Source organism: Rana temporaria, chromosome 10 (assembly GCF_905171775.1).
Source record: "Rana temporaria chromosome 10, aRanTem1.1, whole genome shotgun sequence".
Taxonomy (NCBI): domain Eukaryota; kingdom Metazoa; phylum Chordata; class Amphibia; order Anura; family Ranidae; genus Rana; species Rana temporaria.
Window position 1 is genome coordinate 22,897,710 of NC_053498.1, and position 72,089 is coordinate 22,969,798.

General features: G+C 45.6%; 1 protein-coding gene across 1 annotated transcript; it reads right to left on the reverse strand.

Moving 5' to 3' along the window:
• Positions 1-11,947: 11,947 nt before the first annotated feature.
• LOC120916014 (interferon-inducible GTPase 5-like) lies at positions 11,948-17,537 on the reverse strand. Its single transcript, XM_040326863.1, has 2 exons — positions 17,464-17,537; positions 11,948-13,258 (listed from the first exon to the last, which is right to left on the reverse strand). The coding sequence occupies exon 2, from the start codon at positions 13,234-13,236 to the stop codon at positions 12,031-12,033; it is 1,206 nt and encodes a 401-aa protein (XP_040182797.1). The 5' UTR covers positions 13,237-13,258; positions 17,464-17,537; the 3' UTR covers positions 11,948-12,030.
• Positions 17,538-72,089: the final 54,552 nt, after the last annotated feature.

Here is a 72,089-nt window from a genome sequence, read left to right on the forward strand (position 1 = left end):
GGGTCAGATATCTTACCTTCTATTTTAACTTTCGCCCGTGGTTCTGAGTAAAGGTTCGTAAACCAGCTCAACATTCCTTCCCTCAGTCCTATATGCTGCAATGTTGCTTTCAGAAACGACCATTCCACTAGATCAAACGCTTTTTCTGCATCGCTAGCTACTAATATCATTGGCTTCTTTCGTTTTTGAGCTAAATGTATCGCGTTTACCACTCCCTGTGTATTCTCTCTTCCCTCCCTTCCTGATATGAATCCCACTTGATCTGGATGTATCAGATCTGGGATAATTTCTATTAACCTTGTAGCAAGGATCTTAGTGAATACTTTTAGGTCCACATTCAGTAATGATATAGGACGGTAGCTGGCACACTGTGACGGGTCTTTACCTTCTTTTGGAATAACTACTATGTGCGCCATCAGTGTTTCGTTTGGTATTTTATTTCCTTCCCTTAATGAGTTGAAAGCTGATATAAATCTTTGTGCCAGTTTCTCCGAGAACAATCTGTAATATGTTAAGGTAAACCCATCTGGGCCTGGTGCCTTACCCAATTCTAATATTTTTAAGGCATCCATAAATTCCCCTGTTGTAATTGGCTCATCTAATTTCCTTGCTATCTCCTCTGATAATTTTGGCATCAAAGTGTCTGTTATATAATCCCTGGCTTTTTCTATTTTCTCTTTTTCCTTCTCTACAGACCGTTTATCCTCCAGCTGATATCATTTCTCGTAGTATTTTTTAAAGCTATTTGCGATTTCTTGTGGGGTACAGACCATTTCATCATTTGATGTCTTAATTTGTGCGATCTGATTACCTTTGTATGCTTCTTTCAAAGCATTTGCTAATATTCTACCTGGTTTATTGCCAAACTCGTGAAATGATCTTCTCCCCCTTGTTAGTTTAGCTTTAGCTTTATCCATCAACAGAAGGTTTAGTTTTTCTCGCGTCGTATCTAATTCTAGTTCTACAGCCTGAGCCTGGGATTTTTTTATGTACTGTTTCTAATTCTCCAATTCGTTTAAACAGTATATCTGTTCGTTTAGTTTCTTTTTTCTGTGTGCTCCCATTGCGATTTCCCATAAACAAAAAGGGGTTGTCCCATTTGTATCGTTTGTCTCAAAGAAAAACTCTAATTCTGCTCTTATTTTTTCGTCATAATTACTGTCTTTCAGTAAGGTCTCGTTTATTTTCCAATGCCATTCTTTCTTATCTACCTCTCCCCATTTTATTGTACAGTCTGTTGGAGCATGGACCGAGAGCGTAAAGGTTCCAATATTGGCCCCCGATAACGATGCTAGATTTTGCGGGATAAAAACGTAATCGATTCTTGTGTACGACCTATGTCTTGCTGCAAAGAACGTGTAATCCCTCTCTTGTGTATGAGCTGTTCTCCAACTATCAATCAATTGTAATTCTTGTAGGAGTTTTTTAGCTTTCCTTAATTTAATATAAGACAGGTGAGAGATACCTTTCGATGTATCTTTTATAGGATCCAGGGCTACATTCAGATCACCCCCTATCACCAAAATTCCCTCCCTGTGTTGATGGACCTTTTGTAAACATAGTTCTAAATAATTTATTTGATCAACATTTGGTAGATATATATTCACCAACGTGGTTTTCTGTTGGTTCAGAGTTCCTTTAACTATTAACATACGACCCACTTCATCTTTAATCACCGCAGATTCCTTCCACTTCACCTGCTTAGATATCAAAATAGATACCCCACATGAATTTGAATTCTGTGATGTGCTATGATATACTATCGGGAACTAGCGATTTTTCAAGTTCGGGGTTTTTTTTTTCTCCCTTAAAATGAGTTTCTTGTATAAAGGTAACCTGAGATTTAAGTCTATATATTTCTGATAGCAATCGTACTCTTTTTTCCGGGATATTAAGCCCTTTGACATTAAACGAGGTAAATGTTATATTCAACATTTTTTTTTCCTTTTTCCTTTCTTCCCCTTCACCTTATTCCCCTACGCTCGGATTACTCCTCACGTCTGCATTCGTCCGGTGTCCTTCAGAGACCGGACTGCCACAAACCAAAAAAAAAAAATAATAATTTTCCAAACGCCTCCGGCTTATCCTCCACCCGGAGGAAAGATGTTTGTTGTGGGGGTTCAGTAGAGCACGGCAGTGCTAGTGCTCGGCGTCCCTATCCATGGCCCTTTCTCTTCTTTTCCATATATTTAACCATATATTTAACCCTATTTCTCTCTACAACATGTAATTTTATTTTTATACATTTTTACATTCTGTCACCCTCCTTCTCTCCACCTTCCCCTCCCCCCCCCCCCCCTATGTACTTCGGGATGTCTTCCTCCCTCTCCCCCCCCCCCCTCTCTTTCCCTGGCATCATCATCTTAACCATCCTATGTATCTTTAGTAACATACCGATATTATATGAATATACCGCCAACATCCCTTTTTACATACTGTTTTAGTCATTTTTAAAGAATTCTACTTCCGGGATTAGGCTGCACCTGCACCATCTTGTCTATATATTGTTCTCTGAGTCCCCTGTGGAAATCACTTCCGCCCTTCCTTGCTTTCCCTTGCTGAAATCTCGCGCATGCGCGATTGTATTTTTACCCAGCCTCTTTCTTGACCAGCGTTACTATGGCAACCAAGCGAGAAAGCTGAGAATGACTGCCAAGTCTCGTGTGTCTGCTAAGCTGTGGCGCTGAGAGCGGAACTCTCAGACACAGCATAATGTTGAAATAGGAACGGCACACACAGAGCATGCCATGACTCAGTGGGCAGGAAGTGCATGCGCTGGAGAAATAATCAAACATTGCAGGACGAAATACAAGAAGAAGAAAAAAGTAAGGAGACCTTAACAGGCAGGGGCCCCCTATTAGGTGGGGGCCCATGGGCTTGAGCCCAGTCAAGCCCAATGGTAAGTCCAGCCCTGGATGGGATACACTGTTTCTATCACATCACTAGAGATGGGCTAAACACCTCACAGTACTGTTCATGCCAGAACTCTTAAATATCGCAAAAGTTCTGACCCGAACCACAAACCCTATTAAAGTCTATGGGACCCGAACTTAAGAATCCAAAGTCCCTATTTTGAATGCTTATATGCAAGTTATTGGCCATAAAAAAAGGTTGTGGGGGTCTGGGTACAATAGAATACAGTCACACCCCAAATGATCACAGCAAAGAGTCCACAACAGCATGAGACACAATACTACACACAATACATACATATATACAACATTGAGTCTGACTAGCACAGATCATAGTGGGGGTTCTTATTCCCCCCTGTGCCCCTATTAGAGAGACAGGGTGATTTACACATAAGAGGGTCGGGGAAGCTGGACACAGAGGCCCAGATTCTCAAAAAAAAGCCTATCTTTAGGCGGGCGTAGCGTATCTCAGATTCACTACGCCGCCGTAACTTAGAGCAGCAGGTCCCGTATTCAGAAACATCTTCCGCTCTAAGTTACGGCGGCGTAGTGTATCTGAAACGGCGTAAGCCCGCCTAATTCAAACTAGGCTGGTAGGGGGCGTGTTGTATGTAAAGGTTTTGTGACCCCACATAAATGACGCTTTTATCGAACGGCGCATGCGCGCGCATGCTCAGTATCACATCGATTTTTCAAATTAAATTGCGCCTGTTCAATGCCTAGTCGACGCGAACGTAACTTACGTCCAGCCCCATTCACGGACGACTTACGCAAACGACGTAAAACGTGAAAAATGTGACGCTGTTCCGACGTCCATACCTAACATTGGTACACCTCATAGAGCAGGGGCAACTTTACGCCCAAAAAAGCCTTACGTAAAAAAATGCGCCGGGCGCACGTACGTTTGAGAATCGGCGTATCTAGCTCATTACCATATTCGACACGTAAATCGACGGAAGCGCCACCTAGCGGCCAGCGTAAATATGCAACTTATATACGACGGCGTAAGAGATTCTAAGAATCAGGCGCATAGATACGATGGCGTATCTGGATATACGCCGGCGTAACTCCTACGAGAATCTGGGCCAGAGTTTCCAGGGAGAAGTCTCGTACACACGCACGTTTTTTCTCAGCCAGAAATCTGCTGGCAGAGTATTTTGCAGAGAAAACCATTCGTGTGCATGGGTGTCCGTTCCATAGGGCAAGGGGGTTGTTTGCCCCCCTGGAATCGACAGGGAGAGCCAGGAGCAGGGCCGAACTGGCCCTGGGCCGCTTTAAGCGGCGACTGCAGCGCTCCCCTCTTTCTGTTCTCCGGCGCTCGTATTGTATGTCATGGAGCTGGGTCTGTGTGCAAGGTCCCACCCCCCTAGTTCGGCTCGTCTGATAGTCTTCTTGTGTCGTGCCTATCACACGAGCCAAACTAGGGGGGCGGCACACAGACCCAGCTCCGTGACATATGATATGAGCGCCAGAGGACAGAGGGATGGGAGCGCCGTTTTAAATTGTTTACCAGGCCTGTGCTTTGTTTGTTCCAACATTTGTAACACTAGACTATTTTCTGATGTGTTTTTAGCAAGTCTGGAAACGCAGAGCAAACACAACACAGAGTTGTAGCCTACGGCATAGTTTCTAGTTGTCCCTTATTTAGAGTGCCCATCCCTCTTCTGGAATCAAATCCATTTGTCCCTCATTCCGAAAGGTTCCTCTTTTAGACCTGAAATAAATATACTATCAATATAGTGTAGTGTTTCAGTCAAGGGAAAGGGGTGCTGTGTAATGTAAAGGGGTCCAGTGATGCAGGGTGCTGTGTAATGTAAAGGGGTCCAGTGATGCAGGGTGCCGTGTAATGTAAAGGGGTCCAGTGATGCAGGGTGCTGTGTAATGTAAAGGGGTCCAGTGATGCAGGGTGCTGTGTAATGTAAAGGGGTCCAGTGATGCAGGGTGCTGTGTAATGTAAAGGGGGCCAGTGGTGCAGGGTGCTGTGTAATGTAAAGGGGGCCAGTGGTGCAGGGTGCTGTGTAATGTAAAGGGGGCCAGTGGTGCAGGGTGCTGTGTAATGTAAAGGGGTCCAGAGGTGCTGTGTAATGTAAAGGGGTCCAGTGATGCAGGGTGCTGTGTAATGTAAAGGGGTCCAGTGATGCAGGGTGCTGTGTAATGTAAAGGGGGCCAGTGGTGCAGGGTGCTGTGTAATGTAAAGGGGTCCAGTGATGCAGGGTGCTGTGTAATGTAAAGGGGGCCAGAGGTGCAGGGTGCTGTGTAATGTAAAGGGGGGGCAGTGGTGCAGAGTGCTGTGTAATGTAAAGGGGGCCAGTGGTGCAGAGTGCTGTGTAATGTAAAGGAGTCCAGTGGTGCAGAGTGCTGTGTAATGTAAAGGGGTCCAGAGGTGCAGTTGTGGAGAGGGGTACACAGTAACCTGGCTCCCAGTTGATGGTGGCTTCACATGTGGACTCTCTGATCAGAAGTGCATTCTTTGATCAAAAGTGCGAGTTAAAAACCAGGATTTGGCTATCATTTGCTTCTGCTTGCAGACTTTTTTTCCCCCTTTTTCTCTGACACTTTTTAAACAGCTTTTTTTTTCTTTTTCCTTTCTGCTAATTAAGGGGAGGGTTTAATTGTTCACAGGTGTGTGTTTGTTCACAGGTCTTCACAGGTGAGTATAAAGTGGCTGTACAAGCTCCCAGAGGAGCTGGCTCCCAGTTGATGGTGGCTTCACATGTGGACTCTCTGATCAGAAGTGCATTCTTTGATCAAAAGTGCGAGTTAAAAACCAGGAGTTTGAAACAGGAGGTAAGACAGGAGTCTTCATTCTTTTTTTCAATCACTGATCCAGAACAAGCTTGCAGCTAATAAAGTTGGAACTCTTGCTATATAGATTCAGCGGTGCAGCAGACGCTGTCATCTTAGTCTGCTCACCCCAGGGATAGTGAGAGCAGGACGCTCTCAAACGAGTCGGCTCTCCCCAGGGATAGTGCAGCCAGGCAGTGTCCACCACACCCCCCTAGCCAATTGATCCAGGGTTGCACCGATCGCCGTTAAGGGGTCAGGAAGGAATTTTTTCCCCCGATCGCTGCAGATTGGCACAGCACGCCTGGGGTTTTTTCGCCTTCCTCTGGACCAATCGGGGAGAGAAGACTCAACGAGTGACGGCTCACTTGGACAGTCTTCCACCCATCACGTCTCGCGGCTCTTCCCGCATCCGCGCCAGACCAGGCCTCATTCGCGGCCGCCGCAATTAGGAAAGACTGATGACAATGTGACTGGCGACAATGGCTAATCTGCGATACTCTGCGGACTCTATTCGGGGTCTGAGACAATTCGCAACAGCATTACCAGCCGTCACCAAAAAGGCCTTAAAAATAGAGCAACTTTTGAGATTCGATCGACGATCGACCATCAAAAATGTTAACTATTTAACCCAGCTCGAGCACATATCATGTGCTTTGATCAACACAAGATCGGCAGTAAAACACCGATTAGAAATCCACGATTTCTTACTACAAAACGATCTAGACTGCCTCTTTATTACAGAAAGCTGGCTCTCAGACGATTGCAACACCATTCTCGGAGAATTGGTGCCAGAAAACTATTGCATTATAACGGAAAACAGAATAGGGCAAAGAGGAGGAGGCCTGGCGGTGATCCACAAGAATCGCATTACAATCACTAAGCCAGCCCTTCAAAATCCTCTTCCATTCATGGAAACCCTTACTCTTCAACTTCAAACTTCCCCCCAGGAGACTGTTCACATTCTCCTCTGCTATAGGCCACCTGGGCCAAAATCGCAGTTTTTGCCATCATTAACGGAGTTTATATCCACTTATACCCTTAACAGCAAACACCTTTTGCTGCTCGGGGACTTTAATCTGTGGGCCAACTCCGCACAGGATCCCATTGCGGACGCCTGCATTGATCACCTGGAGGGATTAGGGCTACAGCAACTTCTATGCGGGCCAACACATGCTTCAGGTCACACACTCGACCTAATTTTCAGACAAAATCTGAAAATAAGCATTTTAGAAAATGAACCATTGCCATGGACAGACCACCATGCAATTAATTTCATAATCTCCAAAAATCCCCCAGTGATAAAAGCACCCAAGCCGGTGACAATACACTGGGCTAGATCTCAGAAGAAGCTCCATTCGGAACTCTTCAAATCTACCTTGGGAAACAGAATCAAAACAATCCATCCACATCAAACAGCCGCAGATACACTGGATGCCATAAACGCAGCCCTGCTACAGTCAGCCGATTTAGTAGCACCGAAACGCAAAGCCTGCATCCGAAAAAGAAAGTCCGGCTGGTTCAACAACCAGCTGTCGCTTCTGAAGCAAGAGCGCAGAAGGGCGGAAGCCGCCTGGAAAAGAAGTCCTGCAGAGGATAACCTCATCATCTACAAGGCAATAACAACACGATATCATAAAGAAATCTTCAAAGCCAAGAAACATCATTTTTCTATGGCGATTAACAGCGCCCTAAACCGCCCCCGCGAACTCTTCAAGATGGTCACCCAGACCATGAATCCAGGATGTCTTGAAGTCCCCAACTCAGACACCCAAGAGTTCTGCAATGAACTATCGGATTTCTTCATCAACAAAATTGAAAGAATCCGGGAAAGCATCATGCAAAACAATACCCCCCTCAACCCTACCGTCAATCAACCACAAAACATCCACAGAAACGCTCTACAATCAACAAAGTTCTCTCTGGAACCGATCTCCATTGATACCACCAAAAATATCATTGGTGCTTTGCGGAACAGCACATCGCCCAATGATATCATCCCCACCAAACTGCTGAAGGAATGTGCCGACATCCTGGCACCACCCATCACACAGCTTATAAACCAGTCATTTAAGGAAGGCACAGTGCCATCCCTGTTGAAAGAGGGCACAATCCAGCCCATCTTGAAAAAACCTAACCTGGATCCCAAGGACCCAACTCACCGCCGTCCCATAACAGGCCTAAATGTTCTCTCCAAGATAATGGAGAAAGTAGTGGTACAACAGCTGCAACAGCATCTAGATACCCACAATCTACTGGATCCATTACAATCAGGCTTCCGTCCCGGACACGGGACAGAAACGGCCTTACTCAAAATATGGGACGATGCCCTCGAGGCCGCAGACGAAGGAGAATCTTGTCTCCTGGTTCTGCTGGACCTAAGCGCAGCCTTTGACACGGTAGACCACAAACTGTTACTGATGCGACTAGCCAAGGTAGCAGAAGTCGCAGAAGGTGATTTACCATGGTTTTCTTCCTTTCTTGAAAACCGATCACAAACAGTTAAATTGGGTTGTTTCACGTCGGAAAAGCGCACGGTGTCATGTGGAGTCCCCCAAGGATCCCCCCTGTCACCGGTGCTTTTCAACATCTATCTTCGCCCTCTCTTTGATATTATCAGTAGCCAAGAACTACTCTATCACTCTTATGCAGACGATACGCAACTGTATTTTCGCATCTGCAACAAAAAGGATCATCGTCTCAGTTTAGAGAAATGTCTCTCTTTGATAGAAAACTGGATGACTAAGAGTTATCTTAAACTCAACAGTTCAAAAACAGAACTCCTTATGTTTCACGCCAGCCGAAAGAGTCAACTGGCAACAACCTGGACACCCCCACCCATTCTGGGCCAAATCATCACCCCTAGCTCCAAAGTCAAAAGTCTCGGGGTCATCTTTGACACCTTCATGACAATGGACGCACAAATAGGGTCAGTAGTCAGCGGAGCGCACCATCTGCTGCGCCTACTACGCAGACTTATTCCATTTATCCCCAAAGAAGACGTAGCAGTCGTGGTGGGAACAATCGTGAATTCCAGACTGGACTATGCTAACGCCCTGTACCTCGGACTCCCAAAGTACCAAATCTCCCGTCTGCAAGTCGTTCAGAATACGGCCGCCAGACTGGTGACTGGGAAAAAAAAATGGGAATCAATCTCACCTTCGTTGAGAACCCTTCACTGGCTGCCAGTAAAAGACAGAATTGCATTTAAAGCACTCTGCCTGACACATAAGTGCATCCATGGGAAGGCTCCGCAATATCTTTGCGACAAGATAGAACCTCACAATTCGAATCGCGTTCTGCGATCCACCGACCAAAATCTGGTCAGGGTACCAAAAACCAAATACAAGTCCAAAGGAGAAAGAAGGTTTGCTTTTCAGGGTCCTAGACTATGGAACGCTTTACCAACCAGCATTCGGTTGGAGGAAAACCACCTGACTTTCAGAAGACGGATCAAAACTCTGCTCTTTTGATGTCATGAGACACGAACAACTAGCGCCCAGAAGCGATTCAGTTCGCATGCGCCGCGCTTTATAAGTTTTTTTTCATTCATTCAGTAATGACAAAGAGATATTGAAAGATGCAGGGGGCACAGTGGGGTGTTTTTTTCATTTTAATGTGGGGGGGGTGCTTTTAACCCCCACTAGTGGTCGAAAAAAAAGTAAAATGCGACTGTGTATCACCGCTTCCGAAGCGCCCCCTCCTGAAAAATTTTAGTGGACGCCCATGTTCGTGTTTATGGTTTTTTGTCGAGAAGACGAGAAAAAAAAAAAAAAAAAGAAGAGAACCTGCTCTCCATTTTCTCATCAGGATTCTCGGCAATGTTTTCTTGCCGAGAAACCCGAGCGTGTGCATACTTACCTGCCTCCATGGAAACCCGTGCAAGCTCGATGAGACTTCGGCGCATGCGCTGTAGCTTCCAAGGCATAGTGTAGGGTGTAGCAAGATGGCGGCGACGGCATCAAATGTGACGAGCACATGCTCGTCGTAGTTGATGACGTCACCGCATTCTTCCCATTCAAAAGAACGGCGGTTCTTTTGAATGGTGTGCGTGTACACTCGGCGAGCAAGAAAGCTTGCAAGGAATCTCGTCAGGCAAAACAATGTTATATTCCTGATGAGATTCCCGGCCGTGTGTACAGGGCTTAAGCTGAGTTCCACAAACCCCCCACCCAAAGTGACTCCTGTCACAGGTTGATTTTCTACTTGGAAGTTCAGTCGCTTTATATCTGAGGGGAAAATCTGAAATGAGGGGAAGCTCTGTTGATTTTATCATCCAATGCTGTTTTTTTATTTTCCTTGCATGTCCCAGATCTACAGCGACTGCACTTCCAAGTGCACTTGTAGTGCAAAGTGGATTTGCCTTTAGTAAATAACCCCCTTTGTATACTTACATTAGTCCAAGCTGGTCCAATGTAACTACACAATACAAACCATACCTGGAGTTCATCTCAATGAGACGATCTACTGTATTTCACTGATCTGAACAACCACAAGTCACTTCAAGAACAGTTTTAGCATCTTCTGCAAGCCGATTCATTGCAAGATAGAGAAACTCAGCACAAGTCATAGCAGACATGAAACCAGCAACAACAAAACTTAGCACTTGAACCCAACTGATAACAGATTTAGCATTCATTAAATGAGGTCTATTTCTTCTTCTTCTTCTGAGCTAGTTCCAAACAAGATCATGAGTGATCTCATATTTGGCAAATGGAGATTTCTCAAAACTTTTCAGATAATCTGCACTTTTACCAGACCTTTGCATCAAATAATCTAAAGATTTATCATCAAGACCAAAACCTTCTACAAATTCTCTAATATAGCGGGTTAAAGGGGTTGTAAAGGAAAATGTTTTTTCACCTTATTACATCCTATGCATTAAGGTGAAAAAACATCCGTCATTACCACCAGCCCCCCCCTCCCCGTTTTACTTACCTAACCCCTCGAAAGTCCCGCGCTCGCTCCCGTCAGTCTCCTCTATTCGAAGCCTGGCTCTGTTGATTGGCTGCAGTGGATGGATTGAAAGCAGCGCAGCCATTGGCTGCTGTCAATCACATCCAATGACGCATTGTGCCGGGGGCGGAGCCGAGTGATACAGCGGCGGCTATGGCCGCCGTTGTATCACGGGAGCGCACCCGCAACAGCTCCACACTATGCAAGCTCGCTCGCATATCTGTGTGGAGTTGTTGCGGCAAAGAGCCGAGACAGCCGCCGAGGGACCCCAGAAGACTAGGATCGGGGCCACTGTGTGCAAAACAAACTGTGAACACAACGTCTCTCCGCAGGGATGTAGTCCCAAGGGAGGGAGCGAGCACCACGCGGTCCGAAGCTCCGTGACCCGATCGCCACCGGTGTCCCGTGATCGGTCAAAGGAGCTGAAGAACGGGGAGAGGAGTGTAAACACACCTTCCCCGTTCTTCTCTGTCACAGTGTCAATGATCGTCTGTTCCCCGTTATAGGGAACATCAGTGACATCACACCTACAGCCATGCCCCCTACAGTAAGAATCACTCCCTTAGGTCACACTTAACCCCTTAGCGCCCCCTAGTGTTTAACCCATTCACTGCCATTTTCACAGTAATAAATGCATTTTTATAGCACTTTTCGCTGTGAAAATGACAATGGTCCCAAAAATGTGTCAAAAGTGTTCGATGTGTCCTCCTCAATGTCACAGTCACGAAAAAAATAAATAAAAAAAAATAAAAGAATTCCATAAAACTATCCCCTATTTTGTAAACGCTATAACTTTTGCTCAAACCAATGAAGAAGAAGAAGAAGAAGAATACGTATCGGTCTAAACTGAGATAGATATATATATATATATATATATATAAAATTGGGGGATATTATAGCAAAAAGTAAAAAATATTTTATTTTTTTCAAAATTGTTGCTCTATTTTTGTTTATAGCGCAAAAAATAAAAACCGCAGAGGTGATCAAAGGAAAGCTCTATTTGTGAAAAAAAAAAAAAAAAAAAAAAACCACAACAACAACAACACACACACCAATTTTGTTTGGGAGCCACGTCGCACGACCGCACAATTGTCAGTTAAAGTGACGCAGTGCCAAATCGCAAAAAGGGGCAAGGCCCTTAACCTGCATAATGGTCCGGGTCTTAAGTGGTTAACATGTACAACAGATATGAGATTTTAGAGATAAGGGTTTACATTTCCCCATCATACGCTTTATTATAATATGTATGTTAAGAAGGGGGGGGGGGGACACCCACACAATACAAAATAAGCAAAGACAGTTTACAGAATTATCACAATAATTTTATTTAACTAAATACCCCCAAATGACAACACTGGTTAAACCTTTTATCATGTGCCTACGCAATCATTACATTATTATTTTTTTCTGAACAGCCAAAGGCAGCTTCAAAAGCTACTTTTGCATCATCTGCAATCTCATTCAGGACCGAGTACAGAAGGTCAATGCATGCAGAAGCAGACATGGGACCAGACACAGTAGCACTTAGGACTGGAACCCAGCTGAAAAACGTTTTAACGCCCATGTAAACGCTACCCCTCCTTTTCTCCAACTCTCTTGAGACAAGATCATAAGTGATCTCATCTTTGACAAATGGGGATTTCATTAAACTTTTTACATCATTTCTACCAGACCTTTCCTCCAAATCATTCAAAGATTTCTGATCAAGACCAAAACTTTCTACATATTGACCAATACGGTGAGTCAAGGATAACATCTCATTGACATCCGATAAACCTGGGATAATGGACGCTGCAATGGCTTGCAAAGCAACCAAAGGAACTATACTCATGAGAGCCTGCAGCTTCATTTGTATTGCCTCAGAGGAAATGTTAGGCAGGGCTCGTAAATAAACATAACGCTTGTGGCTCGGAAGCTCCTCCTCAAACGTTTTCAGCAAACGAGAGAAATCAAATAGCACAGGCTTGAAAGAGGATATGAGGAAGACAGAATCATCTGTAATATCCTTTATATCCTTTTTGAGAGAATTCACACAATCCTGCCTGATCTTCTCTAATAACTCTTTTTCGTTGTAAGTTTTAGCTCTACGTTCTTGGCTTTCACGCAAGTCCCGGTCAATTTTTGATCTCACAAAGTAGAACTTCTTCTTCATGTTTTGGATCTCCTCAGCCAGCATACTGTGATTCTCCTTGAATCTTTCAGAGGCAATTATAATAAAAAAGTCATACCGTTGAAACTGAACTTTATCCAGATATTCACTGGCTTTAAAATTAGGAGTTCCTATTCCTGGTAGATCCCAATAGGTTACGCTCTTATTCCTAGGATGGGGGTAAGGAGTTGGCTCCATAGTGGTCTCCACCACATCGGTCTGAGCAGATTCCGGTTCTTCATCGCCAAGACCACGGATGGCGTTGATAAATGTGGACTTTCCTGACCCCGATTCCCCAGTAATTGCGACGTTCAGGGGGGTATTTTCCACATCACTCAAATATTTCTTGACTTTTTCGAAGGCTTCGGCTGGATTTCCTTTTCTTAAGGCTTCTATTACCTCCTTTCCAAGTTGTTTAGTGGCGGAAGAATCCATATTTTCACTTGGTCAATATAATCTAATAAAACAAAAAAGGAGAAAAGAGGTAAAATAAATTAGGACTGTGTGGAGCTCCCCTAAAAATATAGGTCTCCCTCCCAAAGCACCCATACACAATGCGGATAGGCAGACTCTTTGGTACTTGCTTACCTAGGAGGCAGAGTCAGCAAATCTACATATGGGCAATAATGAAATTTCTCACCTGACCTCTCCCCATTTCCTTTCCCTTTCCCCTCTTCCTTCTCCTTTCCTTCCAACCCCCTTGTAATGACACCCCGAGTATGAAAGGGGTGAAAGTCGTTTAGGACATTCCATACCCGAACACTCCAACCAGCCGAACAAGAAACCCATACGAATAATTCCCCCCCCCCCCCCCCAAGCATTAGACGAGGCTCTGGTGTTGAGGGTCAAACAGAATTGAGATTTTATTGAAAGGAATACAAGTCTTATGTAGCAAGGTACCACTTTTGATATGGATAAAAGACTACCGTTTGCAGATAAAGAAGGAACTCCGCTCCCTCCGGTGGCCAATTGTTGTCATAGCCACCTCCTGTTTGTTTTACCATGGTACAGCAATGAATGTTGGGAATTGAAGTGCAGGGAGAAAAAGACATCATTGCCCAGGTCAGGTGACAGACTACAATGCCCAGGGTGCAACCCCAAAATACTTTGCGCCCTGCTGGGTGAAGGAATTTGAGGAGGACATCCTTGGCTCGCTCTCTCTCTCTGGACCGCCTCTCCAAGCAAGAAAGAGGCCTGTGCCAGGGCTTGTCTCCTGGAGCCTAGGCCTGAGAAATCTGGGCCTATACACGCCTGTGCGGATCGCCCATTCTGTGAGGGGGATTCCTGACCGGACCGTGTCCAAAAGCAGCTGGTGACGGCCACGGGAAGACCGGGAACTGTCGGTGACGGAAAGAACTGAGTATGAGAGAGAGAGAGAGATTTATGACAGCCATCTGCTGCCATAACTGTATTTAACTTCAATGTACCGACGTATATCCATGGTGGGCGGTCCACTTTGTTCCTGGTTTGTTCCAGGACTCCTGGTTTCCAATCACATGATCACTTTGTAAGCATCTTATTGGCTATCACAGTGATCAGTCACTGTGCAGCCTGCCCATGTTTTTAGTTTATGCTCGGATTATAAAAAAAAAAAAAAAATATGAATTGTATAGCTCGTTCTCTCCTTACAAAAAGGACAGATGGGAAGGAAAAAAAAAAAAAAAAATATATATATATAGATAGATCAAGGTCATGATCAAGGCAAGGGTCATCATATTTTAGGCCAGGGATGTGCAATTAGCGGACCTCCAGCTGTTGCAAAACTACAAGTCCCATCATGCCTCTGCCTCTTGGTGTCATGCTTGTGGCTGTCAGAGTTTTGCTATGCCTCATGGGAATTGTAGTTCTGCAACAGCTGGAGGTCCACTAATTGCATATCCCTGTTTTAGGCTTTTTTTTTCCCATGCATTTTTATAATAATTAGCATCAGTGGAGTTGATTTACTAAAACTGGAGATTGCAAAATCTGATGCAGCTGTGCATGGTAGCCAATTGGCTTCTAGCTTGTTCAATTAAGCTTTGACAATAAAACCTGGAAGCTGATTGGTTTCTATGCAGAGCTTCACCAGATTTTGAACTCTCTCCAGCATAATAAAATGAACCCCATTGTGTTTTAGATTATATATTAAAAAAAAAACCCGACCTCGCTGCCAAACCCCATTCATTTCAATGGCCCTTGTTCACACTGATGGAATTTTAAAAGGAACGGCACCGCATTCCTGTTCAAATCACATGCGACTCCGCAACAGTGCGGTTAGAGCCACTCATTCTGTATGGCTCAAATCGCACCAAAATTGTGTCGTTAACACAAACACACCTGCAGCAGTTCACATGAACAGGGTGTGATTTGGATGCGGACCACACTGAATTCTCTGCAAATTCCACATCAGTGTTCTGTTGCACAAAAAAATTACACAGTACACAGCCTTTTTTTCCAGATTGGGCCCCATAGACTTCAGTGGGAACACCTGAAGATACACAACATGAGCATTTTACAAGCGTTTTGTTGTGCGTTTTCTACGTAAACCGCACCTCTCCTCCCAGTGCTTTCTGTTGGTTAAACAAAAAACACATGTATTACACTTCTAAAAAAAAAAAATTATAAAAAACGCATGAATGTCCCTCTGCTCAGGTGTGAATGCAGCCTTAAAGGTAAAAATAGCTAAATAGCTTCCTTTACCTTAGTGCAGTCCTCCTTCACTTACCTCATCCTTCCATTTTGCTTTTAAATGTCCTTATTTCTTCTGAGAAATCCTCACTTCCTGTTCTTCTGTCTGTAACTCCACACAGTAATGCGAGGCTTTCTCCCTGGTGTGGAGAAAGCCTCTTGAGGGGGGAGGGGGCGAGCAGGAATGTCAGGACACTCGCAGATAGAGAAAGAGCTGTGTGTTAAGGGGCGTCCTGACACTCCTGCTCACCACCTCAAGAGGCTTTCTCCACACCAGGGAGAAAGTCTTGCATTACGGTGTGGAGTTACAGACAGAAGAACAGGAAGTGAGGATTTCTCAGAAGAAATAAGGACATTTAAAAGCAAAATGGAAGGATGAGGTAAGTGAAGGAGGACTGCACTAAGGTAAAGGAAGATATTTAGGGAAACATTTTTTTTTTTACCTTTACAACCCCTTTAACCGCTTCCCGACCGCCGCATGTAGATATACGTCGGCAGAATGGCACGTACAGGCACATTGGCGTACCTGTACGTCCATGCCTTTCCGCGGGTCGGGGGTCCGATCGGGACCCCCCCCCCGCTACATGCGGCGGTCGGATTCCCTCGGGGAGCGATCCGGGACGACGGCGCGGCTATCCGTTTATAGCCGCTCCGTCGCGATCGCTCCCCGGAGCTGAGGAACGGGGAGAGCCGTATGTAAACACGGCTTCCCCATGCTTCACTGTGGCGGCTGCATCGATCGAGTGATCCTTTTATTAGGGAGACTCGATCGATGACATCAGTCCTACAGCCACACCCCCCTACAGTTGTAAACACACACTAGGTGAACCCTAACTCCTACAGCGCCCCCTGTGGTTAACTCCCAAACTGCAACTGTCATTTTCACAATAAACAATGCAATTTAAATGCATTTTTTGCTGTGAAAATGACAATGGTCCCAAAAATGTGTCAAAATTGTCCGAAGTGTCCGCCATAATGTCGCAGTCACGAAAAAAAAAAAAAAAAAAAAAAACGCTGATCGCCGCCATTAGTAGTAAAAAAATAAAAAATTAATAAAAATGCAATAAAACTATCCCCTATTTTGTAAACGCTATAAATTTTGCGCAAACCAATCGATAAACGCTTATTGCGATTTTTTTTTACCAAAAATATGTAGAAGAATACGTATCGGCCTAAACTGAGGAAAAATATTTTTTTTATATGTTTTTGGGGGATATTTATTATAGCAAAAAGTAAAAAATATTGCATTTTTTTCAAAATTGTTGCTCTATTTTTGTTTATGGCGTAAAAAATAAAAAACGCAGAGGTGATCAAATACCACCAAAAGAAAGCTCTATTTGTGGGGGAAAAAGGAAACCAATTTTGTTTGGGAGCCACGTCGCACGACCGCGCAATTGTCTGTTAAAGCGACGCAGTGCCGAATTGTAAAAACCCCTTGGGTCATGTAGCAGCATATTGGTCCGGTCCTTAAGTGGTTAAGGTTTGTTTTACCCTCCATTACAAAAAGTGTAACCTTCTGTAGTTTCCATCACATACCTTCCAACACCTGAGCTTATCAAAAGAGGGAGATTCTCAATGGAGCAAAAAGCCATATGGCATGCGTGGCACACATTGGCAAAAACGTGGATGTGGACGCACATCTTAAAAAGGCGGCATGGGTAAATGAAGTCTAAGCCTACATATAGTATACACTGTACTCAGTCCTTATACCCATATAATATCCCTTTATGTTCTATGAGCAAGAGACTCACAAACCCGAAAACCTATAGGTGTGATCTGGGGGTAGGTAGCAGGTACAAGGCTCCCTAGGGTGAGCACACTCTCAGGCACAGATACCAGTCCAGTGAGGTAGGTACACACAGTGCTGTGGCTATCGGTGCCATTTACAGGTCCTATACAATGTTCCACAAAATAAAATCCTATCCTTGTCCCAGCATTAACTATGAAAAACAGTCCTAACTGGCACTACGAAGCGTCTGTTTCCTTTGCACCAACCTTCAGCCTGCAGACACCACCTGACTTAAGTTCTGACTGTGCCCCAGGTGAGTCTAAATTGCCAAAAGGGAGAGGCGCAAAACCCAAACTGGACTAAGGATCAGAGGTCTCTAAAGTGGATTAGAGGAGCCTGGGAGATGTGTAAACCCCGGGCTGGATATTTCCCAGCTCCCTCTGAGACACTGCTACAACATACAGTATATTACATACACTATATTACCAAAAGTATTGGGACGCCACCTTTACACGTGCATGAACTTTAACTCCGTCAAAATTTGCCTGGGAAGGAAGGGGGTTCGGCCTCATGGAATTTCGAATACACCTGAGCCAGGGTTTGACAAATTTGCTTGGAATCTAGGAGCCAGCTAAAGAAGTTAGGAGCCAAAAAACGCACCCCGTCCCACCAAGCTTGCGCGCAGAAGCGAACGCATACGTGAGTAGCGCCCGCATATGTAAACGGTAATCAAACCACACATGTGAGGTATCGCCGCGATTGGTAGAGCGAGAGCAATAATTCTAGCCCTAGACCTCTATAACTCAAAACGTCGCCTATGGAGATTTTAAAGGGTAAATGTTTGTCGCCATTCCACGAGCGGGCGCAATTTTGAAGCGTGACATGTTGGGTATCAATTTACTCGACGTAACATTATCTTTCACAATATAAAAAAAATTGGGATAACTTTACTGTTGTCTTATTTTTTTATTAAAAAAAGTGTATTTTTTCCCCAAAAACGTGCGCTTGTAAGACCGCTGTGCAAATAAGTATTGCAATGACCGCCATTTTATTCTCTAGGTTGTTAGAATAAAAAATACATATAATTTTTGGGGGTTCTAACCCAAGAGTTCCCTTCACTGGAACTAAGGGGCCAAGCCCAACCTGTGAAAAACAACCCCACACCATAATCCCCACTCCACCAAATTGTACCAGTGCACAAAAAGCAAGGTTCATAAAGACATTAATGAGTGAGTATGGGGTAGAAAAACTTGACTGGCCTGCACAGAGTCCTGACCTCAACCCAATAGAACTCCTTTGGGATGAATTAGAGTGACTGTGAGCCAGGCCTTCTCATCCAACATCAGTGCCTGACCTCACAAATGCACTTCTGGATGAATGGTCAATCATTCCCATAGACACACTCCTAAACCTTGTGGACAGCCTTCCCAGAAGAGTTGAAGGTGTTATAGCTGCAAAGGGTGGGCAACTCAATATTGAACCCTACGGACTATGGCTGGGATGCCATTAAAGTTCATGTGCGTTTAAAGTATATAAAACAAAAAGAACTATAAGACTTTGCACATTTCATGATGCCCCCAGAATGAATTTAAACAATTTTAGGCAGCTGTAACTGTTTTTTTTTCTTCTTCTTAACCACTTCCTTACTGGGCACTTAAACCCCCTTCCTGCCCAGACCAATTTTCAGCTTTCAGCGCTAACGCATTTTGAATGACAATTGCGCGGTCATACAACACTGTACCCAAATTATATTTTTATCATTTTTTTTTCTACAAATAGAGCTTTCTTTTGGTGGTATTTGATCATCTCTGTGGTTTTTATTTTTTGCGCTATAAACAAAAAATGACAGAAAATTTAGAAAAAAAAACACATTTTTTTTTACTTTTTGTTATAATAATATCCCAATTAAAAAAAAAAAAATCACAATAAGCGTATATTGATTGGTTTGCGCAAAAGTTATAGTGTCTACAAAATAGAGGATAGATTTATGATTTTTTATTTACTAGTAATGGCGGCAATCTGCGATTTTTGCGGGACTGCGATATTGCGGCGGACATATCGGACACTTTTGACACTATTTTGGGACCATTCACATTTATACAGCGATCAGTGCTATAAATATGCACTGATTATTGTATAAATGTGACTGGCAGGGAAGGGGTTAACACTAGGGGGCGATCAAGGGGTTACATGTATTCCCTGGGAGTGATTCTTACTGTTGGGGGAGGGGACTGACTGGGGGAGGTGACCGATCTGTGTCCCTATGTACAAGGGACACAGCATCGGCTTCTCTCCCTGACAGGTGCTTGCTCTGTAACTGGCAATTGCGGGTACCTGGCGCACATCGCGGCAGCCCGAAGCTTCACTCCTCTCCCCCCCTCTCCGCCGGCGCTTGCATTCTAAGGCTCCATTCACACCTAGGCGACAAAACGCCCGATGCTCGATACGCTGGAGGGGCGAATTTCCATTGCTGTCTATGAGATGGTTCACATCTCACGCCGAACGCAGAAACGCCGTACGTCTGCTGCCTGAAAACAAGTCCCGGACCCTTTTTTTCAGGCAGCATTGGCATTCGGCCATAGACAGCAATGGAAATGATTTGTGAAAAAAAAAAAGTTACACAAATCGTGGCAAAATACGCCGCATACGTGGCGTTACACTGTGAATGCAGCCTTACTGTGGGCACCCCGCACCGGCTGTGACAGCTTTCGGCTTCACGGCCAGGCACTCACTGCACATGCGCAAGCGGCGCTGTGCTCCCTGAGTGGACAGGCGATCGCCTCGGACCTGTCACGTGTCCCAGGTGATCGCCTACAGAGAGCCGCCTTAAGCATTGTACACATGATCAGTCCATCCAATGAGAACGATCTGATGGACCGTTGTCATAGGTTAACCGATGAAGCTGACTGATGGTCCGTCGCGCCTACACACCATCGGTTAAATAACCGATCGTGTCAGAACGCGGGGACATAAAACACAACGACGTGCTGAAAAAAACAAAGTTCAATGCTTCCAAGCATGCGTTGACTTGATTCTGAGAATGCGTGGGTTTTTAACCGATGGACGTGCCTACTAACGATCGTTTTTTTCCTATCGGTTAGGAATCCATAGGTTAATTTTAAAGCAAGTTGGCTTTTTTTTAACCTATGGTTAAATAACCTATGGGGCCCACACACGATCGGTTTGGACCGATGAAAACGGTCCATCAGACCGCTGTCCTCTGCTTAACCTATCGTGTGTACGAGGCCTAAGCGGTCCCTGACGAGCTGCCTAAGCGGTCCCTGGGCGGAAGGAGGAAGTGGGACAGGAAGTCCCACTTCTACTGAAGCCCCCCCCCCCAAAAAAAAAATGACATGTCAAATGTGGCATGTAAGGGGGCAAGGAGTGGTTTAAGCAGAAGTCCCCCTTTTGGGTGGAACTCTGCTTTAACCCCTTGACCTCCAGAAAGTTTTACCCCCTCCATGACCAGGCCATTTTTTGCTATTCAGCACTGCACTGGCAATTGCTCAGACATGCAACGATGTACCCAATTGAAACTTTTATAAAAAAAAAATTCACACAAATAGAGCTTTCTTTTGATCTGGGTGTTTTATTCTAGAAAAAAAAATATTTTGGACTTTTTGGACTGTGTATTAAATGTGATTTAAGGACCTTCAATTGTAAGTTTTAGAAAGGGCAAGGATTAATGTGAATGTACAATATATATATATATATATATATATATATATATATATATATATATATATATATATATATTATTATTATTATTACATAGAACTGTAAATTTACACAGTGTTTTTATTATATATATATATATATATATATATATATATATATATATATATATATATATAATAAAAACACTGTGTAAATGTACAGTTCTATGTAATAATAATATGCAATGCGTATCTTGGATTGATTTTTGATATTTTCTTACATTTTTATTATTAATCATGGTATTGTGGAAAGAATAAACTTCATTAATGATCTACATATTGTGGTTGGTGGAGATGTTTCTTCTGATTTCTTTCTTGATGTCTTTGATACATCTAAACTCCCATAAGAACTTCAGGAGGTGCATACTCAAACAAACACTGGTCATTCTGTATTTTGGCCACAAGATGTCAGCATTGGTAACATTGTATTTCTTGCAGAACACATCCAGTAATGTTTGTTATATGTAATACATTGTATGCTATTTGTATCTTTGCTCTGTCTTTTTTTAATGTTACAGAAAACCTGTAACACAAAGCACTACATACAAGGGTGCACTAAACTATATCTGCTAATCAGATTTTACTCTAGAGAAGCCATATTTTGGATTAATACAGTAAATTCTAAAGTGTTTAGTCTTATAGCAGTACTTATAGTAATTTTTTTTTACCAAAATATACTGGTGCAGAGCAAGTGGACAATAAACTTCTGTCCGGGGGAGCGCACTCAGCATATCTTGAAAGCTTCTTTGATCCCCCCTTCTTTGGGGCTACATGCAGGGCTGTCTTAATGAGAGGGAACACCTGGGCATTGCCCAGGGGCCCCAGCTGCTTGGGGGGGGGGGGGCCTGCACTTTCCCCAAAGCAGCTTGTCCTTGAGCCCACGCTGGCCCGAAAATTGGGGTCCCTATGATGGCACTGAGAGTGATGGGGGGGGGGGGATATCTGGGGTGTAGAGGGGTCAGAGTGCTGGGGAGGCATCAGTCTAGCAGATATATTATATGCACAGGACAGCTTTGTTACTTTATGCATGTAGTATTTTCCAACTGTTTCTTTGCTGTAAAGAATGATTGTTCATGTAGTTAATGCGGAGCTCCACCCAAAATGTGCCTCCTACCTACTTGATGTCTGTTTACCTGCACTGTCTCCATTGTAGGGGCCCCAGAACATTACTTTGCCCAGGGGCCCATGATGCTATTAGGACGTCCCATGATACCACCATATGCATGCACGGGGATGTGGCAGGTGTGTCTGGGCAGACCCTAATCACTCTGTGTGGTGCTGACTCCCCCTACTGCCTGGGCTTTCCCCCATGTTGCCCCCCCCCCCCAGCAGTGCTGCTGGCTTTCCTCCTTTTCTCAGCACCCCCCCCCCCCTTCGACTGTTGTAGGGGTTGTTTCAGCATAAAGAGGGGGGAAAGGTCTAGTCAATGTGTCTTTTACCAGCCCTTTCCTTTTCTAAATGAACACATTGAACACACTCACTCACTGTGTTTATTCACAACTAAAGCATAGTAAACTGTTCACTATGCTTCAGTTTGTGAATGAACAGGAAGCCGTTAAGCACAAAGCACTTTCTATTCATTCACTGTCCAATGCAGCTGAGGCTTCAGAGAAAGACATGTGTGTTTGAGCTTTGGGGTGCACTGCCCTGGCTGCATGGAGCCATTGCACATGTGCCCCTTGTCCTGCCTGACTCTGCACATTGGTAGCTCGCATGCAATGGGTGTCAACACAGGACCTTGCTAGAGCAAGGTGACACCTGGCAGCAGGAAAGATGGGGCAGCAAATACAGGACCAACTGAACAGGCAAGAAGAAAGAAAAAAATAATGTAAGTCTCAAACTCTACTGCAGGAAACTTAACCACTTCAGCCCCAGAAGGATTTACCCCCTTCATGATCACGACATTTTTTGCGATACGTCGCTGCGTTACTTTAACGAACAATTGCGTGGTTGTGCGACGTTGTACCCAAATAATTGATGTCCTTTTTTTCCCCACAAATAGAGATTTCTTTTAGTGGTATTTGATCACCTCTGCGGTTTTTCTTGTTTGCGCTATAAACAAAAAAAAAGACTGACAATTTTGAAAAAAAATAAATATATATTTTTTACTTTCTGCTATAATACATATACAAAAAAAACGTAGGAAAAAAAAAACCTTTATCAATTTAGGTCAATATGTAATATATATATATATATATATATATATATATATATATATATATAGAAAATGATACGACCACAATAATTTGACAACTTTTGGCTGCTTGGGGCCAATGAAAGTCAGTATTTAGGTCAGGGGTTGGGGGGAGAGGGATTTTGGGAGGGACTTTTTGCGGCGCTGATACAGACAATCTGATAAAAGGTATCGATATTTATTTAACAAAGAAAATACAAATATACTACAAAAGACAATTTAAGAACAATCCCCACATTATACATCAGAAAGTAAGTAACAGACTGTGTCTTAGTGGAATCGATGACCTCGATCGGTTTCGCGGTTTTACCGCTTCTTCAGGAGGAGATTATGTTCTAAAAGGTATGTATAAACAAATAAATAAACAAGCAAAATATACAGTATATGTATACATTGTATACAATTCAAAACAGCGCATTATATAGTGGAGCAAAGCACTCACCCAGGTTGGTCATATGATCAGACGTGAAGCCTGGCAAAAGCCTTCTGTGGCACGTGGAGGGGGATATTTTATTTAGACGGGCTCTATTGGGGTAAGGAATAGAATGAATAATATGTATAGGGGATGGTCGGTTAATTATTGAGGTATGGATCACCAGGGGGTGAAGAAGGTGTATTAGTGACCAGAAAAGACAAAGAAGGGAAGGAGAAGGAGAGAAATAAAGAAAAAAGGGAAAAGACGGGGGGGGGGGGGGAAGGAAGGGAAAGAACAGAGGGGGACGGGGGAGAAAATTGGTACGGGGGAGGAAGGGGGGGAAAAGGGGAAGTGGGAAAGGAGGGGAAAAAAAGGGGGGTTGGTGGTAGAAAGGGGAAGGGGAAAAAAGAAAAAGAAAGGGAGGGGGGGGGAAAGGGGAGAAGAGAATGGTGAAGGAACAGGAGGATATTGGTTGAAAAAGAAGAAGTAGGCAATGAAACATAAAAGAGAGAAAAGAAATGTGGGGGAAAGGGAAGGGGGGAAAAAAGAAAGCAAAGGTATTAATAAGGTGTGAAGGGTAAGGAAGGAAGGAAAGGTGAGAGGGAGGGAGAGGAAGGGGGGGAAAAGAAAGAGGATTGGATTGTGATCAAGGATTAAAAGGATTAAAAAAGAAAGAAGAAACAGAAACTGTGAGGGGAAAGGGAAGGAAAAGGGGAAGTTAAGGGCCAGTGGGAAGCGTGAGGTCAAAAGTCTTATTTAGGGAACACCAACATATACACACACAAAGTGCAGTGTTACATAGGAGGATTATAGAAGATGAGGATTAAGTAAAAAGGTGGTAAATTAAAAGGATCTATCACCAAGCACATTACTGAGGTTCAAGGCACCCATCACCAGGATGACCGATCAATAATAGGAAAATTCCCCAAGGGGGCCTTACCATCACTACATTAATAGTACGCAGATTACTGGGGCACAAGGAATAAGGTAGGATCAGTCTTATGTAATAGCCTTACATTGCCAGGATAAAGGCAATCGCTAGACAATCGGTCCAACTGAGGAGTCCAAAAGAGGAGATATTTATCCATAAAAAACAATTGCCAGGTCAGAAGAAAAGCAGCCTTAATAACAGGCATCAAGCCCACTCACCTCGACTAGAGGAAATCCACATGTGTCCCCAGGGAGAGCGTCCGTGCTAACTCACAGAAGCGGCTGTATCAGCCGCTTTTGTAGGTATCCCTGGACGGCGTGTGACGTCATCGAATTGCGACGCCGCCGCCGTCCAACGTCCCACCACCCCCTGCACGTGCGTGCGTGGGTGTGTAGCTGCTGACCCAATGGCATAACGCCAGGTCATAGGCTACAAACTGAGAGCTCCAATTGGTGCTCACAGCCGGGGACGACACTCCACACGCCAATAGGAAGGGGAAGAAACCAGGTGTACGGCCCAATCAGTCAACCAGGGTGTCTGAGCTCCGAAAATTCGCTGCATTGTAAACAAAAATATATAGACATTTGTATTGCATATAAAATGATAAGCATGTTCAATACTACATATATATAAATAGCGTGGGATTACCCCATCACAGTGCTTGGCTATTAGTTCAGAGTTCAGGGTCTTTTTTTACCAAGATAGGGTATGGAGATAACATCACATAATTACCCTCTAATGTCCACATATATATATATATTTTTTGGGGCAGATAAACGCCTCCGCATTAATGCCACAACCTATTTAGGGATAATTGGCAATTAGGACATCAGTGGGTTTTTCCAAGGGGAGGGAAGGACAAGGGGGAGAGGGGGAGGGGGGGAGGGGAGGGAAAGGAGGAGGGGAGGGGAAGAATAGATATATATATTACATTTTGACCTAAATTGATGAAGACATTTTTTTTTTTTATGTATTATAGCAGAAAGTAAAAAATGATGGGGTAGATTCACTAAGACTTACGACGGGCGTATCAGTAGATACGCCGTCGTAAGTCCGAATCCCCGCCGTCGTATATTTAAGCGTATTCTCAAACTGAGATACGCTTAAATATTGCTAAGATACGATCAGCGTAAGTCTCCTACGCCGCCGTATCCTAACTGCATATTTACGCTGGCCGCTAGGGGCGTGTACGCTGATTTACGCCTAGAATATGTAAATCAGCTAGATACGCCTATTCACGAACGTACGACCGGCCGTCGCAGTAAAGATACGCCATTTACGTAAGGGGTTTTCAGGCGTAAAGATAAACCACCAAAAACATGGCGAGGCCAATGTTAAGTATGGATGTCGGAACCGCGTCAAATTTTTCAAATTTGACGTCGTTTGCGTAACTCGTCTGTGAATGGGGCTGGCCGTAATTTACATTCACGTCGAAAGCATAATGATTTGCCGACGTCATTTGGAGCATGCGCACTGGTATACGTCCACGGACGGCGCATGCGCCGTTCGATCGAAACGTCATTTACGTGGGGTTAACATGTAATGTACATGAAACACGCCCACAGCTTCAACATTTGAATTAGGCGGGCTTACGCCGGCCCTAATACGCTACGCCGCCGTAACTTCGGTGGCAAAATCTTTGAAAATACCAAACTTGCCTCTCAAAGTTACGGTAGCGTAGCGTATAGGAGTTACGCTACGCCCGCCTAAGGCTGCATTCACACCTCCGCGACAAGATACGCCGCGTACGCGGCGTATTTTGCCACGATTGTGTAACTTTTTTTTTTTTTCACAAAGCCTTCCTATTGCTTTGTATGGCCGAACGCCAATCCCGCCTAAAAAAAAGGGTCCGGGACTTTTTTTCAGGCGACAGGCGTACGGCGTCTATGAGATGTGAACCATCTCCATAGACAGCAATGGGAATTCTCCCCTCTAGCGGCACAAGCGTCCGGCGTCTGGGTTTTGTTGCCTAGATGTGAATGGGCTCTAAAGGTACGTGAATCTACCCCAATGTGTGTATATATATAATATGTATTCGGCTACATGTTTTTGGTAAAAAAAAATCCCAATAAGCGTATATTGATTGGTTAGCGTCTACAAACTACGGGATTGATCCATGGACTTTTAATATTTTTTATTGTTTTAAATGGTAGTGGCAGCGATTTTTATTGGGACTGCAACATTGCGGCGGACAAATCTGACCCTAAGTGACACTTTTTGGGGACCAGTGACACCAATACAGTGAAAATGGAAAATGAACCCCACCCCCACCACCTACCTTTCTACAGTTGTCCTATACTGAAAATCGAGGTATATCTGTCTGCATATCCATTTCTCTGACTTCATGGGCTTTACGTGTTGCAGTTATATAGTAATAAACTTTTTAGCCACCAGATGGCAGCAGCATTACAACTTTTCCAAAGAAGCAGTAAAACACATCTTGCAATCAGAAATTTAAAGCGGGGGTTCACCCAAAAATACATTTTTAACATTACATTCAGCCGAGTTGTCCTAATGACAAAACTTTTTTTTTTTTTTTTTCGTACATACCGACTTTCACCGCCGCTTCCGGGGGAGGTCTTCTGTGGGACTGGGCATTCCTATCTGATTGACAGGCTTCCGACCGTCGCATACAGCGCGTCACGGGTTGCCTAAAGAAGCCGAACGTCGGTGCGGCTCTATACGGCGCCTGCGCACCGACGTTCAGCTTCTTTCGGCAACCCGTGACGCGCTGTATGCGACGGTCGGAAGCCTGTCAATCAGATAGGAACGCCCAGTCCCGCAAAAGACATACCCGGAAGCGGCAGTGAAAGTCGGTATGTACGGGAAAGAAAAAAAAAAACAGCCGATTGTCATTAGGACAACTCGGCTGATTGTAATGTTAAAAATGTATTTTTTGGGTGAACCTCCACTTTAAGACAAATATCCTCTATATATATATTACCAAAAGTATTGGGACGCCTACCTTTACACACACATGAACTTTAATGGCATCCCAGTCTTAGGGCCAGATCCACAAAAGGGATACGCCGGCGTATCTACTTATACGCCGTCGTATCCCTGTTTCTATCTATGCGACTGATTCATAGAATCAGTTACGCATAGATATTCTTAAGATCCGGCAGGTGTAATTGTTTTACACTGTCGGATCTTAGGATGCAGTACCGAGGCCGCCGATGGGGAGAGTTCGCGTCGAAATTCCGCGTCGGGTATGCAAATTAGCAGTTACGGAGATCCACGAAGCGGTTTGCCTTCGTGAAGTCTCCGTAAGTTGTTAGTTTGCAAATGCAAAATTAGGGCTACTTTTACAAAGTGTAAAGTTAGTACACCATGTAAAAGTAGACCCTTCTTTCCCGCGACGCTGTAAAAAAAAAAAATTTCCCGCCGCATCTCTTTTTTTTTCCCGACGCAACTTTTTTTACCCGGCACGATTCACAAAACTCGGCGCAACGTAACTTCGTGCAAAGCACGTCGGGAAAATCGCGTCGGGAGCATGCACAGTACATCCGGCGCGGGAGCGCGCCTAATTTAAATGGGACTCACCCCATTAGATTAGGCACACCTTGCGCCGGACGGATTTAAGTTACATCGCTGAAAATTTCTAGGTAAGTGCTTTGTGGATCGGGCACTTAGGTAGAAATTTTGCGGCGGTGCAACTTAAATCCCAAAAATTAAGTTGCGCCCTCTTTACATGGATCTGGCCCTTAGTCTGTAGGGTTCAATATTGAGTTGGCCCCGCCCTTTGCAGCTATAACAGCTTTAACTCATCTGGGAAGGCCGTCCACAAGGTTTAGGAGTGTGTCTATGGGAATGTTTTACTGTTCTTCCAGAAGCACATTTGTGAGGTCAGGCACTGATGTTGGACGAGAAGGCCTGTCTAAGGCCTCGTACACACGACCGAACATGTTTGCTGAAACTGGTCCACGGACCAGTTTCCGCGGACATGTTCGGTCATCTGTACGGCCGACCGGACCGGATTCCCGGCCTACCGGACAGGTTTCCAGCGGACAAATGTTTCTTACTATGCTAAGAAACATGTCCGCTGGAAGCCTGTCCGTCGGACATGTTCGGTCGTCTGTATGACTCACCGGACATGTCCGCTCAGCCGAAAGCCCTCGCATGCGTCAAAGTGATTTGACGCATGCGTGGAAGCATTGACCTTCCAGGGTCGCACACGTCGCCACGTCATCGTCGCAGCCACGTCACCGCGTATCCTGTCCGCTGGGAATTTGGTCTGATGGTGTGTACAGCCATCAGACCAAATGATCCCAGCGGACATGTCCGATGAAAACGGTCCGCGGACCGTTTTCATCGGACATGTTTGCCCGCGTGTACGAGGCCTTACAGTCCCCGCTCTAATTCATCCCAAAGGTGTTCAGTTGGGTTGAGGTCAGGACTCTGTGCAGGCCAGTCAAGTTCCTCCATGGTCCACCCAAAACTCCCAAGTGCTACAGTAGCATAAATCTCTGTTACATTCCTCTCTGGACGTGGCAGTTTATGTTACAACAAATGCTGTGAATGGTGCAACACGTGGTGATGTGTAAAGGGTTAACTGCTCCAGTGATGATCACTCACAGATTGTTGTCCCGGGAGCTGAGGAATTTCTGCACAGGGTGGGATCTGACAGTGTTTCTGTCACACTCGCCATAGCAGCCATAGCATGTGTTTGGGCCCTTCAGGCCTGCCATGGAATGAAAATCCATGCAGAGTATAGAAGTAGTATGTCATATACAACGTAATGTTTATAGCGCAGGGGTCAAGACTTTGTAATGTACAGCACAGCATACAGTGTGCAGGGGTCAGGATCATGTAATGTACAGCACAGCATACAGTGTGCAGGGGTCAGGATCATGTAATGTACAGCACAGCATACAGTGTGCAGGGGTCAGGATCATGTAATGTACAGCACAGCATACAGTGTGCAGGGGTCAGGATTATGTCATGAACAGTATACTGTATATAAAGTGCAAGGGGCAGGACTAAGTACAGCATAGTGTATAGAGTGCATTGATCAGGGCTACAGTGCCTTGAAAAAGTATTCACACCCCTTTGCCATTTTCCACATTTTGTCATGTTACTACCAAAAATGTAAATGTATTTTGTTGGCATTTTATGTGATAGACCAACAGAAACTGGCACAGAATTGTGAAGTGGAAGGAAAATATTAAATGTATAGGGTTGTGAAAAAAATGGAAGGGATTATAGTGATGCCTTAAACAAGTCACAAGAAATTGTAGTCAAAATCCAATAAATACAGACGTTTTATTGATAGTATAAATGGTTTAAAAACATAGGGCCAGATTCACATAGAATTACGCCAGCGTATCAGTAGATACTCCGACGTAACTCCGAATCTAAGCCCGTCGTATGTCTAAATGTATTCTCAAACTGAGATACACTTAAACATGCCTAAGATACGACGGCCAGCGCCGTTGTATCTTAGGGTGCAATATCTACGCTGACCGCTAGGTGGCGCTTCCATTGCGGTCGGCGTAGAATATGCAAATGCCTAGTTACGCCGATTCACGAACGTACGATTGCCCGTCGTAGTGATTTTACGTCGTTTCCGTAAGAGTTACGCGGCGTAAAGATAAACATGCCCCCTAGGTGGCGTACTCAATGTTAAGTATGGCCGTCGTTCCCGCGTCGCAATTTGAAAATTTTACATGGTTTGCGTAAGTCGTCCGCGAATGGCGCTGGATGCCATTTACGTTAACGTCGAAACCAATGATGTACTTGCAAAATAATTTCGCGCAATGCACGGCGGGAAAATTCGAGACGGAGCATGCGCAGTACGAACGGTGCTGGAACGCGCCTAATTTAAATGATCCACGCCCCCTACATGGATGATTTGAATTAGGCGGGCTTGCGCCGGTGGACTTTACACTACGCCGCCGCAAGTTTACAGGCAAGTGCCTTGTGAATCAAGCACTTGCCCGTAAAACTTGCGGCGGTGTAACGTAAAGGAGATACGTTACGCCGCCGCAGTTATACGAGAATCTGGCCCACAGACAATAAACTAGAATTGACATAGATTGTTACAGTATCCCGACATGTTTCGGCAAATCGTTGCCTTCCTCAGGGGTATGAGTCAATCAGTGTATATTGTACAATCTATTGAAAAGATACATACAAGTAATTCGTTCAGACTGGATCTATTTTTGTTTGTTTATTTTCTGAGAACTCAGTCTTGCTATGAAACATTCATTTTTTTCTTATATAGTCTGAACTAATTACTTGTATGTATATTTTCAATAGATTGTACAACATACACTGATTGACTCATACCCCTGAGGAAGGCAACGATTTGCCGAAACATGTCGGGATACTGTAACAATCTATGTCAATTCTAGTTTATTGTCCATGGCCCAGATTCACGTAGAATCGTGTATCTTTGTGCGGGTGTAACGTATCCTATTTACGTTACGCCTCCGCAACTTTGACAGGCAAGTGCCGTATTCTCAAACCAAAGTTGCGGCGGCGTAGTGTAAATAGGCCGGCGTAAGCCCGCCTAATTCAAATGTGGTAGATGTGGGCGTGTGTTATGTGAATTTAATGTGACCCCACGTAAATGACGCTTTTTACGAATGGCGCATGCGCTGTCCGTGAAAGTATCCCAGTGCGCATGCTCCAAATTAACCCGCAAGAAGCCAATGCTTTCGATATGAACGTAAATGACGCCCAGCCCTATTCGCGAAAGACTTACGCAAACAACGTAAAATGTGAAAAATTTTACGCTGTTCCGACGTCCATACCTAACATTGGTACGCCTCATGTACGCCTCATATAGCAGGGGTAACTTTACACCGGGAAAAGTCTAATGTAAACGGCGTATCTGTACTGCGATGGCCGGGGCGTACGTTCGTGAATTGGCGTATCTAGCTGATTTACATATTTCTAGGCATAAATCGGCGTACACGCCCCTAGCGGCCAGCGTAAATACGCAGTTAAGATACGACGGCGTAAGAGACTTACGCCGGTCGGATCTTATACAAATCTATGCGTAACTGATTCTAAGAATCAGGAGCATAGATACGCCGAATCTGGCCCTATGTTTTTAAACCATTTATACTATCAATAAAATGTCTGTATTTATTGGATTTTGACTACAATTTCTTGTGACTTGTTTAAGGCACCGCTATAATCCCTTCCATTTTTTCACAACCCTATACTACTACTCTATAGGGATGAGGTGCCGGATCGAATAGAGGGTACACCAATCACTTTTTTTTTGAAAATATTAAATGGTTTTCAGCATTTTTTTTTTACAAATAAATATCTGAAAAGTGTGGTGTGCATTTGTATTCAGCCCCCTTTACTCTGATACCCCTAACTAAAATCTAGTGGAACCAATTACCTTCAGAAGTCTCCTTATTAGTAAATAGAGTCCACCTGTGTGTAATTTAATCTCAGTATAAACACAGCTGTTCTGTGAAGCCCTCAGAGGTTTGTTAGAGGACCTTATTAAACAAACAGCATCATAAAGGCCAAGGAACACACCAGACAGGTCAGGGATAACGTCCCCAAGCTTGGAACATCTCACGGAGTTCACCGCTGAAGTGGCCTGATGGTCTGATGTGCGTACACACCATCGTTCCAAAAACCGATCGTGTCAGAACGCGGTGACGTAAAACACACGACGTGCTGAATAAAACGAAGTTCAATGCTTCCGAGCATGCGTCAACTTGATTCTGAGCATGCGCGGGTTTTGAACCGATGCTTTCTGTACTAACCATCGGTTTGGACCGATCGGGCAGCGGGCCATCGGTTCGATTTTAAAGCATGTTTTAAAATTTTGGACCGAAGGACAACAGACCGATGGGCCATACACACCGTCAGTTTGGACCGATGAAACTGAACCTCGGTCCATTCTCATCGGTTTTGTCCGACTGTGTGTACGCGGCCTCAGAAGTCCAATTTGCAGTTTGTGAGAAGCAATGTGGGAGACACAGCAAACATGTGGAAGATTGTGCTCTGGTCGGATGAGATCAGAATTGAACGTTTTGACCTAAAAGCAAAACGCTATGCGTGACAGAAAACGAACACTGCAAGGGGGTATGCATACTTTTTCAAAGTATGTAACAAACAACGTAGCGTATAGAGTACATTGGTCAGGAGTATGTAATGTACAATATAGCACAGAGTGCAGTGGTCAGGAGTATGTAATGTGCAATATAGCACAGAGTACATTGGTCAGGAGTATGTAATGTACAATATAGCATAGAGTACATTGGTCAGGAGTATGTTATGTACAATATAGCATAGAGTACATTGGTCAGGAGTATGTAATGTACAATATAGCATAGAGTGCAGTGGTCAGGAGTATGTAATGTACAATATAGCATAGAGTGCAGTGGTCAGGAGTATGTAATGTACAATATAGCATAGAGTGCAGTGGTCAGGAGTATGTAATGTACAATATAGCATAGAGTACATTGGTCAGGAGTATGTAATGTACAATATAGCATAGAGTGTAGTGGTCAGGAGTATGTAATGTACAATATAGCATAGAGTACATTGGTCAGGAGTATGTTATGTACAATATAGCATAGAGTACATTGGTCAGGAGTATGTAATGTACAATATAGCATAGAGTGCAGTGGTCAGGAGTATGTAATGTACAATATAGCATAGAGTGCAGTGGTCAGGAGTATGTAATGTACAATATAGCATAGAGTGCAGTGGTCAGGAGTATGTAATGTACAATATAGCATAGAGTACATTGGTCAGGAGTATGTAATGTACAATATAGCATACTGTAGAGTACATTGGTCAGGAGTATGTAATGTACAATATAGCATAGAGTACATTGGTCAGGAGTATGTAATGTACATAGAGCATAGAGTACATTGGTCAGGAGTATGTAATGTACAATATAGCATAGAGTACATTGGTCAGGAGTATGTAATGTACATAGAGCATAGAGTACATTGGTCAGGAGTATGTAATGTACAATTTAGCATAGAGTGCAGTGGTCAGGAGTATGTAACATATACACAGCATACAGATTGCACAAATCATGTTTTTTTAAGGTCACCAAAACAAAACAGCTGCGTTACATACAGCCCAGCAACAAAGCATCCTTACAAATGATACAAAGTCGTTGGCAGCTATAAAACAAATATAAAGCATGGAGGTTACAGAAGGTAAACAAGGTCATTTTTCCTCTTTGCCATTCCTATACGCCGTATCCAGGATCTGTAATTCATTTACTGAGGACAAATAAAGTCGACAGTCATTCCGCCAGCAGCGCACAATAGTGAGACAGAATTGTCCGATAACATTCACAGCAGACACATTATCAGGCTTTATAATCATCAACTTCAAACAAGCACCATCAAAAGAAAATGCCATCACGCCAGGAAGTTGGCATTGCCAGCGTTTGTAGATTACCAGTCGTTTTTATTCTGACAATATGTACAATTTAGGACGGATTTAACCACTTCCCGACGGCCGTACGACTTTATACGGCCGCAGGGTGGTTCTAATTCTCTGAGTCGCCATGTTTTTACGGCCTCCGCTCCTCCTGGCCACTGGGGGGCTCGCACGCGTGCCCGCCGCATCACTGGGATGCCGATGCGCGTACCTGGCGGCCGCGATGTCTGCCAGGCTCCCGCGATCGGCGGTTACAGAGACAAGGACGTGGATCTGTGTGTGTAAACACAGAGCTCCACGTCTTGTCAGGGAGAGAGGAGACCGATCTGTGTCTCTTGTACATAGGGACACAGCATCGGTCACCTCCCCCAGACAGACCCCCTCCCCCACAGTTAGTAACACTAGGCAGGGTACACATTTAACCCCTTCCTCACCCCCTAGTGTTAACCCCTTCAATGCCAGTCACATTTATACAGTAATTAGTGCATATTTATAGCACTGATCGCAGTATAAATGTGACTGGTGGCAAAAAATTGTCAAAAGTGTCCGATGTGTCCCCCATAATGTCGCAGTACCGATAAAAATCGCAGATCGGCGCTATTACTAGTAAAAAAAAATAATAATGATAATTCTGTCCCCTATTTTGTAGGCGCTATAACTTTTGCGCAAACCAGTCGCTTATTTATTTATTTATTTTTACCAAAAATATGTAGAATAAGAAAAAATAAAAATAAAATTGAGCTATTTATTACAGCAACAAGTAAAAAATATTATTTATTTTTTTCAAAATTGTCGCTCTATTTTTGTTTATAGCGCAAAAACTAAAAACTGCAGAGGCGATCAAATACCACCAAAAGAAAGCTCTATTTGTGGGAAAAAAAGGACGTCAATTTTGTTTGGGAGCCACGTCGCACGACCGCGCAATTGTCAGTTAAAGCAACGCAGTGCCGAATCGCAAAAAGTCCTCTGTTCAAGAAGGGGGTATATGTGCCCAGTAAGCAAGTGGTTAAAGAGTCAGTCCACCCAAAATGATATTTTGATTATAATTGGATCTTGGTGAGATGACAGGTGTTTTTGACTGGCAGCTTATGGGCACTGATTGGCAGCTGATGGGCTGTGCTGATTATCAATGTGCTTATTATCAGCGCAGACCCCCCTTCTGACAAGGAGAGCCACCGATCGCTCTCCTTTTCAACGCAAACCGAGGAAAGCCGTTTACCGGCACTTCCTGGTTCATGCGATGATTAGCTGTGATTGGTCACAGCTGATCACTTGGTAAGGAGCCGCTGTCAGAGGCTCCTTACTACGATCGGAGATGCAGTGTGTCAGAGTGGCGGCGCCCTGGCATTTTATCCTGCTTGACATCATATGATGCCCAGTCAGAATAACAGAACCCCCTCCCAGCTGTCATTCTGCTATAGGGCGGGCAGGAAGTGGATTTATGTGATTGTAACCCTTTTTTTTTTTTAATTACAAACATGTTATACTTACCTGCTGTGTGCAGTGGGTGCAGAAAGGACCATAATGACATGGATAAGCCAGTTTGGGGTGGAGGAACATGACTAGCCTGCACAGAGTCCTGACCTCAACCCGATAGAACACCTTTGGGATGAATTAGAGCGGAGACTATGAGCCAGTAGAATTGAGCGGACACCTGGATGTTCGGGTTCGGACGATTGGTCCAGCGATGAGAACATCCATCCATTCAGAGCACAGCTCAGCGAATGACGCGCCGATGCTTTGACGTTTCTTTTATAGGGGAGGCGGGCCACGCGTCACGTGACCCCGTCCCGCTCTGACGCACACTCTGCTACGTCACTGGGACAGCCCATACATGCCCCTTGCGTCAGAGCGGGACGGGGTCACGTGACGCGTGGCCCGCCTCCCCTATAAAAGAAACGTCAAAGCATCGGCGCGTCATTCGCTGTGCTCTGAATGGATGGATGTTCTCATCGCTGGACCAATCGTCCGTCGCTGGAGACATCACCCGGCGCTGGATAGAAGACAACGTTGGAGCAGGGAGCAGCATCGATCGTCTATTTTCACCGCTGGATTTTTATTTGGTTTAATTAATAAAATAATTTGTTCTACGGTGTGTGTGTTTTTTTTCTGAAAATTACTATTTACACTTCCTTTGTGAAATGGTAGGGATACAGTGTACCCCATTACCATTTCACACAGGGGGGGCCAGGATCTGGGGGTCCCCTTTGTTAAAGGGGTCTTCCAGATTCTGATAAGCCCCCTGCCCGCATACCCCCACAACCACCGGGCAAGGGTTGTGGGGATGAGGCCCTTGTCCCCATCAACATGGGGACAAGGTGCTTTGGGGGGCACCCCAAAGCACCCTCCCAATGTTGAGGGCATGTGGCCTGGTGCGGTTCAGAAGAGGGGGGGGGGGGCGCACTCTGTCCCCCCCTCTTTTCTGCGGCCGGCCAGGTCAACGTGCTCGGATAAGGGTCTGGTGTGGATTTTAGGGGGAACTCCACGCCATTTTTTTTTAAAATTTGGGGTGGAGTTCCCCTTAAAATCCACACCAGTCCTGAAGGGTCTGGTTATGGATATTTAGGGGGGACCCCACGTCATTTTTTTTTAAATTGACGGCAGGGTTCCCCTTAATATCCATATCAGACCTGAAGGGTCTGGTTATTGAATTTGGGGGGACCTCTGCGCATTTTTTTTTCCCGAACTCCGACCCCGGACCCGAACTTTCAGCAATTATTCGCGTCCGGGTTCGGGAAAAACCCAAAGTCCGTACCGAACCCGAACTTTACAGTTCGGGTTCGCTCAACTCTATGAGTCAGGCCTTCTCTTCAACATCAGTGCCTGACCTCACAAATGCACTTCTGGTCAAACATTCCCATAGACACTCCTAAACCTTGTGGACGGCCTTCCCAGAAGAGTTGAAGCTGTTATAGCAGCAAAGGGCGGGGCCAACTCAATATTGAACCCTACGGACTAAGACTGGGATGCCGTTATCCACTTTCCGCCCGCCAGCCGTCAAATGACAGCTGGGCGGTGCAACTCTTGTTCTAGGCGGTCGTCATATGACGTCCTCACCTTCTCGGGCCACTAGGGGCGCGCGCCCCCTGCGTCACTGGGAACCCGATGCGCGTGCCCGGCAGCCGCAATTTCCGCTGGGCACCCGCGATTGCCCAGTAACGGAGCAGGACCGTGGATCTGTGTGTGTAAACACAGATCCACCTCCTGTCAGAGGAGTGGAGACCGATGGTGTTTTCCCAGTACAGAGGAACACAGATCAGTCTCCTCCCCTTGTAAATCCCCTCCCCCTACAGTTAGAATCATTTCCTAGGGAGCACAGTTAACCCCTTGATCGCCCCCTAGTGTTAACCCCTTTCCTGCCAGTCACATTTATAGAGTAATCAATGCATTTTTATAGCACTGTTCGCTGTATAAATGTGACTGGTCTCAAAAATGTGTCAAAAGTGTCCGATACGTCCGCCGCAATATCGCAGATCGCCGCCATTACTAGTAAAAAAAATAATAATAAAAATGCTATAAATCTATCCCCTATTTTGTAAACGCTATAACTTTTGCGCAAAGAAATCAATAAACGCTTATTGCGATTCTCTTTTACCAAAAATATGTAGAAGAATTCGTATCGGCCTAAACTGAGGACATTTTTTTTTTTTTAATGGATATTTATTAGACCCCTTTCACACTGAAGCGTTTTTACAGCGTTTTAGCTTTAAAAATAGCGCTATTAAAAGAGCTCATAAAACGCTCTCCATGCATCTCAATGGACCCTTTCACACTGAGTCCTGCAAGCAGAATCTTTGGAGCAGCTTTTGGGCGCTGAAAAAAAAAATGCTCCAAAAACGCCCCTCTCCATTGAAATGAATTGAAAGCGCCGTAAAAACGCCTTTCCCTTTCACACTGAGGTACTGCAAAAACGCCCTAAAACGTTGGGGTCTTAGCCTTGCTTTACCAGCACATTGGGATTGCAGATGAGGCTTCGCTCGAATAACGCCCCAGTGTGAAAGGGGCCTTATAGCAAAATGTAAAAAAATATTGTGTTTTTTTCAAATTTGTCCCTCTTCTTTTGTTTATAGCGCAAAAAATAAAAACCGCAGAGGTGATTAAATACCGCCAAAAGAAATCTCTATTTGTGGGGGGGAATCAAAAAATGTCATTTATGTACAGTGTTGTATGACCGCGCAATTGTCATTCAAAGTGTGACAGCGCTGAAAGCTGAAAAATGGCCTGGGCAGGAAGATGGTGAAAGTGCCCGGTATTGAGGTGGTTAAAGTTCATGTGTAAAGGCAGGCATCCCAATACTTTTGACAATATAGTGTACTTTATTTTGAACCTTTTTATGTAACAATCAGACTCAATGAGATTGATTTACTAAAGGCAACTAGACTGTGCACTTTGGAAATGCAATTCCACTGAAGCTTCACTGTGCAAAAAATACCCAATCACATGCAAGGGAAAAAAAAACAGCATTTTTGCTTGCACATGATTGGATGATGGAAGTCAGTAGAGCTTCCCCTCATAGGCATGTGCAAAAGGGAAAATTTTGTTTCGTTTCGTTTCGTTTTAATTCGTTATTTAATTAATTTCGTTAAGTTAGGTTCGTTACATGTGTTAAATTCGTTTTCGGAACTCGTTCGTTTTCGACCGAATTTCGAAAAATCCGGTCGAATTCGAAAGTATTTCGACCGGATTCGACAACAAATAGTCTCTTTTCGAATATAATTTCGAAATTCGATCGGAATTCGAAAAAAAAAAAAAAAAAAAAAAATTTGAATTCCAAATCGAAAACCCGCGGACGAAATTCGATCGGAATTCGAAAAAAAAAAAAAAATCGAATTCCGATCGAATTTCGTCCGCGGGTTTTCGATTTGGAATCAAAAACGTTCGTTCGGATTCGGTAAATTCATTAATATTGCAATTCGGGAATTCGTATGCATCCGAATGTCCGAATAATGAAAAATTCGTCCGAATTTCGATTCGGAACGAAACGAAATGCACATGCCTATCCCCTTATTTACTAAGCTCTGGAGCAACTGCACAGTCAGTAAAGTAACCCCCATGTGTCAGAAATGTCCATCCGATCGATTCCAGCAAAAAGCTTCGATCGCTAAAGAACTAAGCAACAAATTTGACTTGCATGCCGCTCTCTGTGACTCCCCCGCTATCAGTCTTCATGCAGGAAATGTCTGAATGATTGGAGTTACGTTTATCTTTTCCATGCCAACGTTATCTTTGTTGATTATGTTTCAGTAACAAGTTCTCACGCAAAGCGTTCGTAATAAATAAATAAGAATAAAGTATTTTTAATGTTTTTCATTCTAGGGCCTCGTTCACACAGGTGGCAAGAAGGCAATAAAAATAGACGACTGATCCGTGTTTTTCTGCCCCCCTCCCCGACACCCACTGTACCTGAAAGCGGACCCGGCGGGCGCTCGGGTCTGCTCGCATTGCCATGGCTGCTCACTGTGCGCCAAGTCACATTCTATTTGCAAGTACCGTATTTATCGCACAGGCGTAGAACACGCGACATCATTTTAAAAGTTTCAGGGAAAAAACAAACAAGTTATATACAGAACTTTGAAGCAAAATATGGGTCAGTTCAGTTTTCATCAATGCAGGCTGGTCAGTGCCCATCAATGCAGGCTGGTCAGTGCCCATCAATGCAGGCTGGTCAGTGCCCATCTGCAATCTCACCATTGCCCATCAATGCAGCCTGATCAGTGCCCATCTACAGCCTCACCATTGCCCATCAATGCAGGCTGGTCAGTGCCCATCTACAGCCTCACCATTGCCCATCAATGCAGCCTATTAGTGCCCATCAATGCAGCCTCACCATTGCCCATCAATGTAGCCTTTTCAGTGCCCATCTGCAGCCTCACCAATGCCCATCAATGTTGCCTGATCAGTTTTCATCAATGCAGCCTGATCAGTGCCCATCTGCAGCCTCACCATTGCCCATCAGTGCAGCCAGATCTGTGCCCATTAATGCAGGCTGATCATTGTCCATCAATGAAGCCTGATCAGTGCCCATCAATGCAGGCTAATCAGTGCCCATCTGCAGCCTCACCATTGCCCATCATTCAGCCTGACACGTGCCCATCTTTAGCCTCACCATTTCCCATCAATGCAGCTGGATCAGTGCCCATCTACAGCCTCACCATTGCCCATCAATGCAGCTTGATCAGTTCCCATCAATGCATCCTTACAGGTGACCATCTGCAGCCTCACCATTGACAATCAATTTATCCTGATCAGTGCCCATCAATGCAGCCTGATCGGTGCCGATCAATGCAGCCTTACCATTGCCTATCAATGCAGCCTGTTCAGTGCCCATCTGCAGCCTCACCGGTGTACAGAGATTAGATTACACAGAGCGTGGATTTACCGTTTACTCTGCGGCCTCTGTAATGCAGAGTCCCACCTCCTGGATCGGCTCCTATGATGGACAGAACACGGGTCCAATGCCAGGATATATGACGTTGGCGTTAATTGGACTGTGTCGCAACCACCGTGATCGCTAAAGTGAGACTGACCATGAAAACTTTCTGTCCAGGTGGCAATGGTGACCAGAACAAATACAGAGGATCAACCCCCCTATCCGGGACACAGGCAGCAGTAAGTACCTGAAAGGGGATCAAACCCTTCTACATTTCATCTAATACTAAGAAAAAATAAAATAAAAGGTTGGGCTTTAGATATGCAAAACTTGTGGTTGGAAACGTTTCCATACACCCAGTGGCCTCAGGAGACACAAAGAGATGAAATAAATCCTCCTACATAAGTGTACATGTTTATCTGCAGTCTTCTCTTCTATACAGCCATTCAAAGTGCAGAATTTATAAAGCTTGTCTGTGCTGTCAGAAAGCAAGGGGAGCTGAAACTAAACTCTTTGGAGCTCCGTGAGGAAAGCTCTGAGAGCTGATTGGAGGGTAGGGATACCCCCCCCCCCCCTTCACACAGCACACAGGAACAGAGCTGAGACTATCAATCACAGGCTGAGCCCTTCCTTGTCACCATTTTTCTCTTGGTGTCAGGAAAACTTGTCAAGCCTCGTACACACGACCGAGGAACTCGACGGGCGAAACACATCGTTTTCCTCGTCGAGTTCCTTGTTAGGCTGTCGAGGAACTCGACAAGCCAATTTTCTCCATTCCCGTCGAGGAAATAGAGAACATGCTCTCTTTTTGGCTCATCGAGTTTCGACAGTTTCCTCTGTGAAAATGTACACACGACCGGTTTCCTTGGCAAAAAAATATCTCCCAGCAAGTTTCTTGGTTGGTTTTTGCCGAGAAACTCGGTCGTGTGTACGAGGCCTTAGAAGTGACTCATGCTGATAATAGAGGAATGAAGCCACAGACAGAAATGACACTTAGTGCTCTTAATTGAGACAAGTACACACTATAGAGGGATATGCTTTGTTAATATTTCATGTCTAAAGTTAATAACCACTTTAAAGCTGAGCTCCACCCAAAAGTGGAAGCTCTGCTTGTTTGCTTCCTTCCCCCTATGCTGCCACATTTGGCTCCTTTGGGGGGAGGGGGCGGGTACCTGTATTTGACAGGTACCCGTCCCCACTTCCGGTAAACCTCACCGCAGAGAGGCAAGGATGGACTGGCCATTGGGACTACAGGGAGTTTCCCGGTGGGCCGATGGCTCAGTGGGCCGGCTTCAGTGACAGCGGACTGCCGCCCCCCTCCGCTCCTCTGTCTCTCCCATCCTGCAGCGCTCACCTGGGAGGACCAGAGGAGCAGGGATGACGACAGAGGAGCATGGGGGGAGGGGACAGACAGCTAACTCAACAGCTATGGCCAGGGAGTTTCTCACTTCTGCCTAATCTTGTCCCATAAGGGGGGGGGCACCAACTGATTCTTTGCCCCGGGTGAAATAATGTCTAGCTTCCCCACTGGTAATGCCTATAAGAGTACCAGCCGTTCTACTCTAATAAAGTAGAACGGCTAGTGGCTAGTGAAAGGGGAGAGGGGGCTTGGGTGGCCGGGGGGGGGGGGGGTGCGGGAGTTGTCCGGCCGCCATGGGAGAGACCTGTCAAAGTGGGCCAGTCTGGATGAAGTCCAGGGCCAAATTGTTGTCCCAGTCCAGCCCTGCAGAGAGGTCCCCCGGAAGTACGGCCCCTCTCCTCCTTCCCCCTGCTGCCGGGCCATTCACAAAGCACAACATGTCACTGCAGGTGTTCTGCCGAAAACTCGAACTCACCAAAATCTCCAACCACGTCACTTCTGGTGACTCTCCAGCAGCAGTAGTTACAGATTTCATTGATATGACTGTTTTCACAGAACACTGCAATACACAATGAGTTGGTTGTATTGAAAGAACAGCGGGTAAGGAGGAAATAAGTTGTCGCCACCTTGGAGGCGGCCATGTTGTTGGTCACTAGCGGGCAGGCTAACAATGTCCACTCATTATATTGTGTGCCGGTGATCTGACGATATGGTTCCGGCTATCGAGATAGTTCCTGTAAGGACTGCGCAGGCGCAATCCTTGCCGGCGGAAATCTCCGAACCTCGGCCGGCATCCAGGGCGACGTGGAATTTGAGGAAAGTGGCCAGTCAGCCTCATGTCCTCGCTTCGCCCGGATGGCTCGTTCCGCTCGCTCGGCCTCCTGGCTCTTTTTTTAACATCCTCCAATCCACGGGATGTTAAGGAATGAGCCTGGATGCCGGCCGAGGTTTGGAGATTTCCGTTAGTAAGGATTGCGCCTGCGCAGTCCTTACAGGAACCATCTCAATAGGGGAACCTTAACGACAAGTCACTGGTGTTCTGTGAAAACAGCCAACTTGTCGAAATCTCCAATTACTGCTGCTGGAGAGTTACCGGAAGTGACGCGATTGGCGATTTTGGAAAGTTGGAGTTTTCGTCAGAACACCGGTTTCCCTTACAAGGCATGGCAGCGGCAGCCCCCGAGAGCCAATTCAAAAATCAGCTGCGGTGCCGACGTCTCTGGCTCCCTGGACAGGTAAGTATCCTAATATTACCTCCCTCCCGGTATGATTCTGTCTGGAATTTTGTACCAAAAGCGGTACAATTTTTTGCATGGAAGTTTGGTGATATGTATTATAGGCCTGCAATTCTTAGTAATTACTTACTTAAACCTGACCAAAACAAGACTCTAGTAGACATTTCAGATGTGATAAATTTGAAACACAAACGCATGAATTATAATCTAATCAATAATATAATTTTATTCAATAATGTAATGAAAAATAATGAAATTTGTCAAACAAAGAAATTCAATACACATCCATAGTGTGAAACAGTTTGAGCCTAGGTTCACACTGCTGCGAATTCAAAATCGCGGTAAAATGCGCGATTTTGCCGCGATTTCGGCCGCAATTTAATGTAAATCGCGGCCCGAAATCGCAAAAAGTAGTACAGGAACTACTTTTTGAAATCGCAGATGCGGCGTCGCACTGATTAGGACAGTGCCATTGCCGACAATTGCCGCCGATTTGAGATGCGATTTGACATGTCAAATCGCATCTCAAATCGTTCCAAATCGTACCCAGTGTGAACCAGGGCTAAAGCATGGAACTAGACAAAGTCCGACTTCGCAATCAGGACAATAGTACCTTGTTTCTTTTCTGACTTTTTTTCCATTGCCATCTCTCTTGGAACGACGCACATCCTGGTAGGCGCTAACTTTCTTGCGGTTGGCGGTACGAAGTCTACAAAATGACGACCTGTCAGGCATTCTGGGTTGACAACGTCAACAGCCCGTCGTCCGGGTCTGTTAGCAGATACTGATGGCTTCTGGTGGTTGACAAAAATCTGCTCAGCCACCTTCCAGATAAAGTCAGGGGGCCAGATTCACAGAAGAGATACGACGGCGTATCTCCTGATACGCCGTCGTATCTCTGTGATCCGCCCGTCCTAACTATGCGGCTGATTCATAGAACCAGTTACGCATAGCTAGCCCTAAGATCCGACAGGTGTATTTGACTTACACCGTCGGATCTTGGGATGCAATTCTAGGCCGGCCGCTAGGTGGTGATTCCATTGCGGTCGGCGTAAAATATGCAAATGACTAGTTACGGCGATCCACAAAGATCCGCGCGTTCGTCTCAATCTCGAACGTTGTCGCTAGTCGGTTTTTACCCGTCGCAAAGTTACACCTGCTTTAACATGGCTTATCTTTAGAACAGCCATGTTAAAGTATGGCCGTCGTTCCCGCGGCGAATTTCGTTTTTTTTTTTTTTTCGTAAGACCTCCGGGAATACGAAACGCCGTAACGCACGTCGCCGTTTAAAAAAAACGTTGGGGCGCCGTAATTTCGCGCAAAGCACGTCGGGAAATTTAAACACGGAGCATGCGCAGAACGTTCGGCACAGGAACGCGCCTAATTTAAATGCTGCCCGCCCCATTTGAATTAGGCGGGCTTGCGCTGAGCGGATTTACATTACACCGCCGCAAGTTTACAGGTAAGGCTGGGTTCACACTACGGTTTTCCCGTCCGTCAGCCGCATACGATTTCAGTATTGAAAACGTACGGGCCCGGACGGGAAAACGTATAGATAGAGAATGCATTGCAAATCGTATGCACTCAGATGCATCCGGGTGCGTACGATTTGCTGGCAAAACGTTTTTTAAACGTCCGCAAAACCGTGTTCAACCACGGTTTTGCGGTCGTTTTTAAAACAGTATGGCAACCGCATACGTTTTCCTTTAACATTAATGTCAATGGAAAACGTACATATGTGCGGTTCCATACGTTCCCGTCCGTTTCAGCCGCATACGTTTTTTCATATAAATCGTATGCGGCTGACGGACGGGAAAACCGTAGTGTGAACCCAGCCTAAGAGCTTTGTGAATCAGGCACTTACGCTGTAAACCTGCGGCGGTGTAACGTAAATCAGATACGTTACGCCGCGGGGGAGCAACGTAATTGTACCTGAATCTGGCCCAGAATGAACAAGAGGTATGTTAGTGTTTGCTTTATAAAGGATATAGGCGTTCCAAAGGCAATGTTCAAGGAGATGCCTGAAAATCTTTTTGTAATACTTCTTCTGTTGTTTCCGCATCGCCGGGTAAAATGTCATTGCCTGATCGGCTCGGTCGACACCTCCCATCGCGTGATTATAGTCGATCACGACTTGCCGCTTCAGCACATCTTTTCCGTGTTTTGTGCGGACCATGGCAGTGGAGGTGCTGTGCACGGTGCTCATGAGACACACGTTCTTTTTGTCTGGCCATCGCATTGCCATCATTTTACCCTTTTGAAAGGCAACCATCTCTCCTTTTTTTAGTTTTTTCTTGCCAAACATTGATGGCATGTCACGCCGGTTTGGCCTAACGGTACCATACCCATCAGTTTTGTTTAGGAGCAAATCCTCATAAAGTTCCGGAGATGTGTAAAAATTGTCCATTGTCACGCAATATCCCTGGTTCAGCATTCTGTTCTTTACTATTCTTTGATTTTCATTCTATTGTTTTATTATTTTATATTGTATTTTATTGTATTCTTTTTTAGAAATCGATTTATATTTTTTAGATTTTGATTCAAATTTGCTTTCAATTTTTTTATTTGAATTTGTTTTCGAATCGAATTGTTTTCAAATTGGATTCGAATAGAATTTTTTTTCGAATCCGATTGAAATATTATCGAATCCGGTCGAAATAATTTCGAATTCGACCGGTTTTTTCGAAATTCAGTCGAAAACGAACGAATTACGAAAACGAATTTAACACATGTAACAAATCTAACTTAACGAAATTAATTAAATAAGGAATTAAAACGAAACGAAACAAATTTTTCCCTTTTGCACATGCCTACAGATTACATTATATCACCTCCTTTTTATGTGTTTGTGCAACATTTGAATTTCCCTCCCAGTTCCGCTCCCATGCATCATTGCTGCTGCAGGGAACGGAACCAGGAAGTCAGATGACCGATGGACGGCGCGGCGGGGATCTCGGCAGCGATCACAGCAATGGGAGATCATCGCTGGATCGCCAGGAGAAGGTAAGCCGCGCCGCTGTAGGCTCTGCACAGCTACCCCGAGCGTGACTCGGGGATACCGATCTTAGCATAGAAAAACAACCCCGAGTCACGCTCGGGAATACCGGCGCTAAGGTGGTTAAAAGTCAACAGCTACACTATTTGTAGCTGCTGACTTAAAAATTTTTGGATGAGGGGCTGGAGCTCCGCTCAGGGTAGCCATCACAAATTTTGGGGCCCCTTACACAGCTATAGCAGAGACTCTCTCCTGCCACGAAATAATAAGCGTGGGGGGGGGTGGGGGGGGGGGTTGTGGTAACGAAAGTGTCTTCTCTTCTCTTCTCTCTCCTGCAGCAAGATGATAAGCGGGACGGGGAGGTTGGTGCTCATGAACAAAACAAAGTCAAGTCTTCTCTTCTCTCTCCTGTCCCGAGTTGCTAAAGTCAGATGAAAAAAAAAAAATATTTAATTAACCACTTAAGACCCGGACCATTATGCAGGTAAAGGACCTGGCCCCTTTTTGCGGTTCAACACTACGTCGCTTTAACTGACAATTGCGCGGTCGCGCGACGTGGCTCCCAAACAAAATTGGCGTCCTTTTTTTCCCACAAATAGAGCTTTGTTTTGGTGGTATTTGATCACCTCTGCGGTTTATATTTTTTGCGCTATAAACAAAAATACAGCGACAATTTAAAAAAAATAATTCAATATTTTTTACATTTTGCTATAATAAATATCCCCCAAAAATATATAAAAAAAAATGTTTTTCCTCAGTTTAGGCCGATACGTATTCTTCTACCTATTTTTGGTAAAAAGATCACAATAAGCGTTTATCGATTGGTTTGCGCAAAAGTTATAGTGTTTACAAAATAGGGGATAGTTTTATGGCATTTTTATTAATAATTATTTTTTTACTAGTAATGGCGGCGATCGGCGATTTATTATTTTTTTTTTTTGTGACTGTGACATTATGGTGGACACATCGGACACTTTTGACACATTTTTGTCATTTTCACAGCGAAAAGTGCTATAAAAATGCACTGGTTACTGTGAAAATGACAATGGCAGTGAAGGGGTTAACCACAAGGGGGCGCTGAAGGGGTTAAGTGTGCCCTGATTTGTGTTTTTAACTATAGGGGGGCGTGGCTGGACGTGTGACGTCACTGATCGTCATTCCCTATGACAGGGAACAGGCGATCAGTGACAAGCCACAGAGAAGAACTGGGAAGGTTTGTTTACACTCACCTCTCCCCGTTCTTCAGCTCCTGTGACCCGATCGTGGGACACCGGTGGCGATCGGGTCCGCGTGTCTCGCTGGCGCGGTCATGGAGCTTCGGACCGGGTGCGCGCGACCCACGGCTGGGCACTTAAAGGGCAACGTACCTGTATGTGCCTGTGCCCAGCCGTGCCATTCTGCCGACGTATATCAGCGTTAGGCGGTCCTCAAGTGGTTTAAAAAAAAAACGGAGGGGCGACCGGGCCCTGGGGACCATCAGATTCATTACAGGTGTAATGCCTGTACCCCCCTGATGGCGGCCCTGGCTCCGCTTTAAAGCTAGGTTCACACGTGTTGGGAACATGCACAAAATCTATTCTTTGGAAGAAATGCGGGGGTGCCATTTAGAATTAATGCAAAATTGGCGCACCTTGGCACGTGACAAACCACATAGTGCCACTGCACCATGCGGTCTGGTGCGGTGCGATTTTACAAAAGGGTCGGGAACATTTTTCTGTGTCTCTTGCTGGTAGGGCGGCCCATTGAAATGAATGGGGTGTCCTACACGTGTGGTGTGGAAATGCGTTAATGTGAACCAAACCTAAAATAGAGTTTCCTTGACACTTTGAAAATGTTGTAAGAGTCTATGGATGCTTGTCTCCGGCTACACTGCTAGTCTATATATAGGAGGAGCAGAATACCAATGTATCAATGATTCCTTTGTCCGGACATAACTTCAAGAGTTCCTTCAATTTTTACATTTATGATCCAACAAAGCATTTGGTCAGTAACTGAACTGCGAGAGCAACATTGCAAATAGCTCTATGGAGATAGTAGGAACGTTTATTATAGCACTCATGGGCTTACGACGGCGCAACGCCATTTGCGCCGTCGTAAGTCCTAATCTGGCCCGGCGTATCTATGCGACTGATTCTTAGAATCAGTTACGCATAGATATCCATTAGATCTGACAGGCGTAAGGCTCTTACGCTGTCAGATCTTAGAAGCAATTTTTTTTTTCCGCCGCTAGGTGTCGCAGACGTTGTTTTCCCCGTTGTCTATGCAAATTGGCTATTTACGCGAGATTCCCGAACGTACGCGCGGTCGACGCAGTGAATTTACGACGTTTCCGTAGCTTTTGCGACGCGTAAAGTTGCCCCTGCTATATGAGGGGCAACCAATGTTAAGTATGGCCGTCGTTCCCGCGTCGAAATTTAAAAAAGTACGTCGTTTGCGTAAGTCCGTGAATGGCGCTGAACGCCATTTACGCTAACGTCAAAACCAATGATGTCCTTGCGACATCATTTAGCGCAATGCACGTCGGGAAATTTTAGGGACGGCGCATGCGCAGTACGATCGGCGCGGGAACGCGCCTAATTTAAATGATCCACGCCCCCTACCCGGATCATTTGAATTAGGCGGGCTTGCGCCAGAGAATTTACGCTACGCCGCCGCAACTTTACAGGCAAGTGCTTTGTGAATCAAGCACTTGCCCGTAAAACTTGCGGCCGCGTAGCGTAAACGAGATACGTTACGCCCGCACAGTTTTACTCCAATCTACGAGAATCTGGCCCAAGGTTTCCATACACTGCATTGATGAAGGGCAAAAAGTGTGAAACATGCAATATGCCGTTTATATTACCCACTTGACCTTCGAAAGATTTACCCCCCCCCTCCTGACCAGGTCATTTTTTTGAGATACAGCACTGCGTTACTTTAACCACTTCCGCCCCGATAAATTTACCTTCTTCCTGATCAGAGCATTTTTTGTGATTCGGCACTGCGTCGCTTTAGCTGACAATTGCGCGGTCGTGCAACGTGGCACCCAAACAAAATTGACGTCCTTTTTATCCCAGAAATAGAGCTTTATTTTGGTGGTATTTGACCACCTCTGCGGTTTTTATTCGTTGCGCTATAAACAAAAAAGGGGCGACAGTTTTAAAAAAAAAGCAATATTTTTTACTTTTTGCTGTAATAAATATCCCCAAAAAATATATAAAAAAAAATGTTCCTCAGTTTAGGCCGATACGTATTTTTCTACATATTTTTGGTAAAAAGAAAATCGCAATAAGCGTATATTGATTGGTTTGCTCAAAAGTTATAGCGCCTACAAAATAGGGGATAGGTTTATGCCATTTTTTGTTATATTTTTTTTTTTTACTAGTAATGGCGGCGATCAGCGATTTTTATTGGGACTGAGACATTATGGCGGACACTTTTGACACTATTTTGGGACCATTGTCCATTGGCCATTGCTATAAATAGCCACTGATTACTGTATAAATGGCAGTGAAGGGGTTGAACACTAGGGGGCGATCAAGGCGTTAAGTGTGTCCTATCAGGCGTCCAATCATAGCAGTGGACGGGAGAAGACATCGAGGAGAGAGGAGCGTGGGGGACCGTGACCTGCTGCCCCACCGAGACAAGTAAGTGTCGGGCAGAGCTGCACACTGGCATCAATTGGTGGGCACAGTAGCGGCAATTGGTGGGCACACTGGCAGCAGTTGATGGGCACACTGGCAGCAGTTGATGGGCATAGTAGCGGTAGTTGATGGGCACAGTAGAGGCAATTGATGGGCACACGAAGCAATTGATGGGCACAGTGTCAGCAATTGATGAGCACACTGACAGCAATTGATGGGCACAGTAATGGCAATTGATGGGCACAGTGGCTGCATTTGATGGCACAGTGGCGGTAATTGATGGCACAGTGGCTGCGTTTGATGGGCACAGTGTCTGCATTTGATGGGTACGGTGGCTGTGTTTGATGGCACAGTGGTGGCAATTGATGGGCACAGTAGCTATGTTTGACGGGCACAGTGGCTGCAATTGGTGTTTTTTTTTTCGGTTTGTTTGCACCCCCTCAAACTTTTTGAGCACCAGCCGCCACTGCCTCTCACTGACACTAAAGCTGGGGCATTGTTTACTCCCACTGATACTGGGACATTTTCTACTCCCAATGACCATGGTCTGGAACCCCCTTATGGTCTGAGGGACAATAAACTGGCCCTTTGTTTAGAACGTTTGGAGACCCCTGCTCTAGGGTGTCTTCTTTGCAGAAATATATAATGTGTTGGGTGTTTTATGTAATCTTCAGGCCTAAAAGGATTTTTTTAAATATGTGGGCAACAAAAATGGAAAAATGGCTTTGTTATGGAAAGGGTTAAATCTTGCAGCAAAACTATAACAGACAATCTGAATAAATAACCTGACACACTCAGAGGTGGCATTTAAGACTGCAAATTTTTCTGTGGTGACACTGATGCTTCCATGAAACAAAGGACTCCATACAAAGTACAGTAAATAAACAGCTTTTATGGATTGACAACAGACACTCCTGAAAGTGACTAATTGGCCAATATTAACGTTTAACCACACATAGGTCAATGTAGGCTTTGTGAGTGAGTGCCAGTCCCCGCAGCTATGAAATGGGGGAGATAAGAGCCGCGGGAGCTGGCACCGGGGACGCCATTGTTCTATTGCTCGTATGTCACCTCTACTTTCTCATCGAGTTCATAGTGGAAAGTTACCACCACGCTGTTCCACGTGTATGCAAACCACCAGCACGCAAACCGCGACATAAAGTTTACTTTGCTAAGTGCTCTTGGCTAATCCGACACATTCGTCATTGTCACCAGACCAATTAATTAGAAAAATATTTGCAAAGAGGTTGACAAATAAAAATATTAAACGTTCTCTCCAGTATCACCTGGAAAGTTTTGAATATAGATGAAGAAGGCAAAGTGTCATGCCAAGCACCCCTGGAGGTGAGAAAAGGGAGTGCAGGGCCCCAAGAAGCATGGGTGCCGATTGGGTAGATCTGCTGAAGGTTGCTTGCAACAGTGTCTACTGGGTAATGGCAGGGGCGGACTGACAACTCATGGGGCCCCCGGGCAATAGAAGATTATGGGGCCCCCAGGCTTACAGATGGCCACCACGCCAGGAGGCAGTGCAGAGGCGGGGCAGCTAAAATCTCTGGATTTTCACATCAAAAGCATGTCGGTTTCGGACATATCAGGGACAGATGTAAAAAAAAACACAGATTTTTACATACTGTCCCTGGTTTTACTGAGCCTGGCAACCCTGATGGGGCCTCCTAGTGGCATGGGGCCCTCGGGCAGTGCCCGAGTGACTCAATGGTCAGTCCGCCCCTGGGTAACGGTCAGCTGATCTGTCATAACTGTTGCAGTGTTGCCAACCGTCCGTATTTTGACGGACAGTTCGTAAAAACTGGCTCTTTTTTCCCCCCGTACGTAAATGTCTGTAGTTGCGGGAATGTAAGAGTAAAAATAGCCCAGATCGGTTCAGCTTGGAATTGCGCATGGAGATTGAAGGCAGGGGTGATTGGAGGCAGGGGGTGATGGTGGCTGCGGTGGCACCGCAGAGGGGGATGGAGGCAGGGGGCAATGGAGGCAAGGGGAGGTTGGAGGCGGGGGGATTGGAGGCAGGGGGTGTTAGTGGCAGGGGGTGATTGGAGGCAGGGGGTGTTGGTGGCACCGCAGAGGGTGGGGGATGGAGACTAGGGGTGTCAAATTCAATCGCTGCATCGGTGCATCGCGATTCGGGTGTGCCCGATGCGGCACCGATGCAGGCGATCGTAATAATCGATGTCTAGCCCCGCCCCCTCCCAGGAGAGCGCTCCGTGCAGCCGTTACCTAATTTCCCAGTGTTTGTGATCATGCGCTCATGTGACTGCTCGGCCCGCAGTGATTGGATGACTCGCACAGCTCCTCCCACAGGACCTGATTGTACGGCGCCTACTCTGCTGCTCAGAGGTCCGGATAGTGATGTGGGCGTGTCCGCCTGTACACGCTCCAGTCCTCCTGTCCTGACGTCACGTTTCCCGCCCCCTGTGATCCCTGGATGGAGTTCCCGAGAGTGGAGAGGGCCGTACCGGACGATGATCTGAGGAGGAGAGGAGAGGGATGGAGGCGGGAGGAGCGCAGCCTGTACACCTCACTGACAACCGAGCTCCAGAGGTACCGGGGTGAGGGGCTCTCACTTACAAAAATCCATTGGTGATCGGGTCCTCTTATGCACACCCCAAAGTCCGTTTAGTTGATTTTGTGAAAGAGTCAAGCACTTTGTATTGGGTCAGAGCTAAGCCTTTAATGGCTATAAGAGCAGAAGGAGTTATTTTTTTATTTTTTTTAGTGTTGCTCGAGGTTTTCAGTTTTTTTTTCAAAGTTATTTTTCAACTTGGTAAAGGGAATTCTAGAATGTAACACATGCTGTTTTTTGCCTAAGGCAAACCTGTATAGAAAATTGAAAACGATGTGACACATGTTTCATAAAACTGTAATATGCATCTTTTATCTTTCCGTGGAAGTCAAATAAAGTAGGACATGTTGTTCATTATTGTGAAATATTTGTCAGTGAGTGTGAAGTATCCTGTAATTAAAAACAGCTCATAAATAAATTTAAAAGGTAAGGTAAGCTCATCATCTCCTGTACTATGTCTGCAGTCTCTGACCATCTCCTGTACTATGTCTGCAGTCTCCGATCATCTCCTGTACTATGTCTGCAGTCTCTGACCATCTCCTGTACTATGTCTGCAGTCTCCGATCATCTCCTGTACTATGTCTGCAGTCTCCGATCATCTCCTGTATCATGTCTGCAGTCTCTGACCATCTCCTGTACTATGTCTGCAGTCTCCGATCATCTCCTGTACTATGTCTGCAGTCTCCGATCATCGCCTGTATTATGTCTGCAGTCTCTGATCATCGCCTGTACTATGTCTGCAGTCTCTGATCATCTCCTGTATTATGTCTGCAGTCTCTGATCATTGCCTGTAGCATGTCTGCATTCTCTGATCATCTCCTGTAGCATGTCTGCATTCTCTGATTATCTCCTGTAGCATGTCTGCAGTCTCTGATCATCTCCTGTAGCATGTCTGCAGTCTCTGATCATCTCCTATAGCATGTCTGCAGTCTCTGATCATCTCCTGTACTATGTCTGCAGTCTCTGATCATCGCCTGTATTATGTCTGCAGTCTCTGATCATCGCCTGTAGCATGTCTGCAGTCTCTGATCATCTCCTGTAGCATGTCTGCATTCTCTGATCATCTCCTGTAGCATGTCTTCAGTCTCTGGTCCATCTCCTGTAGCATGTCTGCAGTCTCTGATCATCTCCTGTACTATGTCTGCAGTCTCTGATCATTGCCTGTAGCATGTCTGCATTCTCTGATTATCTCCTGTAGCATGTCTGCAGTCTCTGATCATCTCCTGTAGCATGTCTGCAGTCTCTGATCATCTCCTATAGCATGTCTGCAGTCTCTGATCATCTCCTGTACTATGTCTGCAGTCTCTGATCATCGCCTGTATTATGTCTGCAGTCTCTGATCATCGCCTGTAGCATGTCTGCAGTCTCTGATCATCTCCTGTAGCATGTCTGCAGTCGCTGATCATCTCCTGTAGCATGTCTGCCGTCTCTGATCATCTCCTGTAGCATGTCTGCAGTCTCTGATCATCTCCTGTAGCATGTCTGCAGTCTCTGATCATCTCCTGTAGCATGTCTGCAGTCGCTGATCATCTCCTGTAGCATGTCTGCAGTCTCTGATCATCTCCTGTAGCATGTCTGCAGTGTCTGATAATCTCCTGTAGTATTTTGGGGGGAGAGCCATGCGCACTTGCGCTGCAATCGTGATGCATCGTGATGCATCGCGGAATCGAATTGAATCAAAACGTGGACTTGATAATCGTAATCGCATCAAATCGTGAGACCGGTGAAGATGCGCAGCCCTAATGGAGACAGGGGTTGTTGGTGGCACCGCAAAGGGAGATGGAGGCAGGGAACGATTGGAGGCAGGGGGTGATTGGAGGCAGGTGGAGATTGGAGGCCGAGGGAGATTGTGGCACCGCAGAGGTGGGTGAAGGCAGGGGGTGTTGGTGGCAGAGGGGGATGGAGGCAGGGGGTGATGTGACTAAATAATTTGCCCTTATTATATCGAAAATAACAAAAATATGTTGTTTTACCTTAATATCTACCTAAAATCACATCGCTATTTGCCTAGTGTACTTGTTTGTAGCCTAAATACTGAAATTTGCACCTAAAAATGTAATTTAGTAATTTTTGTGAAATGGCAGTAAAAACATGGCTATGCCAGTAAATTTCGTGTGTCGTGCCAGTAAATTTCAATCTGGTAGGTTGGCAACACTGAACTGTTGGCAGGGATACTGTGGGTCTTGGAGATGTAGCAGGACCAAGGCAACAACCACAAGTGAGATGGCACCCATGGCAGGAAAGAGAACAGACTGCCAGAACCAGGCTGAGGAAGCGTAGTCAGGATGGAGGCCAAGATCCTACATGGAAAAAACAGTTAGGTGGTAGGCAGGAGTGTGGTCAGGTATGGAGCCGAGGTCATGCACAGGAATCAGCTGGAGCAAGCAGGAGAGTGGTCAGGAGAGCAGGCCAGGGTCAAACACGGTTAATCGGGAGAGGCAGAGACCTTAGAGCAAGCCAGGATCAAACCAGGAGTCAGACAGCAGAATGGTCCAGAGGCAAGAGGTAATGGTAACCTTAATTCCGAGGAATAAAGGATACACAAGAGCAAGAGTACTGGTAGCTGAAGATCCTCCAGCAATCTCTGGCCACAGTCACTATACTTATGTAGGGAATTTGGCGGCAGGTATGCGTGAACATGCACCAGCGCACACGAAAATGTGCCTGCATGCATTTCCATGTAAACGAGAACCACAATGTATAGTATTGGCTACTATGTCTGATCTTCTTAGCACGTGCACGCTTTTGTTCTGAGGTTTCTTGTGAGATGTAGTTCTGGCAGCATGCCTTTAAGTGTAGGAACTAAGGGCCAGATCCACAGCCGCCGAGCGCAACTTAACTTTTCAGAGTTAAGTTACACTGCCGCAAATCTCCCAAGTTAGGTGCTGATCCACAAAGCACTTACCTGGAAATTTTCGGCTGTGTAACTTAACTCCGTCCGGCGCAAGGCGTTCCTAATACAAATGGGCGATTCCCATTTAAATTAGGCGCGCTCCCGTGCCGGACGTACTGCGCATGCTCCGTCGGGTAAATTACCACGACGTGCATTGCGCTAACAGACGTCGCTCCGACGTCATTTGCTTAGACGGTAACGTAAATGGCGTCCAGCGCCATTCACGGACATCTTACGCAAACGACGTAGAGTTTGAATTTTCGACGCGGGAACGACGGCCATACTTAATAGGGCTTAGTCAAATAGGACTCAGCCCTATTTTTACACGGCGTAACTCGACGTAAACGACGTAGAATTAGCGCGACGGGCCCGTCGGAAAGTTCGTGGATCGCCGTAAGTGTTCATTTGCATATTCTAGGCTGGCCGCAATGGCCCCGCCACCTAGCGGCCAGCCTAGAATTGCATTCTTAAGATCCGACAGTGTAATTCAATTACACATGTCGGATCTTCTGTCTATCTCTTGGAAACTGATTCTGTGGATCAGTTCCAAGGATAGAAACAGGGATACGACGGCGTATCAGTAGATACACCGTCGTATCTCTTTTGTGGATTACCCCCTAAGCTCTTAGGAGACATCCCTGCTGCTCTCTGTCCATGTACAGGGGGACTGGTCTTGTCTCCGCCCCCTTCTGTCATTTCCTGCAGGCAGCCCATAGTGGGTGGAGCCTGCTGGGCCCCTCCCGTGGCTCTACTCCATTACCACTTATACGCTGATGACACCCAAATCTATCTGTCTACTCCTCATCTCACTCCTTCAGTCTCCTCTCGCATTAATAACTTACTAAGTGACATCTCAGCATTAATGTTGCACCACTTCCTTAACCACTTAAGCCCCGGACCTTTAGGCAGCTAAATGCCCAGGCCAGGTTTTGCGATTCGGCACTGCGTCGCTTTAACAGACAATTGCGCGGTCGTGCGACGTGGCTCCCAAACAAAATTGACGTCCTTTTTTTCCCACAAATAGAGCTTTCTTTTGGTGGTATTTGATCACCTCTGCGGTTTTTATTTTTTGCGCTATAAACAAAAATAGAGCGACAATTTTGAAAAAAATGCAATATTTTTTTACTTTTTGCTATAATAAATATCCCCCAAAAACATATATAACATTTTTTTTTCTCAGTTTAGGCCGATACGTATTCTTCTACTTATTTTTGGTAAAAAAAATCGCAATAAGCGTTTATCGATTGGTTTGCGCAAAATTTATAGCGTTTACAAAATAGGGTATAGTTTTATTGCATTTTTATTATTTTTTTATTTTTTTACTACTATTGGCGGCGATCAGCGATTTTTTTCATGACTGCGACATTATGGCGGACACTTCGGACAATTTTTACACATTTTTGGGACCATTGTCATTTTCACGGCAAAAAATGCATTTAAATTGCATTCTTTATTGTGAAAATGACAATTGCAGTTTGGGAGTTAACCACAAGGGGCGCTGAAGGAGTTATGCTTCACCTAGTGTGTGTTTACAACTGTAGGGGGGTGTGGCTGTAGGTCTGACGTCATCGATCGTGTCTCCCTATAAAAGGGATCACTCGATCGATGCGCCGCCACAGTGAAGCACGGGGAAGCCGTGTTTACATACGGCTCTCCCCGTTCTTCAGCTCCGGGGACCGATCCCGAGGGGGCGGCTAGAAACGAATAGCCGCGCCCGCATCCCGGATCGCTCCCACGGAAGAACCGACCGCCGCATGTAGCGGGGGGGTCCCGATCGGACCCCCGACCCGCGGAAAGGCAAGGACGTACATGTACGCCCATATGCCTGTACGTGCCATTCTGTGGACGTACATATAAATGCGGCGGTCGTTAAGCGGTTAAACTGAATCTCTTTAAAACTGAGATATTAATATTCCCAGCCCGTGCCCCCCTCCATGACTTCTCCATCAACAATGCAACCATCAGTCCCTCCCCTCACGCCAGGGTACTAGGTGTAATCCTAGACTCTGACTGGTCCTTTCAGCCTCAAGTCCAATCGTGGTCAAAAGTTTGTAGAATTCACCTCCGTAAAATCTAAAAAATTCGCCCCTTTTTACCTCTCACCTTGACTATTGCAACTCCCTTCTCATTGGCCTGCCTCTCCATTGGCTATCCCCTCTTCAGTCTATTACAAATGCTGCTGCCAGACTTATCCACCTTACCAACCGCTCAGTGTCTGCCAACCCTCTCCTCCAACCCCTACACTGGCTCCCGATCGCCCAGCGAATCAAATTCAAAATACTAACCACAACATACAAAGCCATCCACGACTCTGCCCCGAGCTACATCACCAATCTTGTGTCCAAATATATCCCAAACCGTCCTCTCCGCTCTTCTCAAGACCTCCTACTCTCAAGCTCTCTTGTCTCCTCCCATGCTCGTCTCCAGGATTTCTTCAGAGCCTCTCCCATCCTCTGGCACTCGCCACCTCAACCTGTCTGTCTATCCCCTACTCTTGCTACCTTCAGGTGATCCCTGAAAACTCATCTCTTCAGGAAAGTCTATCACACCTCCAACTAATCGTTTACTACTTCCATCAGCTCATTCCTTACAGTTACAACCTTCTGTACCACCTGCCCCACCCTATTAGTTTGTAAGCTCTTCTGAGCAGGGCCCTCTTAACAACTTAAGGACCGAGCGTCTTTCAGAGATTTGGGCCCGGATTCACAGACAGGGGCGCACATTTATGCCGCCATATCGCATCTCAATGTATGATACGCCGACGCAGCGCAGAGAGGCAAGCATGGAATTCAGGAAGCCAGTGCTCCCAAAGCTGCGTCGGGATGGCGTAGATATCGAAGGCGCAGGCCGGCGTAGGAAGTAGGCTTGCCCCATGCAAAGCCATGCAAATGAGGCGTGACCCCATGCAAATGATGGTTTAAGAGCCAGACAAGTACTTTAAACGAACTACGCATGCGTCGTGGACGCATCCCTGTGCGCATGCTCATAACCACGTTGGAACATCTACCTAAGATACGTCGGTTCACTGCCTACGCCATGAACGTAATCTACGCCCATCCAAACACGTCCAACGTAAACTACGTAAAAAACGCCAGGCTTATGTTCCCTGATGCAGACCTCCTTTATGGGGCTTAACTTTACGCCGGACGTACAACTTACGTGCACCTCTCGTAGCCTGCGTCGGGCGGGCGCAGGTTTGTGAATCGCCGTATTTTCCTCATTTGCATATTTGAATGGCTAATCAATGGCAGCGCCACCATGCGGCCAGCGTAAATGTGCGCCCACCCTACGCCGGCGTAGACAAGTTACGTCGGCGGAATTAAGCCTGTTTTAAGGCGTATCTTAGTTTGTGGCTACGGCGCACAGATACGACGGCGCATATTTGCACTTATGCGGCGTATCTGGAGATACGTCGGCGCAAGTGCTTTGTGAATCTGGGCCCCGGTGTTTACAAGTTAAAAACTGTTTTTTTTTGCTAGAAAATTACTTAGAACTCCCAAACATTATATATGTTTTCTAACACCCTAGAGAATAAAATGGCGGTCGTTGCAATACTTTTTGTCACACCGTATTTGCGCAGCGGTCTTACAAGCACACTTTTTTTGAACAAAAAAATTGTGCGTTCTCTTCTGCGTGCAAGCTCGTTGGGAAAAACATTTTTTTTTCTTATTTATTTTACTTTATTTCTTTATTTTGACACTGTTTTTAAAAAATAAATAAAAACTGGGCCAGAGATCTGGGTTCAAAAATACCTCAGATCTCATATTTGGACTTAAATGTAATAAAACCCAAAAATGTCCATGTTAGAGCATTGGGCAGAAGTGATGTTTTGACGTCGCTTCCGCCCTGCAGTGGTATGGAGCCGGGTGGGGGCCAACTTCCCCTCACTCATCTCCAGGCCACTGACGTGAGAGGATCCGATCGCGTTCCTCGTCGAGTTCAGGGATGAAGCCGCCGAGGAGCTCGGCGGGCCGCCTTCTCCCATAGAACAACGAGAAAATAGAGAACATGTTCTCTATTTTCTCGACGAGTTCCTCGGCGGCTTCATCGGGCCAAAAGTGTACAGACGACAGAGTTTCTCGGCAGAATCCGGCTTTGACCGAGTTTCTCGCCGAATTCTGCCGAGAAACTCTGTCGTGTGTACGAGGCCTCAGAATTAAAGTATAAATAGTTGATGGGATTAAACATACCGTATTTTTTCTTGTGGAAAAAAAAAAAAACATACCGTATTTATCGCGGTATAACGCGCTCCCGCGTATACCGCGCACCCCTAAAGTTGCCCCGAATCCTGTGGAAAAAAAGTTTTTTTTGTACTTACAGTTTTGGTGTCTTGCGCGGTGTCCATCGGCGGCCTTGTCGGGTCCGGCGTCCGTCTGCGGCTTCGGGTGTCCTCTTCGTCGGGTCCGGCGTCCTTCTGCGGCTTCGGGTGTCCTCTTCGTTGGGTCCGGCGTCCGTCTGCGGCTTCGGGTGTCCTCTTCGTTGGGTCCGGCGTCCGTCTGCGGCTTCGGGTGTCCTCTTCGTTGGGTCCGGCGTCCGTCTGCGGCTTCGGGTGTCCTCTTCGTTGGGTCCGGCGTCCGTCTGCGGCTTCGGGTGTCCTCTTCGTCGGGTCCGGCGTCCTTCTGCGGCGTCCTCCCCGCTCGTTTCCCGCGCCGAGTTTGAATACTGCGCCGACATATACAGAGCGCAGTACACTCGTGTATTGTCGGCAATGCTCGGCAACTCTCGCGCTGACGTCCTGTGCGTCCAGGACTTGAGCGCGGAAGGAGCCGAGACTGCCCGACTATACCCGAGTGTACTGCGCTCGGTATATGTCGGCGCAGTATTCAAAACTCGGCGCGGGAAAGCGGGTATCGGCGTATACCGCGCACCCACGATTTTGCCCTGATTTTCATGGCAAAAAAGTGCGTGGTATACGCCGATAAATACGGTATATTTATTAGTATTTTAAAAATGATTTTAAACAGTAAGAAAACGTGGCATAAATTAAAGACTAATCAACAAAAATGGCACAGAAAGGAGGGTGCAGAAGGGCAGAGTACAAGGGTAGTCACAATACAGGTTCTGGGACGCTGCCCGGGCCATCCCGGGACAGATTAGTAAAAAGCGTGACTGTCCTGGCATATCCAGGACAGTTGGCAAGTATGATGTAATGCAAGATTATCATGGGGGCCCCCATGCACCTGGGGCCCCCGGGCAATGCCCAGGGGTGCCCACGCATTAAGACAGCCCTGGGTATTCCTCTTCAAAGTAACGATGTTCTGTAAGTGGTAAATCCTCTTGTATTTTATTGTATTATAACTGTATTGTCTCCCTTTTTGTAAAGCACTGCGCAAACTTTTGGCACTAGATAAATCCTGTATAATAACAATAACTCTGCACTGCTTGTTTGGTGTCTAACTAAGAAAACCTCCCCCCCCCCCCCATTTCTATTCCTTTGGCCGAAAATGTAGGCTTAGAATCAACTGACACTTCTTACATAGTCGTTCCAAGAATACTCCAGTGACTCAGAATAAGATGTGATTGATTTCATTTCCTTCCTCGGAAACTTTTAATTTTCTCTGCTGTGTGGGCAGTTCAGCTAAATTACAAGTTCTTTTTATATGTGGAGGAGAATGGTGATGCCTGCGTGCGGACAGCAGGTGATTCGAGTAAAAGTTTGAGCCTGTGGTTGGGGTGTTGGGGGCGGTGTTGGTTTCCGTATAGGAACGGAAAATGAAGCCTTTAAGTGTTTGTAAACACTTACATACTGTATAGCCAATACAGTGACTAGTCTCAGGTGATACACAGAGATGAAACAAATCCTCCTACATAAGTTGTATCTGTTTATTTACAGTCTTCTCTTCTCTACATCAATTCTCAGGCTGTCAATCGGCTGGAGGTCCCTCCCCTGTCACCATTTTTTTCTTGGTGTCAGGAAAACTTGTTAGAAGTGACTCGTACTGATAGCAGAGGAACGAAGCAGCAGACAGAAATAATATATATAAGAAGGCCAGTATGGTGGCCTGAGTTTATGGGAGGAGCCCGGAGGGTATTTAAGCAGCCCACTCACACATGCTCTTTGTCGGTTCAGTGTGCAGTACTACACGTCACTGGGCCGACTCTTCCCAGCTCACCTCATATCCGTGAGTCTGCGCATTCAATCGCATTCGACATCGCAAGCGCTTTGCGGCTTCTCCCTTCATGGTCTTCGCCGGCGGTTCCCGCTTACTTCGCAGGTAGGATTCAAACCTTTTCGTATCTTGTGCAATCTTACAATTCGTTATGCTTCCTATCCTGCATCCCTTTTGGGAAAAAATCTGCCTGAGTTACTTTTGCTCATGTTCCAACATCATTTGGCTCAGGCGTAGTACATTTGTAACTTCCTTCTGCCAAACATACGATTCATTTGTAAATCAATTTGGAGATTGACATGTGTTTGTATGGGTTCTTTGGCAGATTGAGGTGGTAATTGGACTCACATGGTGCCTTGTCTGCACTTGATTAGCCTGGGGGGATGGGTGGTTGGTAGGTGTTCGGTTTAAAAGCAAGGGGTAGCATACACTCTACAACCAATTTGTATCAGATTCGTTCAATACTCCTTACTATCAATTCGTATCGGATTCATTTCATGCATTTTACAACCATTTTGTATCAGATACATTGCATACTTTCTACCGTTGTCATTCATTGTTTCCCCCATGTCGTGTGTTTTAGTTCCCGCAGCGGAACTTAGGAATTGCTTGTTCCCGCAGTGGAGCTTACAAAGCATTGATACGCACTTCTCGTGTTCTATTTTCTACACCAAACCTTGTTGTTTTGCCCCATGCACGGCATCACGCTACACATTCCCGACATGTTTCACTCCAGCCACAGTCCGCCGCAAACTCACTCGCATGGCCCACTGTCGCAAGTAAGATTTACACATTCTTTATGTCCTATCAATTTGCTACCATTCGTTGTCTCCCATATCGTTCATTAGTGGCCCCTATGGAACCTACGATTCAAACAGGCGTTGTCCTTCTACCTTATACTGCTTGCTTAAGGTACAAACAAACCAGGTGTTTTTATCCTTTCTCAGTAACCCAATTCTTATTGATTGAGACCTTGCAACCATGCAAATCATCTCAGCAGTCTGATACCCTTGCTGAGACCCTTGCAACACATGACCATTACAAAATGCGAAAAAAAAAAAAAAAAACGCAAAAAAGGAAAAAAAATATAAAACGCAAAAAAAAAAAAACTAATAAAAAAAAAAAAAAAAACTATTGCCACCACACAATCTCAGCCCCGCAACCTGACACCTGTTGAGACCGTTGCAATGACGCAAAATTAGTCTCCACAGCCTGACACCCTTGTTAAGACCCTTGCAAACGCAATACCGTCTTAGCAGCCCCACACTCATCGAGACTCTTGCAACCACACTAAATCGTCTCAGCAGCCGACACCCTTGTTAAGACCCTTGCAACACATGACCCTTACAAAACGAAAAAAAAAAAAAAAAAAAAAAACGCAAAAAAATAAAATAAAAAAAAAAACGCAAAAAGAAATATAAAAGTGCAGAAAAAAAAAAAAAAATTGCCACCACACAATCTCAGCCCCGCAACCTGACACCTGTTGAGACCGTTGCAATGACGCAAAATTCGTCTTCGCAGCCTGACACCCTTGTTGAGACCCTTGCAAACGCAATGCCGTCTCAGCAGCCCCACACTCATGGAGACTCTTGCAAGCACAGAAAATTGTCTCAGCAGCCTGACACCCTTGTAAACGCAATACCGTCTCAGCAGCCCCACACTCATGGAGACTCTTGCAAGCACGCAAAATTTGTCTCCGCAGCCTGACACCCTTGTTGAGACCCTTGCAAACGCAATACCGTGTCAGCAGCCCCACACTCATGGAGACTCTTGCAAGCACACAAAATTGTCTCAGCAGCCTGACACCCTTGTTAAGACCCTTGCAACACATGACCCTTACAAAACGCAAAAAAAAAAAAAAAAAAAAAAGCAGAAAAAAAAATTTATTGTCACCACACAATCTTAGCCCAGCAACCTGACACCTGTTGAGATCATTGCAGCCATGCAAAATCGTCTCAGCAGCCTCACACCATTGTTGAGATCCTTGCAAACGCAATACCGTCTCAGCAGCCCTACACTCATCAAGACCCTTGCAACCACACAATACCGTCTCAGCAGCCTTACACCATAGTTCAGACCCTTGCAAACGCAATACCGTCTCAGCAGCCCCACACTCATCAAGGCCCTTGCAACCACGGAATACCGTCTCAGCAGCCTCACACCATAGTTTAGACCCTTGCAAACACAATACCGTCTCAGCAGCGCCACACTCATCGAGACCCTTGCAACCACGCAATACTGTCTTGAGCAACCTCCCACTCGTCAAAGACCTTTGTGACCATACAGTCTCGCCCCAGCAACCTGGCATTCATTGAGACCCTTGCAGCCAGACAAATCATCTTTGGCCTCATGTACACTGCTGTTGGTAAAAAAAAAAAAAAAAAAATGGGTTCAGACGGATGTTCAGAGGCATTCGAAACGCATTCGAAACGCCAATGCCTGTAACAGCTTGTAAACACTGCCAGATGCGGTAACTCATGTTTACCAGCGTTTCATTCACAGTCGTTTTCATAAAAAAATAAAACAAAATAAAGGGGAATATTGTCTCAGCAACTTGACACTCATTTGAGACCCTTGCTAAATGTAATATCATCTCAGCTACCTCACACCCTTCTAGACCTTTGCAACCACACAATCTCATCTCAGCAATCTGACACCCGTTCAGACCTTTGCAGCCATACAAAGTCATCTTAGCAACCTGACACTCATTTGAGACCATTGCAAATGCAATATCGTCTCCGCAACCTGACACCCATTTAGACCCTTGCAGCCATACAAAGTTGTCTCAGCGGCCGACACTCATTTGAGACCATTGCAAAACGCAAGATCGTCTCAGCAACCCCTCACTTGTTGAGACCTGTGCAACCACACCATGCCATCTCAAAACAAACCTCATAATCATCGAGACCTTTGCAACCACACAATATCGTCTCAGCAAACCAGACTGAGACCCTTGCAACCACCAATACCATCAAACCTTCATACTCAAGGCCCCTGCCACCACACAATATCGTCCCAGCAACCTGACACTCACTGACACCCTTGCAACCGCACAATATTGTCTGCAGTAGTATAAAACACGTAGCGGCACGCACCTACGTGCAAACCCGAATACAAACTAAACTTGCAAACACACCTCAGTGACAAACAATCAGCCACACAAACACACAGTGGCACCCAGTTGGCCATTCATCTTCAGTGGCACGCGGGCCACTCATCTTTTCTCAGTTTTTTCCCTGCGGTTAGTTCAGGTTTTCATCCAGCACCAGCGAGTGCACGTTGGCCTGCGAGTGCATGTATATCGTCTTGTTGAGCACCTGTGTATTGTCTTGATTTTCTCACACCAATGCAAGATCCAGTCCAAGTTCTCAAACTAGACCAAGCATCAGTAGCAGACTTAGCTATGTGGGACAACTTCCCCACCTGATAGAACATCATTTCAATCTTCATCCCGGCAGTGTCAGCCGAGCCACCAAAGGCTTTTGCAGCCATTTTTAGGCCGCCACTGGTTCTCCAAAACTTGGCCCCCAGAAATTCTCTTAAATTTTTGCTTCACCCAGTCTTCATCACGCCTCGTGCTGCACCCCATCGTGGCAGCTGCCCAGGTCTGGGTCCACACTTGAACAGGACAGACACTGTTCTTCACCACAGACAATCAGGCCACAGCCGACATCATCAATTAAGATAGATCTAAGTCACTCCCCATCACTTCCTGCGCAGGCTCGCGCAGCTGTCACTCCGTCACCAGTTAATATCTTATGTAGACCTTTTCCAGGCAAATGCAAAAAGCAGCTGATGCGCTTTCCTATTCCAACCTTGGAATGGATGTTTTTTCCAGCAAGAGCCTGGAGCCGACCCAACAACTATCCCTGTCCCACCATGGACATTGCTGACGATGGACTGAAGTCGCATCTCGCCAACGCAATCCAACTTATTAACCACTCCTTGGCACGCAACACACTGAAGGCCTATCGCACTGCTTGGAACACTAATCGCAAATTTTTGGCCCCTTGCCCCGGAGCAGCAATAGGCAACGTTGGACACATCCTAGCCTTCATATCGTATTGCCACATGCAGCTGACCATTTCTCAATACTATCTCGCCATATCTAGATGACATCCAGCATTTCCTGTCCCTGCAGGACCCCAGTAAACCGTCAGTATTCTCGAGCCCATGCAGTCAAATCCCTCCTACAGGGCATACAGAAGCACTGTAGTCAGTGGCAAGCGCCTAGCTTTCAAGAGTCCCCTCTTTAGGGACATGTCTAAAATCCTTACTCGTTCCCTGTTTAGGGCTTTGCCCAGTCTAGTCACCCAACAGCCATCTACCAGGCCTTCTACGGTTCCCTACAACCTAGTGAATTTAGTCAGCGGCTCCGGCAGTCACACACTGCTCCGACGCCACCCGACTTGCTTTCGAACCACTACACTCTCACAGTCTGCAAACGCAACAAACAGGCCCCTGGGGTTGACATCAACCTGTTTCAGCCTGACGCCCAGTGACGGTGCTCAACCCACTACTGCTCCATCTACCCAGCCAATCTGAGGGTAGCTCGTTGCTACCCTTTCTAAACCAGCTCCCTGAGTGTCAGCCAGTGTGTCAAGCATGTCAGAATCCTCCTAAGTAACTTGTGCTTCAAACCCCAGTCAGTTCTCTGGACATTCTTTCCAAATTGGAGCAGCCTCAGTTGCCTCCCAACAGGGAGTACCAGACTACGTAATCAAGATACCAGGCTGATGGAAGTCTCCTTGTTTTGCCACATACATCCCAAATCCTCATGAAGGAATGGCACAAGCCTTTACCAAGCTGGCTCAATAAATACAAGAAATCAATATAAACTATTTCCCTATCTGAGTCTTTTGCCCCCTTTTCTTGGCATACTGACCAGACCACCAAGGCACACTTCAGGTCTATTTATGTTGTAAGTCTTGTCGCGTGTTTATGTGATCCACATCTCTCTCGGTTAGAGGGTAACGACCATAAATAAGAAGGCCAGTATGGTGGCCTGAGTTTATGGGAGGAGCCCGGAGGGTATTTAAGCAGCCCACTCACACATGCTCTTTGTCGGTTCAGTGTGCAGTACTACACGTCACTGGGCCGACTCTTCCCAGCTCACCTCATATCCGTGAGTCTGCGCATTCAATCGCATTCGACACCCTCCCGCCCTTCCCTTTTTCAGGGCACTTCTCAGCATGTCCTTCTTCAATTAACTACCCATTACTTACCTTGGGTATGCCCCCTTTTCTTGGCATACTGACCAGACCACCAAGGCACACTTCAGGTCTATTTATGTTGTAAGTCTTGTCGCGTGTTTATGTGATCCACATCTCTCTCGGTTAGAGGGTAACGACCATAAATATATATACTGTATATATTGTGAGGGGTTAGCTCGGTAGCGGGGTGTGTGACCCCTTGGATGGGTTCAGCACACACTGAATTTATACAGACTGGCAGTCGAAGACGGTTGAAAACAAAGTTTTTGGTTTATTTTTCCATCTTGCTGAAAACAAGTGCAAGCATCCAAACAGCATAAACAAAACCAAATATAAAATAACTCCTAGCCACTCTGGGCATCTACCTTCCACACAGGAACCTATCTATGAAGTCTAACACAGCCTACTGCTGGGTAGACAGTGCTGGCCATACAGCACAAAACAATAGTCTTTTGATTTTTATCACACAGAAAAATCAATCCTCTCCTCACCTCCTCAGAAGACTTTCAGTACTGCTCTCTTTCACACAGAAAGCCTCAGCATGCAGCCAATTAGTGGTAATCCTCTGGACTACTTATAGAGGCCTTAATTGCCTCACTCTGAACAGCTGGAGTCTTCCAACGGCCCTTAGCCTTCCTCTGGCTACGTTTGTAGCCGACGCCCGATAACCATTTGTGTATCGTCTAAACAAGGCAGAAATGTATGTCCCATCAGTGACAAAACCCACAGATTTACCTGACTTCCTGTCACATACCAATTAGTGGTAACCCTCTGGACTTCTTATAGAGGCCTTAATTGCCTCACTCTGAACAGCTGGAGTCTTCCAACGGCCCTTAGCCTTCCTCTGGCTACGCTTGTAGCCGACGCCCGATAACCATTTGTGTATCGTCTAAACAAGGCAGAAATGTATGTCCCATCAGTGACAAAACCCACAGATTTACCTGACTTCCTGTCACATACCAATTAGTGGTAACCCTCTGGACTTCTTATAGAGGCCTTAATTGCCTCACTCTGAACAGCTGGAGTCTTCCAACGGCCCTTAGCCTTCCTCTGGCTACGTTTGTAGCCGACGCCCGATAACCATTTGTGTATCGTCTAAACAAGGCAGAAATGTATGTCCCATCAGTGACAAAACCCACAGATTTACCTGACTTCCTGTCACATACCAATTAGTGGTAACCCTCTGGACTTCTTATAGAGGCCTTAATTGCCTCACTCTGAACAGCTGGAGTCTTCCAACGGCCCTTAGCCTTCCTCTGGCCGTCCACGCGGCTGCGGGACCTCCACCTCCACCGGATACAGCCCATGACAATCACAGCAGGACACATGACAGTTGTACACAATGGGCCAGATTCACATAGAATCCGCGGCGGCGTAGCGTAAGCGATTTACACTACGCCGCCGCAAGTCCAGTATTCTCAAAGAACTTGCTCCGTAATTTGCGGCGGCGTAGTGTAAATGGCCCAGGGTAAGGCCGCGTAATTCAAAGGGGGCGGCTTGTATTTAAATTAAGCTCGCCCCCGCGCCGATCGAACTGCGCATGCGCCGGCCGTAAAAATAGCCCAGTGCGCATGCTCCAACTCACGCCGGAAAACGTCAATGAAGCCGACGTGAGCGTCATTTCCGCAAATCCCTATTCGCGAACGACTTAGGAAAACAACGTAAAAAATTCAAATTTCGTTGCGGGAACGACAGCCATACTTAACATTGGCTGCGCCTCATAGAAGCAGGGGTAACTATACGCCGGGAAAACCCCTACCTAAACGGCTTAAAGTGACTGCGTCGGGCCCGCGTACGTTCGTGAATTTGCGTATCTCGCTGATTTACATATTCTCTGCGTAAATCAGCGAGAACGCCCCCAGCGGCCATTTTAAAATTACAGTTAAGACACAGTTACACCTGTCGGATCTTAGGCTTATCTATGCGTAACTGATTCTATGAATCAGTCGCATAGATACGACCGACGCAACTCTGAGATACGACGGTGTATCAGGAGATACACCGTCGTATCTCTATGTGAATCTGGCCCAATGGATGGCCTCCTTTCATGCCATCCATTGTGTACAAATGTGTTGCTAGCAGGGGCGGACTGACAACTCATGGGGCCCCCGGGCAATCGAAGATTATGGGGCCCCTGGGCTTACAGATGGTCACCACGCCAGGATGCAGCGCAAAGGCGTGGCAGATAAAATCTCGGGATTTTCACATCAAAAGCATGTCGGTATCGGACATATCAGGGACAGATGTAAAAAAAACACAGATTTTTACATACTGTCCCTGGTTTTACTGAGCCTGGAAACCCTGATGGGGCCCCCTAGTGGCATGGGGCCCTCAAGTTCCCAAATGGTCAGTCCGCCCCTGGTTGCTAGCTGTGATTAGTCAATATGATTACCTGGTACAGACAGAACCAATCACAGCCCATCTTTACCATGTGATTTCCTTTGATCAATCACAGCTAATCACAACAAAACAAACTGAATGAATCAGTTTCATTCTGTAAAATTCTTGCTTTTAGCAATGTAATTCACTGCTATAAGTAAACATAATACAATGGAACCTCGGATTACGAGCATAAGGAGAATGCTCGTAATACAAAGTAATACTTCATTCTCCCATCGCACACTTTCCTGGATCCGCTCTCGGGTTTGGGTGCTCGTAGCAACAACCAGCTGGATACTGATACACGTTACTTTAGAGATATTTGCCAGCACACCATGGAACGACATAAATAGCGTCCAAACTGATGTTTTGTTGCATGATCACAACACAAAGAGAGTGCAACGTTTCGGAGCTGCGCAGGGCCACTTCGTCAGGCATGTGATCAACACACATGCCTGACGAAGGGGCCCTGCGTGGCTCGGAAATGCTATTCATGTCGTTCCATGGTGTGCTGGCAAATATCTCTACCGTAATACAAAGTAGTCGCATATCAAAGCGAGTTTCCCCATTGAAGTCAATGGAAACGAAAATAATTTGTTCCGCATTGACTTCAACGGGATGCAATACCGCATGCGGCCAGAGGCGACGGGTCGCCGGAGAACCTCAGAAACGGCCGAAAAGGCCAGAGGACACTCCAGGTGACCTCGGCAAGCCTCGGAAAGACTTCCTACCCGAGATTTGCCGAGGTCATCCATGCTGTCCTCTGGGTTTTCCGTGCATTTCCGAACGGCGCTGATCGGCTGCGATTGACGATGTTAGGCTCTGCTTGGCTCTGGGCCACCTCAGGCCAAAGGCGGTACTGCACACCACTTTGGCCTGAATCGTGCTCGTGTTACTAGACAACACTCGCAAACCGAGTCACGATTTTTTAAAATACAGTGCCCGTATTACAAGACGATCGTTAACCGAGTTACTCGCAATCCGAGGTTCCACTGTATGTAAAAAAAAAATTAAAATCCTGATCATTTCCCCAGAGTAGTACAATGTCACTATAGTACATTATATTGCTCTGGTAACAGTGGGGTAGATTCAGGTAGCTTTGCGCAGTTTTTACGGAGGCGCAGGGCACCGCTTTTGCCCTGCGCCCCCGCAAATTATCTGCGCTACCCTCGATTCACGGAGCAGTAGCTCCGTAAATTGCATGGGCGCTCCGGCAAAATGCCTGGCGTAAGCGCGCGCAATTTAAATGATCCCGTAGGGGGCGGGAATCATTTAAATTAGGCGTGTTCCCGCGCCGAGCATAGGGCGCATGCTCCGTCGGGAAACTTTCCCGACGTGCATTGCGGCAAATGACGTCGCAAGGACGTCATTTGCTTCAAAGTGTACGTGAATGGCGTCCAGCGCCATTCACGATTCACTTACGCAAACAATGTAAAATTTAAACTTTGCGACGCGGGAACGACGGGTATACGTAGCATTGGCTGCCCCTGCTATTAGCAGGAGCAGCCTTACGCGAAACCCGACGGACGTAAACGACGTAAACTGCGTACGCAGGGCTCGCGTAACGTTGTGAATCGGCGTTAGTATGCAATTTGCATACTATACGCTGACCACTACGGGAACGCCCCCTATCGGCCATCGTAAGAATGCAGCCTACGATACGATGGCATAAGAAGCCTTATGCCATTCATATCTTAGGCTGCAGTCGGCGTAACAAGGTTCCTGAATCAGGAGCATTCGTAACGCCGGCGCAGTTAAGCAATTGCGCTGCGTAACTATGGTTACGCAGACGCAATTGCTCTTTGAATCTACCCCAGTGTGTTAAAAAAAATCGTAAAAGAAAGAAAAAAAACATTTAATAAATACTAAAATAAAAATGTAAACTTTCATACTGTGACCAATTAGTGTCCCTGATCACCGCCACACCCAGTTTATGATGACGCTGTACTGCACTGGTCACAGTATGTAAAAAAATTATAAATATTTCTTAATTTTACTAAAAATTCCGACACAAAAATGACAACTTACTAAATACCTTGGATTGTCTACATTCCAAAAATAGGTCACTTGGGGGGGGGGGGGGGGGGGGGAGACTTGCACTGTCCTGACATTTATGGGCCTCAATAAATGAAATAGCCCATCAGTAAATCAAGACTGATACATTTTTGGATATATACCTTAGTTTATGGACTGTATACATTTCCTATAGAGTAAACAATATACACTGATTTGGGTTATTTTCACCAAAGAAATGTAGCAGAATATATTTTGGCCTAAACTCATGAAGAAAGATTATTTATTTGCATTTTTTTTAACCACTTCGTTACTGGCCCACAACTGAGGTATCCATCTTTAGTGCCGACGGTCCTGTACACGATAACGGCGGTCTCTGCGGCGAATTCGCCGCGAGATCGCCGTTATCGGTGGCGGGAGAGGGCCCCCCCCCCCTCCCGCCGCTGTCCCGCGCCCTCCGCCGCTTACCGGAGCCGTCGGTAGCGGCGGAGGGGATCGCGACCATCCGGCAGCTGAGTGGGGACGAGACTGAAGGAAAAATCTCCTTCGCCCGTCCCCATAGCTCTGCTGGGCGGAAGTGACGTCAAAACGTCAGTCCCGCCCAGCCTCTTAAAGAGACATTTTTTTTTTTTGTCATTTGAAAAAATGACATTTCCAAATTTTTTTTTTTTTTTTTGCATTTAAGCCCAAATATGAGATCTGAGGTCTTTTTGACCCCAGATCTCATATTTAAGAGGACCTGTCATGCTTTTTTCTATTACAAGGGATGTTTACATTCCTTGTAATAGGAATAAAAGTGATAATTTTTTTATTTTTTTATATTTCCGTGTTAAAAATTGTAAAATAATTAAAAATAAATGCGAAAAGCAAAAAAAAATTTTTTTAAAGCGCCCCGTCCCGACGAGCTCGCGCGTAGAAGCGAACGTATACGCGAGTAGCGCCGACATATTCAAACCACACAAGTGAGGTATCGCCGCGATCGTTAGAGCGAGAGCAATAATTCTAGCCCTGGAGCTACTCTGTAACTCAAAAAATGCAGCCTGTAGAATTTTTTAAACGTCGCCTATCAAGATTTTTAAGGGTAAAAGTTTGACGCCATGCCACGAGCGGGCGCAATTTTTAAGCGTGACATGTTGGGTATCATTTTACTCGGCGTAACATTATCTTTCACAATATATAAAAAAATTGGGCCAAATTTATTGTTGTGTTATTTTTTAATTTAGAAAAGTGAATTTTTTCCAAAAAAAGTGCGCTTGTAAGACCGCTGCGCAAATACGGTGTGACAAAAAGTATTGCAATGACTGCCATTTTATTCTCTAGGGTGTTAGAAAAAAAAATATATATAATGTTTGGGGGTTTTAAGTAATATTCTAGCAAAAAAAACTGTTTTAGTCTCGTAAACACTGAATCTGAAAAACAGGCTCGGTAACGAAGTGGTTAAAGGAAACAATTAAAAACATGTTTAAAAAATAAATAAATGTTTGGTTTTTTT

Excerpts from the sequence above, each read along its gene's own strand:
- LOC120916014 (XM_040326863.1), bottom strand. The coding sequence starts at position 13,236 with ATGGATTCTTCCGCCACTAAACAACTTGGAAAGGAGGTAATAGAAGCC.